The sequence below is a fragment of the Amblyomma mixtum genome, chromosome 2 (assembly GCF_055824585.1).
Source record: "Amblyomma mixtum isolate Tamu chromosome 2, ASM5582458v1, whole genome shotgun sequence".
NCBI lineage: Eukaryota > Metazoa > Arthropoda > Arachnida > Ixodida > Ixodidae > Amblyomma > Amblyomma mixtum.
This window is the reverse complement of record NC_143013.1, coordinates 196,244,021-196,316,109: the sequence shown is the minus strand read 5'-3', so window position 1 is coordinate 196,316,109 and position 72,089 is coordinate 196,244,021. Positions and strand designations below refer to the sequence as shown.

The window sequence follows — 72,089 nt, the reverse complement described above, 5'->3', positions numbered from 1 at the left end:
CTCATGCCAATACATGGTAGAGAGAGGGTGTGGTAGATGGTCCTTTGCGATCACAAAATGTACAAGGGAGGGGAAAACCTCAGGTTGCTTGAGCCAACGTTTCGACAAGGAGACTTGTCTTCGTCTGAGCAAAGCGTTCATCATTGGCAGGGATTAAATAGGGCCTTCGCTCCGAGGAGGAAGGCCCCGGGGGTGGAAGGAAAGTGGTGTGAGAGGGGATGCGTGTCAGGAAGGGGAGGGAGGTGAATCTTGATTTGTTAAGCTGCAATAGTGGAAGAACTTATATTCGGGGGGTGTGTAATGAACAAAGGCTTTGAAGGGGCTACGACGGGGGGTTGGCGCTGGGTGGACCTGAAAAACTCAGCGAAGAGGATTAGTCAGCGTGGGACAGGGAAATGAGAACAAGGCAAACAAAATAGGCTGGCACTGGAAGGAGAAAGAAAAGGGGGGGGGGGGGGGCATTTCCAAGGAAGGAAAGGCAGAGGGGGGGGGGGGATGGCTCGAGTTCAGAGAAAGCCAAAAGGTGGGGGCGGAGGGGGTAACAGGAATGTCATGGTTTCCGAGAACTGGTAGTAGGGGATTAGGAGAAAGAAAGAAAAAAAAAGTGAACAAAGGGAGACGGTGAGAAGGCCGGAAATGTGGTGGAAGATATGACGTGGGAAGGGTGCAAAGAGCGATAGTATACTCAGAAGTACTTCTATATGGGCGTGTTGGTTCATAACTTTTCAGGAGAACACTGCCCTTTGCAAACAGCGATGACGTTATTTGGAAGTGAGACATTTTCTTCCGGGAAGAACGTTGACACACTCGTGCAAATACGTGCGGCGCTAAGGCTTCCTGCAGCCGCAGTACGAGCCGCCCGTCGGCGATCGTCCCCAGCAAAATGCCGCCAGTCTCTTCCAAGAGCACGTCGTCGCCAGTCGGCCCAGGATGTCGTTCGGAACCGCGGCGGGGACCAGCGGCTACGTGCTTAATCCCGGGGAGGTGAACACCCTAAACGCATGATGTGCATTCCTTACGACTCGCGGCCACTGTTTACCTCCTATGTGGTTTAGTTTAGTGTAGGAAGTGCGGAAGTGGCTAAACTGCAGGTTGCGAATTATTCTGATTGCTTGTCGTTTGCTAGTGCTCTTTTAGGTTTCATGTTTAATCAGTGCCAACTAACAGCATGTTTTACCCTGTTAAAGGAGAAGAGATGAACGGGGAGACTCGGCCAGTTGGGAAGACACGCTTAGCCCCGCAGTACGTCAGTTGGCGTGCCAATATCCAAGCTCCACACTACCCTTTCTCACAACTGCTTTAGAGGGACTATGCAGTTAATTAATTGCGATTACGTAAAGCAGACGAGAGATAGGCATTCCATCACTCGTCACCCGAGTGCAAGAATGTTTGAACAAGCATCAATAATAACGAAGTTATAGACGATTAAAAATCACGCTACCCCTCTCCCCCCTCAACTCATACGCGCGGAGCACCAAGAAAAAATAAAGAAAACTGCTCTGGGACTGGCCCCGCCCGCGAATACGTCCTTCCCTGACGTTTGGTTTTCGACTTCCGGTTGTCGCACCCAGCAGCAGCGTCGTCAGCGTCACTGCGGTCTCTCTTCGCCTTCGTGGATCGCGTCGAACGTCGGGTTTCTTTGCTTGCCACTGCGACAAAGGCACTGCGAGTGGTTCCCGAACTCCCGACAGAAAGAGGCGGCAGTGGTAAATTGAAAACATATGCGTGAAGGCAATGCCCTGGCTCGCGCTTGCCCGAGGGGGTCACGCGGCGGCTCGAGCAGGCGATTTTCACGGCTACCGGAAGCGTACCCGTGACGTCGCGGTTGCCGTGGCTCCAGCGAATGACATCGTGTAGTGGCCTCCCGACGTGACGGGACTAGTGACGCCTCTTTTTACCGATTTTAGTTTCAAAGTCGGTCTCAACGAAGACACCAATCGGCCCGCGAATATTGAAGAATGCGTTTTTTAAAAATTCATAATAAATTGCCGGCTCAGTTCCGAAGACTCATACTAGGTGTGAATGCTTCTTAGCATCATTTCTATGTATTTAGAACATTTACAAGTGACTGTTAATTCATTGCATAGTCCCTTTAAAGTAATAGCCTTTGCAGCAGTAGCCGTATAACTTCGGTGATTGTACACTGGCCGCAAAACTGTGTCTCTTGCGTTGCCACGCAGTGCAGAGTGTTTATTTCTCTTGCAGTCAGATTCTGATGTCTCCTAGCAGTCTGGAAAATATACGCACGAAATATGCTAGGACAGTGGTGCCCGTGTCGTATGACTAACTGTGCCTTCTGTCATTGCTGCCCAGTGTATTCACGTCAAGTCTGCTAAGACATTGTACCAAACGCTTTGCTTATTCCACCGCATGCCGCATTGTGTGACCAGCGCATTTTCTTTCCAGATAGATACACCACAGCGCACGCCGCAGCCGTCAGCACCGCCACCACTACTGCCCCCCCCCCCCCCCCTGCTGTCCTCACCGCATCTCGCACCATGCCGGCCAAAGAAGAGAGGATGAGGGAGATGAGGTGCTGCGGCACACGCTACATGAAACGTGGCGCTTGGCGGACCTTACTCAGGCCTGAAACCGCCAGAACTGTGCGCTCCAGCAGGGCCGGCTGGAGTGTGTACAAAGGGCGGCCTCTGCATTTTCTAGAGCAGAAGCCCTCACCTTCAGCATGAATACCCATGCCCAATTTGAACACCTCTACTTCTGTTTGACATCTATTGAGGGACGTGGCAGGGAGAGCTCAGTTTATGAAACAATCACAAGTTTTATACAACCATACTTGCCCAAAATATCTCAGCACCTAACCTTTTTCACAAAGCTTAAGCCGGGTCTAAATAGTGTTGCTCAGCAAAAAATTAGGGCATTTTTACGCTCAACCCATGCGGCAGGTGGCAGCTGCTGCGCGCAGTCGAAATGCACAGCAAGACCTGCTCCTCCAGACGGTCGACATGCTGGCAATCATCTTAAGAAGCCAGCTCGAGCCACCTGCACCTTTTGAACTTTTCTTGTATGTATTTATTTTAGTTTACTTTATTTACATCTGCCATTTAGTTTGTTTTTGTACTCGTTTAATATCAGCCCTGGGCAGAAGCATCGTTTGTGTTTTTTAATTTGTTTTAACCCCTGCCAGGTGCAGGAGCTTCACGCACTTTTTTTTCATTTTTTTGCTAAGTATTTCTTCTGAACTCTGCCAGATGCGGAAGTTTCATGCACGAAGTTTTATTTTTTTCTTATGTACTTCTGCGCTCTGCCTGGTGCTGAGGCTTCGTGTGCTATATTCGTGTTTTGTGATGCGTTTATTCTTAGCTGTGTCAGGTGCAGAAACTTCGTGTACTGTTTTCATTGTTCATTTTTTCCAGTTGTTTACCTGCAGATCTGCCAAGCGCACAAGGTGCAACTTCTGTACCTGTCTTGTTTGTTGGAATCAATTTTCCTGCTTTTGCGCGCAGTGTCAGTCGTGTGCAGTGTAACCTTTGTAACCTGCAGTGTACCCTATATTCAGAAAAGACCCGAGGAAAAATTAGGGTTGACGGGATCCTTCCGAAAAATATTCTAAAGCCTGGTTTTGAAATAAATGCAGACCGAGGAACTTCGGCGGGTGCGCGTCTGTGATATTCGTGTGTCTTGTACTTGTCACATTGTCTTCTAGTCCTGAAAAATCCATGACGAGCAATGTCTCATGTAAAACTTGCTGTACATTCCAATATGTAACGTGTTTCAACACAGTCCATATTCGCACCGCATGCCGAATTATTTGCGTACAAGCTTGCAGTCAAGATACAACTTCGTTTAAGCGCAAATATTGCTAAAGGCTTAGGCAGAAAGCAGAGGAGACAAAGGCGGAGCGCCTGTCCTCTGTTCGCTCTACTTTCCATGTACGTCTTTCGCCCTGTTTGTCCTTAAAATACATGGCCAACTCGCCCGTTTGGCCATAGCGTAAGGTACAAGTATTTTCCGGAAATCTCTGCAGAGTATCATCTGTTCAGCACTTGATAAGGCGCATGTGATTCACTGTGAATGCTACTACATGCTTTGTGTTTTCGCGCTGCGTATTGCAATAGGAAGACTTGTATAAAAAGCTGTGGCGAAAGAGAATTTATTGTGCACAATGAATAAATGTGGTGCAAAAACAAACGCTGTGCTTGTGCTTTGCAATCTCCACGCTACACGTTTCGCTCATTCACATTAGTCAAACACGTAGTGACCGCAGGCAACTATACTCCTGAATATGCAAGTGGAAGTAAGCAACGGCGAATGACAATGTACAAGCACGAATTTCACTAGTCGGGCGATCTGTTTCGGCGCCTAATTCGACTTGAGGAGTCTGCGTTGCGGCAGACTTGGCTATGCATGGGAGGCATACAGGTGAACATTGTCGAAGCAGCAGCTGGTGTGCGCACTTCATTCCTTGCCACTGCAGGCTTCGAACCATACATAGGAAGAAATCATTTTAAAAATACTGGCGCTCGGCTGCCTGTCGCCAAGGGCATGATGCCACACAGGTGCTCATAGGCTAATACAAGGCGATGGCAGTGCCAATTGCAAGAATGGCTGCGACAACTCGCCACCCCGGCACGGTGGGACATTGCAGCCACAGCTGCCAGGTGATGACGAACTACTGCTGGTGGAGCTGCTGTTGCCACTGTTGCCGCACCATCCACTGCCAAGAATTCCTCCAGGCAGATGTTCAACGCGACACTCGCTACAATAATGACCATCGCCTGATTCGGCTTGTAGTGGTGTCGGGTAACTCTGCTGGCCCCGGAATCGGCTCTTAAAGACACCAATACAGAGTTCTACAAACACCGCATTGTTGCATGTGCTGCGTTGCACTGCCCTTCTGCCGAGTTTGCAGCAGGATGTCCCGACACTGGCGTGAGAAGCCACGGCTACAGTTTATATCCGCGGTCTCCTGCACAACCAAAATGTGCAGTGAAGCGCTTAGTTGTCTATGTAATGAATGGGTTATACCAAGCAACCCACAGACGAAATACTGAGCATGACATTCACATGCGTGCAGAAAAAGACTAAGCAGTACCTCTGCAACATAGCCTCGTAGCTTAGTTTGGTTTGGTTTATTGGGGTTTAACGTCACGAAGCAACTCAGGCTATGAGGGACGCCGTAGTGAAGGGCTCCGGAAATTTCGACCGCCTGGGGTTCTTTAACCTGCACTGACATCGCACAGCACACGGGCCTCAATAATTTCACCTTCGAACCCGTCTTTGGAGTCAGCAGCCGAGTGCCGTAACCACTGAGCCACCGCGGCGGGGCAGCCTTATAGCCTATGATGTCGTACACAACACTAATGAAATGATGTATACACACTTTTTGCCTTTGCGTTTAGTCAGTAAATACGATTATTTTTTTAAATAATGTTTCTTTTGCCTCTGTCCCGTTAATAACAGCAATTAGACAAAAATACAACACGCTTTCGTTGTGGATACTATTACAGGGTATAACTAGCACTCCTCATTCTTAAAGCTAGGTATGAGCCACTGTGCAGCATTGCACCTTGATATATGTTGTCGAGGTAGCCCGATGTTCGACAGGGCATTGTGGCTGCTTACTCAGCAGAAGCCCTCCATCCTTCAGCAGTCCTCACTCCAGCTTCGGACGCAGCCACCGGTTGCGCCACGAAAACGCATCATAGCAAGATCACGGGCAGCGAGGGGTTTTCATGCTAGCGTAGCAGATCTACGAGAAAGGAGACACACATACTCAGTCGTCAGCTTGCAATGTCGAGGTTCCGGATTGCGAACGCCAGCGGTCAAAAAGGCACTCTATGCAAGATCATGGTGTTCACCGCGTAACATCCTTTGCGGCTCCAGAATTCTGCCTTGTTTCCGGCATCACCCTGCGGCGCATTGACTGCAATAAGAACGCTGTCGACGGAGCCAACGACGCCGGGGGTGGTGCCGCGACCACATAAGGTCGCTTTCGCCGCCGCCTTTTCCTCTGGGTTCACTGGGAAGTGCTCTAATCCCTTAATTGCCCCAACTTTGCCGATGGCCTCAGCCACTCGACGCGCGGATTTGCTGCCCTTCGGTTGTCCGAGGCCGACGGTCTGCTCGTTGCCAAGGCTGACGGAGAAAAAAAAAGGAGCGCACATAGCACCTACCTCTGCACCGCCAAAGCACTCGTCCGCACGCACAGCAGTTCGTCGACAAGTTCTCAGCACAACCAATCCACCTGGTTCTCATTCACACGACATAAGCGTAGGAACAGCTTCGTGCAGCAAGTCATATGCGCAATCGTACGCTATCCTTCGTCGTTTCTGGCGCCGACGTTACCGCTTCCGCCCCCAATTCTCGACGGGCGCCGCCGCCATTTCTGCTCTAAAACATTCTGGAGCTGCTCTTCGCGCTTTCAAAAAAAAAATTCTATAACCACAGGCATTATTATGTTATTATGTGCGTGAAGTCATCTGTTTTTTCCCATCCACGACGCGATCGCAGCTTCCTCTGACGCAACTTTTCAACATGGTGCCAGCGACCTATATTAGCGGCAATTTAGAGCATTCTCAATTGCGCAGGGGCCATAGAGTGGTTCATAATTTGGCCCCATGATTACTTATTTCATCCTGCGGTTGCATATGCGCCAAAAATTGCTATTCAGACAGCTTCTTGTTCGCTATAAAATCGCCCCTGACAGCTGGTAGTTTACGCAATTATAGCGATGAAACATTAAAGTTGGGCATTTTTCCTCCACCCTCGGCAAAAATTCTACAGGAATGGGAGCGTTTGGCATTCCTTAGCTCGCATACTTTGGAGCTCTAACTTTGGGCCCAACTGTCTAGGTTGGCGTGCGATTCCGACTTTTTTTCTGCCCACTCTGTCCTTTTCTAGTGCTGGCAGAATGCTTGGAGGCACAACAGCCACCCGTATCTTGATCTCCTACTGCTTCATCACACACAACACGAGCTTAGTTTAAGCAGCTGGATCTATGGTGCCACGAACGCAGCAAGGCCCTGTCGGCTGATTTTTTAGTAGACTTCACACCATTGCGAACAACATGCAGTCAATTGTGCGTGGCGCGATAAGAAAAATTGACCTCTTTAGGCCACCCTTTTCATGGTTTGAGCGCTGCACTGAAATAAAGTTTTAAAATACCGTTTTGGTTAGGTATGTCCTCGAATAAAACCACCAAGCAACTACGAACCAGCAAGTCGTCGCCGCCTCTCATAATCAGTCGACGTATAGTCAACACTATGAGGACAGAAACTCAACAGTCTGCATGATTTTGTTGCGAGACAAGCTTCTAGGAAGAAGTGGAGAAAAAATGGTCATTTGGTTTCAGACCTGTTCCCAACTGTCCGCTCTATGGCGACACACCGCTTGGAAAACAAATTTTCCATTACTGCAAGGCAACCTCCTCAGATGGGGCAGCAATAAGGCAAAGGGATCCCGGAGAATGTTATAAACCCGGGTGTTAGTGACACAAAGTGTCATATTTGGCAGGTCATCCTCTGCGCTGCCGGCATACCCGAGAAAGTGGGGCCTTCTTATAAGTCCTTAGTTTCGAACAACAAATGGAGAATAATTTTGTTAAATTCAACGGCCCTGATATTCTAAATTACAACTACGATATAAATCCAAATAACGGCTGTCCTTGTTCAGCCCAGCCAGGGACTGCAGAACACGGGAACCTGAAATAATGTTTCAATTGCCATGCAGTCTGAGGGCCTGCATCATCCATAAAACACGCTAAAAAGAGCCAGAACATTGTTGTCATGAGTGAAACAACTGTTGCCTTCCTGCAGTTGAGTTGCATTATTGCAGTCGTGACGCAAGCGCACAGAGAGCACGGCACATGCATAGCGTGCAGGACGTAACCGGCTCGGAGAACCAAACGTGCCGCCGCGGGGGAAAAGCGTCGCCCAGGGGTGGCACAAACGGCGTCCTCACCCTCAAAACGGCGGTATCCAGGCACCATACGGCTAAAGGCCTCGGAACGCCACCGCTTCTCTATGCCACACATAAAAGCTGAGAAAAATGCCTGTACACACCTACGACTGGTGAGATTGCCTTTCTACGACCATCATGTGAGAGGCACAGGAGTGGGATGCACATTTCAGCGCTGCTTGGCGGCGAAGTCAAAACGGGAATCGAAGAGTTCCACGAGAACGAAAAGATGCCTCTTCTTCACAGCGATACACTCATTTCTACCGTGGTTAGCGCCACCATCCACAATAACGCCTCATATCTGGGATGGGAAACGCCAGCAGTAGCTCACTGGTACCGAGAGTAACGCGCATCCCAGTGTTCTCCTTAGCTCCGGACTGCTTCGACTAGCGTAACTAATTGCAGGCGTGGAAGTGCGTGATCGTTTGCCGCGATAATAGCTGCACCCTTCTATGTCGGAAAGGTCCAAAACTTCTAGAGAGTTTACGCTTGCACCAACAACCAACAGGAAATAAATGCGGCGGGAAAAGTTATTTGGACAGCTGAAACTTTTATTCATGAAAATTGCGGTTGCTGACAGATCAATGTCCCTAGGGACAGATCAATGTCCCTAGGACCCCGATCTGAGGCAGCTTTGAATAAGTGCTGTGAATCGGAAAGGTTCCATTCCTTCAGAGGCTCCCTCCGTATGTTCTCTTCATTTTGTTAATGGGAAGAGAACGGACAAAAATCTGGAGCCGATGCTTCGCCTTGGCTACTGAAGGAAGGTAGGACGTGCAACGAGTAGTGCAATAACAGTTCGATGAGCGCTACCAATCACTTTTTGCAGGTTGCGGAAGGGAGACGACGCATCCCTAAATATGATCTTGTATGTTCCCAAGAAAAGTTTATTAAGACGCGACGTACTATGGCCACAGTGGTAACAGAATGCTCGCGTTTTCAGCGAGCGAAGAAGAATCTCTCTGCAGGAACAGCTTTGGTGCAAAGTGTCCCCAATCAGCCGCGGCGAAAGCGGCGAATGGTTCGCGGAGACGAACAACTGCAAAAGGTAAAGCCATCATATATTGCCATTTCACCCTCCTTTTTTTTACAGCACAGCTCCCCATGGTGCTGTGAACAGACAAATCATTACTGCATACTTGCGGCCTGAAACATAGTAAAATGCATTGCAAATGCTCTGTTATGCGCCACCCTGGTAATGACAGATGTTCTTGTCGTTGTCCTAGAGCAAGTTATGCTGAGGAGTGAAACTGAAGAACACCTGACGCGTGGCGGTCAGCGCTAATGAAGGCTTGCACACGTGTGACCATCGGGCGCGACTTCGATGACCATTTGTTGTAGTGTGGCAGCGATGTGACAGTAGAATAGTCTACCTGTGAGGCTTTTCTTTCACGAATGTCCGGGACTTTGCAGTGTATTTTGCCACAGGATCCTTTTCACGCTCAGCTTCACACTGGAACGACCTTCCACACCAAACCACCACTATGATTTGTCTATGCACTTATTTTAAAACTGCATATCACGTATATATCCCCATAATGTCGTTTACATCTGGTTTGGTTTGGTTTATTAGGGTTTAACGTCCCAAAGCAACTTAGGCTATGAGGGACGCCGTAGTGAAGGGCTCCGGAAATTTCGACCACCTGGGGTTGTTTAACGTGCACTGACATCGCACAGCACACGGGCCTCTAGAATTTCGCCTTCATCGAAATTCAGCCGCCGCGGCCGGGATCGAACCCGCGTCTTTCGGGCCAACAGCCGAGCGCCGTAACCACTGAGCCACCGCGGCGGGGCTGTCGTTTACATCTACTGCATTTTACCCATGTATTCAGTCTACGTTCCCATTATGCATTGCTCTCAAATATGAGATTTGCTTTTTAAAGAATAAATGTGAAATGTCTACTTCTTCCCCCAAAAACGCAATTAGCCACAAGTGGTCACAATGCAGCGTCCACCTCGCCAAAGCTGCTGTTCGGCGAACCTTTTCTTCCACAAACCACAGGAAGAACCTTCCACCTTTGACACCACCGCCGTGGCGCGCTCAGGTTGTTTTCTAGACGCTGAAGACGGTTTGAAGCCCGTCTGTTAACAGCTCAACGGAGTTCCCGCGTATCCTGTCTGGTTTGACATCGGTCTCTGATCATAACACAATGCAAAAATGACTACCACGAAGTACTCTTCCAAAAGAATGTTTTGTTTTTACATCAGAATGCACTAACTAGTTGAAATCTCCGCGTTACTTTAATGAGAATAGCGCGAGACAGTCGCCTTCAAGCAAAGTAGGACGAGTACGGCATACTTATCTTCGAATCATGCACTGAGGGGAACGCAGAAAGCACGGACCGTAGTTGTTGGTTTTTTATCTTGCATATGTGCGATAAAATACCCCAATGCACTGAATATAAACATCAACTATTAGGATTCCCCAGGTATGCGACTTCAGTTTGTAACTTGCAGATATGCTGTGATGTAGACGAAAGTGAAATCGTTTAATTAAGTAGGTAATTTCTGTCGTATGATTTTCCTTGTGGCACCAAACAGTACGACAGTGGGACTAAATTGTTGTATAAGTTGCAATCACGCTACTTGTTTCATTTGTACGTCAGGCTAATGTAAATGTCACCAAATGTTGCTATGTATGTTGCTATGTTAAAACTTTACCACCGGAATGGTCGTCGGCCGTACCTGGAAACCGACACTCCCTCTTCCGTGAAGTAATTAGCGGCGCCAGCAATCATCTTCCATCTACTCGATGCCTTGGGGCTCGAATTTGGTGACCTTACTGGACGCGGAACTTCTAGCTGATCCTGGTCAACGACCGATGCGTCCTGGGCCTGCTATCTATAATGCTTAATCTCTAGGACCATGGAGGAAGTTGGGAGACTGCCACAGTTTTGTCATCGGAAGTGCGAGCCCTCGTCACTGGAATACGTACGAGGAACACCGCGGTATCGCCTCCTGAGGTGGGAGGCTTCCGAAGTCATCATGAGTGACCCCTTATTTGGAAATTTATCAAGTACAATGATTTCTCGGCAAGCAATCTCGTACTGTATTTAAGCAGCCGGACTGCGTGTGAACCTCCTGCTCTCGTTCCGCGCTTCATATTTTTGAAATTTTTGTGGATCTCCGAATGCAACCAGCTTGAGCTCCGGTATGTCCCGCTGCGACGTGAGAACGGCAGCTTCGAAATGTCATTTGTTGGCAAGAAATGTAACTCATGTAAAGTGTTTTCAAACAGAGGAACGTGAAAATACCGCAGTTCAATGTACCTTTTTTGCTTGCTTCCACATTTCGCACCGTTGCGTGCCGGAGCGGCGGTGAGGATCACAGCAGGTGTTCGGAAGCTTTTACGCCACTCATCTACAGTATAACAGCAGCAGCATTAAGAATGAACATCAAAAACATCGTGCCTGTCCAACAGAATTTTCCTCACCGACAGCGCCGGTCACTTTCCCGGTCGTCTGCTGGGTGCCCTTGGACGATATCTAGTGCCGCGGCACGGTCGCCTGTTGCAGCGTACGACGCTATCTCATAGCTTGATTGCAATGCTTCATGGCCAGTAATAGTATTACGAGCTGTAACAGCCGACTGGTACCAGCAAACATGCAGTAGAGAATCCTTTAACAAAACCCACCGTTTCCTGTCTTTCTTCTTTTGAACTGCACGCATGGCTTCCGGGAGCAAAATGCACAGCAGCGTTAGCGGTATTGCAAACAGTCCGTGTGACATGAATGAAATATCCGCAGACTTTCAACCAGAGATGCTATGTTTGCAACAATCACGCTGAGAACACTAAACAGTCGAACTCTACGATTAAACGTGCGGTCTTTTTGAGCGGAGGCGACTCAGACTACACTTTGCCGGAAGTTTGGTTTGGTTTATTGGTGTTTAACGTAACGAAGCAACTCCGGCTATGAAGGACGCTGTAGTGAAGGGCTCTGGAAATTTCGGCCACCTGGGGTTGTTTAACGTGCACTGACATCGCACGGCACACGGACCTCTAGAATTTCGCCTTCAATGAAATTCGGCCGCCGCGGCCGGGATCGAACCCGCGTTTTTCGGGTCAGCAGCCGAGCGCCGTAACACCTGAGCCACCGCGGCGGGGCACTTTGCTGGAAGTGAGGTATAATGCAGAAGAAATATTATTTATGTATTTATTTCTATTTCACAATACTACAGACCAATATTTCGGCCCTAGCAGGAGTGGCATACATAAAAAATGGCGTACAAGCAAAAAAATGAGCCTAACACGAGTCACCCGTGAAACTAACAAACAGATTGAGTGCGATGACAAAAAAACAGTAGACCAACAGCTGAACAGCAGAACTTCAAACTAACCAGTACATGAGAAAAAAAACCAGCGAAGACTCAAAACAAACGAATGCATCAAGTTGTCAGCAAAATAGACATTGTTGCAGCGCCTGGTCAAATTGTGCGGATGCAACTATGTCTTCTAAAACGCAATTCCAATAAGAAATTGTGTGTAAAATATTTTCTTCGTGCAATGGTTGGCTCTAGCGAGTGATTTCGGCGATGACGTCTTCGTGTTGCGTTCAGAACTTCCGGATACGGTGGAGGGCTGAGGTACAGTTGGTTTTTTAAAAGCTCATGAATGAAGTGTGAAAGACTTATGATCCTTCGGGATTCCTGCAGAAAGGAAGAATGTTGGCAATAATAAAGTTAGGGGGAGAATCCATTTTTTAATTACCACAGGTAAACCTTCGTACATTTTACTGTATCGGCGCAAGTCCATAAGTATCCTTCTAGTGAGAGGGTCCCGGACGATCGAAGCATACTAAAGTTTATACCTGCTATACACACTGTTAGCCAGAAGTTTGACTGAATGGAGCATTTTTAGTTTATATTGGCGAAAACATTATCTTGTTGACGTCATGATGGAGTGGCAATGAGTGGCATTTTCTTCTTGCCAGCTTATCACAATTTGCTCTTACTGAAGCGCATTTTTGGTTGTTAATATTCAGGTCATAGAGGTTTAGTTTAAAGTAATATTATAAAAGGAAGAAAACGTTCGGTGCCAGCAGCGGAAATCATCCAATATTCATCGTGAACGTGATTCAGGACCAGCGGAACCTTAAGGTTTGGTTTATTAGGGTTTAACGTCCCGAAGCAGCTCAGGCTATGAGGGCCGCCGTAGTGAAGGGCTCCGGAAATTTCGACCACCTGGAGTTCTTTAACGTGCACTGACATCGCACAGCACACGGGCCTCTAGAATTTCGGCTCCATCGATATTCAGCCGCTGCGGCCGAGATCGAACCCGCGTCTTACGCGTCAGCAGCCGTAACCACTGAGCCACCGCGGCGGGGCGGAACCTTATGGTGCAAGGTAGAGATGTAGAAGAGAGTAAAAAAAGGAGGTAATGACAAAAGACTGGAGAGCGGTAGAAGAGGAACCTCATTATGTGGCAGGTACGCGATCAGTCATCCGCACAAAAGCAAAACGAGAAAAACTGTATCTGTTAAGTGGCGCCTGCAATTGGAAAGTAAATAAACAGCGCGATTCGAACAAGGCATAACGATTGGGAAGTTTATTATGCACAAGTGTTGAAGTAAACAAATCGCCGCACTCAGTCGAACAACTGGCCCTTTGTCGTGCAGTTAGGAGCATTGTTCTTTGTCGTAAAGAGTGTACTTCTCAGGGCCGCAGCTCATATCAAATTGATTCACACAATCTTCAGGCGCAGAATCCTTCAAGTCTGTTTTCACCCAGAGGATGCAATCTGCAGGAAAATCAAGAAAATGACATTTGTATAAGTAACCCCGGCCACCGTAGTGCCGGGGTGACCAGAAGAAAGAAAAAAGTAAACTTTCCCAGAAAGCAATCCCTGTTGCGGAATATAGGATTTTTATTCCCATTGCAGAATTTTTGCAGAATTTGGGCTCGAAAAAAATTGGGCTCCTATATATTTGCGACATATTCATTTACGTCTGCATGAAAGAATCAATGATTGTTGAGAGAATGAAGTTGTGAATGCGTTTTTGGAATTGCCGATGGGAGTTATTGGCGCATTTACGGTATACTAGGCTCAAGACGCACCACCTAGCTCTGCTTCTGCTAAGAAAACTCACTCAAAAACGAAAGACACGCGAAACATTGCCTTTCACTTCGTTAATGAAGTCAGACAGAAATTTTCTGAATAGTGTTCAAAGGCCCGGGAGGGAAGAGATGGCGTATTTCCATCGCACGAAATAGCATCGCTAGTAGAATACAAGTGTGCAAAGAGTCAGAGTGCACAGCATAGATGAAGGCAATTATTATTACTCTGGATGTTTGGCCCGCGAACGACTGGCTATTGGGGATTCCCGATGTACTGCTGTGTATTATTTGTGCTTAAGAAAAGATAATCCGAATGCAAAGCGTCGAGTCCTTAACAGTAACCGAGAAAAAACGTAGGATAATACCACTCCTTTTGGGGATAGTTAGTTCCTCATTTTCGTTTTTGCTTGCTGTTTCATTGTGATGAAATCGAGAGGACAACAGAATACGAAACACTCTAGAGGCGTGAGAATATCCAGGTGCTTATTACTGTGTTTGATGCAACTTTATAAACATTCACTTCAATTATCTGAAAAGAAGCAAACAAAGGAGCGAGGAGAATATACGCAACAAAGAAAAAAAGAACAAAAGTTATCACAAGCGTCGGAAGCTCGTGGTAATGTGCAAGTCAAAAGAATTTCATATCGCCGTTATCCATGACTAAATAAGATTTAGGAAGGTTCCGTTGTAGGCCAGGTGGTGACCAATTTTCGAATGCAGTTTCGGCGCGCCAAACAGGGGCGAGACAATTTAAAGAACGAATTGCAGACTGCCACTTACAATTACTCTGATTTAAACTCGCGGCGACAGAAATACGCTTTCCTGCGCGCATAACAGACCACAAAATTCACAACGATGAAAAAGCAAAGGCAAAAAAATGATACTAAAACGAGGCACGTGTGACCAAGCGACAGGATTTAAATTCTACCTGAGGTAAAATTGATCATTAGAAAAGGAACTCCAGCTCTTTGTTCATTGGCGCCACAGATGGTTCACTCAGATACGTGTTAGGCCCTGAACAAAGAATAGCAGAAGCTTCAAAAATTTTCCTTTCAAGCTGGTATTTTCTTGTTTGTTAAATAACTAGAACGCAAAAAAACTGGGGGACCGCGGCATCCTTTGCAAAGCGCAGTCAGCCACAAGAGAGTTTACGTGCTCTTTTAAGGAGTCAGTTATGTAATTGCCAGTTTTTTCATCGCAAATGTGAGCAGAAGTGAGCGAAATTTTTCAGATCACGCCGGCGAGAGCTGCCTACTGTAAATAGCAAAATACCTTCGTTCCGTGTGTAGTGCGCACCATCTACAAGATCCCGTTCACTTGGGGTCAGTTGTGCGTTGATCAAACTGGCAGGTGTATCAATGAACGCATGAGACATCATGTAAAGTCTCTTGAGGCCACAGCGGGAAGTGCCAACCAGGGCAATGCAAGGGCTACCGCGGTTCCAGTTTATTTGGAATACAGTTTTTTTTAGGCAGAACAAAAGGCAGATTTAAGGCAAGACTTTTCAACCTTCTATGATTCTTCGTTCAGGGCCTAGCGCTCTGCTTGTGCGAACCATTCGTGGCGTTTCTTAACAGAGAGTGGCAGTTCCTTTGTAGTGATTATATTTACCTACGGTCAAAATTTGCTTGATTTGCCTACATTTCTGCGGCATTCTTTAAACGTGTTTTGTCTTCATTGCACGCTGTTATGTTGTTTCCGGTTCACGCGAAAAACAATGACCAGTAGACACGCTTTTCGTTGAGAACAGTTGTAAGTCGCTCTCTGGGATGTGTCTTCTTCCGTTGTCTCGGTCCTGTTTGACGCGCCGAATCACTTTTGAGTACATAACAGAAGGTTTTGTGAGCAGAATTTTATACGTGATCAGTGCAGGCCGTACGCCTCTAGAATCTTTATATTATTGTCCTCCCATAAGAAATTATATTCTTGCTTTGAAACCCAACTAAGGAACAACACTTGTGGTAATGTAAAGGTAGATATTCAGGATGCCTGACTTGTTGAAATTGGTGCAATGTTATTTAAACCTTGAGTTTATGCACTTCTCTTTCTCTTCTATGCGAACTTTCACACAACGACAGTGTCTTTATACCGTTTGTTTTTACAGCTCTCAAAGTCTTCTCCAGGGTTGCCAGATGGTCCCGGCCTCTGGTAGCCAAATTGGCCTGCGTAGTAGCCCAAACGTAGCCAAAAGCGAAAATTTTGCGTAGCCAAAAAGTAGCCAAAAATATTTGTTTTTGGGACGACATATCTTAAGCATATTAAATTAATTTTCGGCAAGAATATTTACATATTAGATTTCTTTTCCGTCTGAGGTGGTGCCCACGGTGTGTTCTTTCCGTTGTTTTATTTCGCATCCCTCATGCGCGCTAACCACTACGACTAACCAGGTGCGCTAACCAGGTCCTCAAGATGAGGCCGCAGTTCCACTTTTCATGTGCGGCAGTAGGCCATATCACCTGAGGCGGGTTACGACAGCCATTGAATAGGTTGGGGCAACCGAAAAGGAAATAAAAATAATAGGCCCCTGCCTGCACCGCTTACACACAACAGGCTTAACCCAATTGAAAAATAAAAGAGGAGGCCCGTAGGCAAGTTGTAATTTGACCACCCGTGGGTGGAAAAATAAAATATTGGGGAAAATGTTACATTAGTGACCCACAGCCGAGAGAGCGGGCCCGGGGAGGCTCCCCTGACCACCCCTGGGAAGTAGCGGAAAGGGAAATGGGACGTGGGAAAGGAATGGGGACAGCGAGTTTTTTGCTCTGATCCTTCAATTATCTCGACTCCATTACTGGCCCGCCTGGCCAGGGCAGGGAGAGCATCGAGATTGCCCAATGGTGCGGCCCCACTCACGGGATGCCCGACCACCCACCATACGCAACGGGTTCCGACCGTCGGAGACAGGAAAACCCAACGTTTTTAGGTTTGGTTTGGTTTCTGGGGTTTAACGTCCCAAAGCGACTAAGGCTATGAGAGACGCCGTAGTGAAGGGCTCCGGAAATTTCGACCACCTGAGGTTCTTTAACGTGCACTGACATCGCACAGTACACGGGCCTCTAGAATTTCTCCTCCAAAGAAATTCTAGCCGCCGCGGCCGGGATCGAACCCGCGTCTTTTGGGTCAGCAGCCGAGCACCATAGCCGCTGAGCCACCGCGGCGGCATCAACGTTTTTAGATCCCTTTCAGTTTGAAAGCTGCGGTGCGCGGATTGTCGCCTTTCCGTTTCCTTCCGTGCGGTGGCGCTCGCCACGCTGTTTGCCCGACCAGCGTGGCCCTTCGCGTGTACGCCATGGTCGCCGCCGCCTGATTTGGAGCAGCCAGCAGATATCAGCATGGAAGGTATCAGCTGTCCTGTGCCAGTTGTTGGCAGTGACGCTTATCTTACAGTATACAAAAGCTTCAAGCAAGGGTGCTTAAAGCATCCCACCAAAAAGATGCTAGAGTTTACCAACATTGTAAACAAAGCAATCCCGATTTCTTTGAAGGAAGGTCCCGTTTTTGAAAGGGACGTTTTTTGGGAGCTGCTAGACGAGCTTGCATTGCAAAACCTTGTTCGGCTTGGATGTGCAGAGCATATGGCCACTTTTACATGCCAAGTACTGCATTTTGTCATAGTGACACGCGTCCACTTCTAGGCGAGAGACGTGAACCGTCGGCTAGAGAACAGAGAAATATTGTCATTGCAAATAAAAAAGCTCGCCTTCAAGTAGCCATTCCCTCCGTGCTTCCGACTTAGTGTGTCTGCATTTAATGCTTGTCTGTGTTCAATGAAATTAACATTCTAATAATGAAAGTGCAGTACGCTGCTCCTGTCTGTGCTATCATTGCAAATAAAAAGCTCTTCTATAGTTATTCCCTCCCTGCATCCAGCTAAGTGTGTCTAAATTTATACTTGTGTTCTCTGAAATTGGAATTCTAAAGAACGTGCAAAATGCTGCTCGCATGTGCGGTGCTTCGTTGATAATATAGCGCGGAATTTCGTGACTGATCTAGAAGCGGAACATCGCTAGTTTTATCCTTTCAGTAATGTTTCGTGCATTCTCCCGAAGAAATATTGATAGCTCTACTCCAACATACGCATATCATCAGCGCTAAACGTCGCAAACGTGATGCGATAAAGCGCAATGCAAACGATTGGTTTTTTGCGAACTGGCATCAGCCTGCTCTTTATCTCACCCTTACTAGTCAGGCGAAACAGTTCTTCAACCATGAGACCGAAGTTTCAACGTGGCAGCTCCAAAAGTACAGCAAATTTGAGTTCGACGTGTTCGCTCCCAATGTTATCGCGGATGAGAACAGGCTGTCACAGCAACTGCCAAGCGCGAGCGCTCCGGCGCCTCCGGGCCGACAGCGACAGCAGCGCCGCGTGGTGAGTGGAAGCGGACGGGGGCCGCTTTCTCGGGCGCGGCGCGGGGGAGCTTGCAAACTGAAAGGGATCTAAAAAGGTTGGGAAAACCTTTCCAGGTCCCAGGAGTCCCAGGAGTCCCAGGTCAGTAGCTACCTGGGACTCCTCATCGCTCACTAGAGGGCTTTTCCCACCTGCCGGCTACTAGCCGTCGAAGGTTTTTCGCGGTTTTTCGGACACCGGAAGTATGTGTGATAGTCCCGGCCAGTGGAGGCCCAGAACGTCAACGGCCTCGCGGCCTCAGAACTGGTCGCTCCGGGGGGACCCATCTGTGCTTCCTCCAACCATCCATGCACTTATTTCCTCTCCTAGCTTACTCTTCTCCTACTGAGGAGAGAGTGTTCGAGGCTGGGCGACCGGGCCACTAACCAAGAACGTGGCTTAGGATGAGATGACCCGGGCCTACTCCACCGGTACTCCACACATCTTCGGTTTTCGCCAGACTCTTACGAGGCAGTACTAAGCCCTCATCCCCCGGCATCCCGCAGGCGGTTAAGCCTGCGGCCGGCCGTAAGGCCGCTTCCCCGAGGCGGCGGTCCTCAGAGCCTGGCCACTATGAACCCCCGCGCGGACCTGATTTCTCCGTAACCAGAAACCGACGCGTCGGTAGCCAGACTTGCACGCCCCCGCGCGCAGAGGAAGGAAGGTAGCATGTATTTGAAAACCTTTTGGCGTTTTGACATGCCTTCCGGGCCGGATTTCGTGGGTCCAACCTGAATATAAACCCAGGCCTGCCTCCGCTCAGGCATCGGACCTCACGTGCACGACTGGCCCTCACAGTCGTCTGGAAGTCGCTGCCACTCCCATTGGGGGTTTGCATCCCCAGAGGATGGGTCCCGGCCATCCCATCCCCACTGCTGGCATTGCACCGAAACAAAGCCTAGTAGCCGAAACTACACCGGCCCGTATTCGGTGGCGGGGGGGTGCCACGAGCAGGCTGCACAGTCAGATTTCCCCCCCGGTTACGACAGCCAGTCTGCACGCGGAAAAGAACGGCGGCGCTATATAACGCAATCGCAGCTCTGGTTTATAAATATTTCACCTTTAAAATGATCGCGCGCACATTACACACATCGACAGTGAAAGTACCTTGCTCTATACTTAGGCAGCCTCACATTTCAATTTTATGCATTAAGAGAAAGGTTCTCGCTGAGAGCGTCACCTCAAAGCACCTAGCATGCGCCTTCTTGAAGCTACATTCCACGATATGCATGAGCTCAGAATAAATTAAGGATATGTGCCATTAGATGATAATCTATGTCGATTTCATCTTCAGTCTAATAGTACGTTCACAATAATGAGAAAAACATTTTAACCTTGAATTCCGGCTCCTTTTTCCATTTCTTTTTGTAGTTCCGGATGTACATATAGCCAACTTGCCCATTCTGATTAAAGTTCTCGTAGCGACGGATCTAATGCCATGTCATGCCACTAACTTCCGCCGTCCTCGTTCTTACAGTGGGTTCCGCGCCGCGCCAAAGGATGACGCCATGGCACCGCATGAGTGCACGTGGATTACGCAACGGACACGGCGCTCTCGCGTAGTTCGCGATGAATATCGAGGGCTGCACGTGTGCCGCTTGAGGCTGCAGAAAAAGCGTAGGCTCTTGCGAGTTGCGCGCTTGGTGTGTCCACCACGAGATTCGGAAGAAACAGAAGAGTACCTTATTAATGCGTAAGCATAACTTTCCTCATGCGTATCTTGAGCAGAATGTGTTCGCAGAACCAGAATAAACAATACAAGAAAAGAACATGCCTGGCGGTGGGTTTCCAACCAGCCACCTACCGCAGCCGAAGCGGACCCCAAACCACTAGGCCACGTCTACGGTTAACGATTAATACGTGAGGATCACGAAGCCGCGCAACAGAAGCGAAACAGTAGCATTTAATGCTTACGCATTCGTACCACGTAGGGACTTAAGTTCTCTTTGTGTTTTACCTCTATTCTGGTATCATGGTCACCCGTGGTACACCGTCAATGGGAGAACGCTCACGTGTGCAGACGGCAACAGTCTATGTTCGGTGGCGCGCGGGCGTGGGTGGCGTTAGTTCGCGAATTAAGTGTAATCTATAGGCCGTGAAGTGTTTCCTGGGGGCAACTTTCACGTAGTGTCCACTGTTTATAAAACAAATCGAAAGGCCATGATCCTTGGCCGCCTGACACACACAAGTTTTCTCGAACACAGCGTTTACAAATTGTCATTTTGTAGCAGACGCGCTTAATTTCTTTAGCCTGCATTTTGATTCCAACATGCCTTTTATATCTGTCCCTGCGTTATTGTAACAGAGCACATTATAACCACTTTAACTTTTTTTTTTCACGCATAAAAAAGATGTAGCCAAAAAGTAGCCACATAGCCAAAACGAAATTTCTGACGCCAACTCGGACAAAAAGTAGCCCAATTTGGCTATTAATAGCCCAATCTGGCAACCCTGGTCTTCTCATGAAGAATCCCGTAAGAATCACATTTCACTGAAATATTTTTGTCAGTAAATTATTTGCGCATGAGTATAAATTTTTATTGGCACTGCAAAAACTGTCAGCTTGTCGTGCGTTCTGGCGATTCTTTGCAACCCAAGCACCGGATCAATAATATATGGAGTAACCAAAGGGCGTTCTTTATTTACCCACCGACGACTTTAGTATTTCATCTTATTCGAGATGAGCCCGCTCTGGCCCTAATATGACCCCACTCTCTTGCTGAGAAGCCGAACTCGTAAACAATGAGGCACAGACGCAATAAATGTCGTACCTTTCGCGGTGGCTCATCAGTTACGGCACTTGGCTACTTAGACCGAGGGCAGGAACAACTTGGGGCAGCCGCGTTCCAACAATAATGAAATCAAAATGTTCAAGATGCGCGCTCATTGTGCGGTGTGAACGCCAGCTAAAGATCTCCAGGTGGTCAAAATTACACGGGCGCCTCTTTCCCTCTTCCTACTCTCCTTCACCGCTTCCCTCACAGTGTCTTTGATTTGCCCTTTGAGGTACAGTTACTTCCCTGTAACAACTTTTCTTGTTAACGAATGTTGTTTGTCTTGTTGGATGATATTTCGTGCCTTCGATACGCGTCGTTGCTTCTTCTTCATGTTGGATCCCTCGGGAATTCTCATTAGATTTGACATGTCTTTATTTATAAAGGTCGCTGCTTGGACTCAACAAATGGTTTTTTTTTTATTTTCGTTCTGGTTTGTATGAAAATATTAGCGCATATACATAAGACGTGATGGTCTCGTGTATTAAATATTCAGCTGATGCACTTGAACCGCTAGAAGACCCGAATAAAGTTCACATTGAATGTGGCGGCCGTGCCTGGTGTGTTCACAAAACAAATGTGGTCAGGAGGATAGTAATATATTAGTTTAAGAAACATTGCTGTGCCAAATGGGTGACCCTAAAGGAGTTCACATAGAGCGGTTTGCAGCAACTCATCCGCACATAAAATGCATACTCCTGCTGCCACCGGTCATGCAGCAATGCATTGTGATTTCTCTAGCAAGAGCGCCCAGTTGAGTAACAAGGTTTAGTTAAAATTTGTGAATGACAATTTTATGTGGATAGAGCACGCTTTTAGGCTTTTATTCCACATATATATGCCGTGGAAGTTTCCTATACACACTCTTAAGCTGTCGAAACCAAAGTTGCAGTGAATCAGTTGCTAGGCAGCTCGTCTGCTGAACGAGAGGACCCCAGTTCCACTCAACGACGGCGGGGTCGCGTTCAGACGAAATTGAAATGCGAAAGGCGCTCGTGTGACGTGCTATTTCATTGCCCCGTAACGATCCCCAGGCAGTCGAAATTAATAGTTAACATTCGGCTACAGCACGTCTTTCCCTCTTTTTCTTTTTCCCCTTCCCGCACGGTAAGGTTGAGTTTACTACCGGTGAGTGCGACAGCTGCTGCTCCATTTCCTCTCCTAGAAAGGAATTTTTCGGATGAGCAGTGTAGTAGGACCTGAACAAATTTGCAAATTTCACTCTGAATTCAATGACCATGCTCAGAGCGCACAAAAAGCAAATGTGGTCAGAAAGAGAGTATTATTTTCATTTATGTTAAAAGTCATTGTTTGCGACATGAGCAAACATAATGCTATATGAAGGGTCACTGCAGCTCTTTAACCCATAAAATACATACTCTTGTTGTTACCAGCCGTGCAGAAACGTAATGTCATTACTCTAGTAACAGCATCCAGTCGAGTGAAATAAGTTTTTAATCAATTTCACTAAGAAAACCCGTCCATACAGCGCGTTTCAACCAGGAGGTGACATTTTTGCGGATTATTCAGACGGAAATTTGCAGTTAAGCACTGTGTGTCAGTTTGTATCATAAAATTTTAGCCTTCTTGATTAGAAAGCGCTGCATTCACTCCAAGATAGCCTCAGTTTACACCTGAGAAATAATCTAATTTTTTACGATTTTGAACACGTTCTTACGCCTAGGTGAAATTTTAAACCTGTTTTAAATGCCAGTGGCTTCATGGCGAATAATGGTAATAATTCTCTAGGTGCAGCAAAGACTAAACCAATAAAAAAAATAAAGCAATAATGAGCTACGTATTTTCAATTACTTAACAATATTTTGTGTTTGCGTGCTTCACCGGTTCGAGCGCTTAGTTACTGATGTGACTTACATTCGTTGCCCAAAAGAGGGAATCCCGCAATAAAGCAGCTCTCCCAGTTGAAGTAGTACGCCTGGCACACGGAAGAAATGGTACCCTCTGCAAACGAGAACAAACATGTGGTGCTCAGGCTACCGAAGGCAAGTTCGCCCAGACATCCTGACAAAAATATACTGCGTGCACTGTCCCTGCCATCTCTGCTAGTACCAAGTTTTCTCAGCGTGGAACCTGCGTCCGGGTGGAAAGCTCTCTTTGCGGCCTCGTGATCGTGTGTATAGTGCAAGGTTTGGTTATTTGTAAACATAAATACCCCCGAAAAGCAGAAGGTTTGTCAGCCGTCGCCGTAGCTCAGCGGTAGAGCACCGGACGCGTAATTCGGAGGTCGTGGGTTCGGATCCCACCGGCGGCATGTGGTTGTTTTTTCTTCTGCTTTTCTAATCAATTAGCTTTAAGCGATAACATATTCAGTAGTATCATAAATTCATCAACAACACAAAATATAAAATTAATTTAAAAAAAAATCCCCAGTGCCCCTTGGTTTCAGTGGCTGTTGCTTCTCTCATATTTATAAAGAGCCCTTCATTCCCCTTTCCTTGTCTGCTTAATTGCTTAACGCGGGCCTCGGTTCTGGCAGCCTTGATGCCTTAGGAAGCATAAGAGTGTTCTCACACAGCTTCCACCCACGCCGTTCTGATGACGTTCTACGTCACATCAGCGGTAACTCAGGACGTGCTACGTCCGCCGCTTAAGAGCGTGGGTGGCGCTGGTGAATACTCACAAGGTTTGGTTATTTGTAAACATAAATACCCCCGAAAAGCAGAAGGTTTGACAGCCGTCGCCGTAGCTCAGCCGTAGAGCACCGGACGCGTAATTCGGAGGTCGTGGGTTCGCATCCCACTGGCGGCATGTGGTTGTTTTTTCTTCTGCTTTTCTAATCAATTAGCTTTAAGCGATAACATATTCAGTAGTATCATAAATTGATCAACACCACAAAATATAAAATTAATTTAAAAAAAGAAAAAATCCCCTGTGCCCCTTGGTTTCAGTGGCTGTTGGCTTCTCTCATATTTATCAAGAGCCCTTCATTCCCCTTTCCTTGTCTGCTTACTCGCTTAATGACGAAATTTAGAACGAGGTAATAAACGATTCTATTGGCATTCATTTCAGAGAGAAGGATCGTAATGCACCACACAATGGTTTGTTGGAGTTGTTTAAAAAGCTCGGTCTTGCGCCTTTCTTCCATTTCCAAATTCCTGCGAAGTATATTTCATACTCTTTTTAATAGATTGTAGAAAATGTGGACTAAAGGGTGAAGTTTTCTTGGAACGGGCTTGCGGGCGAATTCCTTGCTCTGCGTCACTTTAAATGAGCGAATTCTTGTTCCACGAAATCTCTATCATGCAGGCCCTTGTCATTCTCAAAAGTGTTTTCTTATCACCGGATGTAGCTGACAAGGCCTTCTTGGCAATAGAAACAAAACGAAAGGTGGTCTTTAAGCGTTTGCCACGCAAAGAAAAAGGAGTGCGGTTCAGTTTTTCGGGAAATATACAGGAAGGCGGCAAGACGACACGTTTGTGGACAAGCGTAGCATCAAAATTCATTATTGTGGGTGCGCATCGGCGCTATAAATACACGTGTTCGATTAACTTAATAAGCAGCATTTTTAATAAGAGCCTCAGATGCTCGTTATCCTCTTTTTCGTTTGCGTTGTAAAAAGGAGCACTTTTTCTTATTTTGCGTGTTTCCAACACAGTAAAAGAATACATCGTCAGAACTTGGAATACTTTAAGGAAGACACATGAAAACTGGGGCCGGACGCCAAGGCCGGTGTTGTGGCGCGCTCGAAGTCAAGTAGCACGCCTTGCGACCAGTGAATATGTTCAGGGGGTTGAGCCCCGGCATTGGTGTAGCGGACCGCTGGCAGAAGTACTCCAGCGATGACTTCAGGACATGCAAGAGCGAGTCGTAATGCAATTCGGGCTGTGTAATCCATCTATTTAGATGTATATGTTAGCTAAGTCATTGTACTTAGATTGGCCCTGGGCTACTGTTCCTACACCACGACACGGTCCAGTTCCAAACTCGCCGACCATCGCCCCACTCCATCGCATGAATTCAATTTTGACGCGTACAGACAGCAATAACATTCATCTGCCTTTGACACCAGCACAAATTTCCACCTTCCGTTTGGGAAGAAGGCTTTATCTAAAATGTGACTAAAGATCTTTTGAGGTCCCCGGAGTGGTGAGTGGTACACACATTTTGGGTACCCTAATGAAACGCGGGTAAGGGGGGTACCAGTTGATTAAAAGGGGTTGAAGGGAAGGGGGCGTGTGACAAAGGGAAGTTTTCACTTTAGTGTGCTGTCCAGGGCTTAGTCTCATGACACATCCAGTTCAACTTGTAATTCACCAAGCCCGATATCTAGACATCACGCTCTTTCTTCTAACTTCAAGTTGCTTGGTTCCTTTCTGCCTTCCTTCAATCCCCTTTCCGTGTAAAATATTGTGACCGCCTCTCCCTTATCAGCTTTTCTCGGAAATAGCACTTGAGAAAGGGAAACGCCCAGGCAGAATGGGAGAGAAGAAATGAATGCGCGCCCATTCTGGTGCCGGCAGCCGTTGCGGTCGGAGCTTCCCGCGCCGTTCTCCAATTGTGAGTCCCTGATTGTACCGTGCGCGCTCCACCATGATTTATGACATTCGTGCTATTCTCTCTGCAGGTATCGCGAAGATCCGGGAGATCGATGAGGACCACAGGGACCTGGGAAACCACCGCCGCCTGCTGCTGCAGAGGCTTGTCGACGAGCTGTGGTGGGCAAAGGAGTATTCGAGCGACGATGAGAGCGACAGCAGCGACGACGAGACCGACAGCAGCGAGGACGACTGCGACAGGAGCCAGGACGACAGCGGCAGGAGCCAAGACGACACCCAATGCAGAGTCCTCGCCGCTGGAGACCTGGATTCTAGCTGTGGAAAAGTTGGCACTCCGACAGACTCCGCCGCTTCGTCCGATGACCAGGAGACGTGGATGGTTGTTCCGGGAGGCAGTGGTCTCAAGCTCACCCTGAGGAGAAGCAAGTCACCGGTGCAAGCGGAGCAGGAGACCTATACTCTCGTCGAAACATCGTTCCTGACAATGCCGGCGGCAGCAAACACCTGCCCTTTTCCGAGCCCGTTCCACATTGCCAATTGTAAATCAGTAATACTTAACTGAACGCAATGCTTCTACGCTAGTCTGTAGCTGATCATGGTATTTTGGGAAAAGCCTACAACGCAATCAACCTCCAGAAATTGAATATAGACATTCCTTTCAATACAAAGACACATCTAACGAATACAGTAGACAGGCAGCAACCATTGAAGCATGATGGCGGGTTGCAGATGAATATATTTCAAACGCATGCGCTAAAAAAATACAAGGAAGACGGCACAAGAGCTTTTTCCAACTGCATTGTTTTTTTGAAGACCACTTTTTCTAAATACGTAGACAGAATGAACACACAACAGTGACCAATACCGGCAACATCTCATCAGGCCTGGAACAAGAATAAAGAGAGAGATGTGAGGTCGAAGCCGCTTTTAAGTACATAGGTAAAAAGATTATTTCTTATACACACACCCAATGGTGGCAGTTTTATTGGTAATTGGAATAACGCATTATCCGAGGTGTGAACTTTTGTTTAGGTCGCTAATATTTTCGATACTCATTCTGTAGATTGCTCAAAAGAACGTGCTGAGATTACTACCCCCGATAATGCATTCGGTAATAAAACCTGCTGTAAGGAACACCTTCAGTGCCAGTGATAAATACAAAGAGGAAATAACGTCAGACATAAATTCACCAGCGAATGAAAGAGACACCAGGAGAAGAAGAAAACATGACAACGCTCTACTAACAACTGAAGTTTAATCGAGAAACGGCCAACCTAGGTCACCAGAAGACGCATGCGTATCAGACCAACTGAACAAAACAAATAAATACACAAGTGGCTGATTGCCCAGGAGTGGATACGCGCTCAAACACTGGCAACCAATAAAATACAGATAATAGGCCTATCATTCTTGAACGCGCACACTTCTCCGTCAGTGACAAAATAAAACCTCGCTTAATGACGAAATTTAGAACGAGGTAATAAACGATACTATTGGCATTCATTTCAGAGAGAAGGATCGTAATACACCACACAATGGTTTGTTGGAGTTGTTTAAAAAGCTCGGTGTTGCGCCTTTCTTCCATTTCCAAATTCCTGCGAAGTATATTTCATACTCTTTTGAATACATTGTAGAAAAAGTGGAATAATGGGTGGAGTTTTCTTGGAACGGGCTTGCGGGAGAATTCCTTGCTCTGCGTCACTTTAAATGTGCGAAATTTTCTTTCACGAAATCTCTATCATGCCGGCCCTTGTCATTCTCGATTGTGTTTTCCTATCACCGGATGTAGCTGACAAGGCGTTCTTGGCAATAGAAAGAAAACGAAAGGTGGTTTTTAGGCGTTTGCCACACAAAGAAACAGGAGTGCCCATGCACAACCGACACATGAATTGAATTGAGCGCGGTTCAGTTTTACGGGAAATATACGGGAAGGTGGCAAGACGACACGTTTGTAGACAAGCGTAGCATCAAAATTCATTATTGTGGGTGCGCATCGGCGCTATAAATACACGTGTTCGATTAACTTAATAAGCAGCATTTTTAATAAGAGCCTCAGATGCTCGTTATCCTCTTTTTCGTTTGCGTTGTAAAAAGGAGCACTTTTTCTTATTTTGCGTGTTTCCAACACAGTAAAAGAATACATCGTCAGAACTTGGAATACTTTAAGGAAGACACATGAAAACTGGGGCCGGACGCCAAGGCCGGTGTTGTGGCGCGCTCGAAGTCAAGTAGCACGCCTTGCGACCAGTGAATATGTTCAGGGGGTTGAGCCCCGGCATTGGTGTAGCGGACCGCTGGCAGAAGTACTCCAGCGATGACTTCAGGACATGCAAGAGCGAGTCGTAATGCAATTCGGGCTGTGTAATCCATCTATTTAGATGTATATGTTAGCTAAGTCATTGTACTTAGATTGGCCCTGGGCTACTGTTCCTACACCACGACACGGTCCAGTTCCAAACTCGCCGACCATCGCCCCACTCCATCGCATGAATTCAATTTTGACGCGTACAGACAGCAATAACATTCATCTGCCTTTGACACCAGCACAAATTTCCACCTTCCGTTTGGGAAGAAGGCTTTATCTAAAATGTGACTAAAGATCTTTTGAGGTCCCCGGAGTGGTGAGTGGTACACACATTTTGGGTACCCTAATGAAACGCGGGTAAGGGGGGTACCAGTTGATTAAAAGGGGTTGAAGGGAAGGGGGCGTGTGACAAAGGGAAGTTTTCACTTTAGTGTGCTGTCCAGGGCTTAGTCTCATGACACATCCAGTTCAACTTGTAATTCACCAAGCCCGATATCTAGACATCACGCTCTTTCTTCTAACTTCAAGTTGCTTGGTTCCTTTCTGCCTTCCTTCAATCCCCTTTCCGTGTAAAATATTGTGACCGCCTCTCCCTTATCAGCTTTTCTCGGAAATAGCACTTGAGAAAGGGAAACGCCCAGGCAGAATGGGAGAGAAGAAATGAATGCGCGCCCATTCTGGTGCCGGCAGCCGTTGCGGTCGGAGCTTCCCGCGCCGTTCTCCAATTGTGAGTCCCTGATTGTACCGTGCGCGCTCCACCATGATTTATGACATTCGTGCTATTCTCTCTGCAGGTATCGCGAAGATCCGGGAGATCGATGAGGACCACAGGGACCTGGGAAACCACCGCCGCCTGCTGCTGCAGAGGCTTGTCGACGAGCTGTGGTGGGCAAAGGAGTATTCGAGCGACGATGAGAGCGACAGCAGCGACGACGAGACCGACAGCAGCGAGGACGACTGCGACAGGAGCCAGGACGACAGCGGCAGGAGCCAAGACGACACCCAATGCAGAGTCCTCGCCGCTGGAGACCTGGATTCTAGCTGTGGAAAAGTTGGCACTCCGACAGACTCCGCCGCTTCGTCCGATGACCAGGAGACGTGGATGGTTGTTCCGGGAGGCAGTGGTCTCAAGCTCACCCTGAGGAGAAGCAAGTCACCGGTGCAAGCGGAGCAGGAGACCTATACTCTCGTCGAAACATCGTTCCTGACAATGCCGGCGGCAGCAAACACCTGCCCTTTTCCGAGCCCGTTCCACATTGCCAATTGTAAATCAGTAATACTTAACTGAACGCAATGCTTCTACGCTAGTCTGTAGCTGATCATGGTATTTTGGGAAAAGCCTACAACGCAATCAACCTCCAGAAATTGAATATAGACATTCCTTTCAATACAAAGACACATCTAACGAATACAGTAGACAGGCAGCAACCATTGAAGCATGATGGCGGGTTGCAGATGAATATATTTCAAACGCATGCGCTAAAAAAATACAAGGAAGACGGCACAAGAGCTTTTTCCAACTGCATTGTTTTTTTGAAGACCACTTTTTCTAAATACGTAGACAGAATGAACACACAACAGTGACCAATACCGGCAACATCTCATCAGGCCTGGAACAAGAATAAAGAGAGAGATGTGAGGTCGAAGCCGCTTTTAAGTACATAGGTAAAAAGATTATTTCTTATACACACACCCAATGGTGGCAGTTTTATTGGTAATTGGAATAACGCATTATCCGAGGTGTGAACTTTTGTTTAGGTCGCTAATATTTTCGATACTCATTCTGTAGATTGCTCAAAAGAACGTGCTGAGATTACTACCCCCGATAATGCATTCGGTAATAAAACCTGCTGTAAGGAACACCTTCAGTGCCAGTGATAAATACAAAGAGGAAATAACGTCAGACATAAATTCACCAGCGAATGAAAGAGACACCAGGAGAAGAAGAAAACATGACAACGCTCTACTAACAACTGAAGTTTAATCGAGAAACGGCCAACCTAGGTCACCAGAAGACGCATGCGTATCAGACCAACTGAACAAAACAAATAAATACACAAGTGGCTGATTGCCCAGGAGTGGATACGCGCTCAAACACTGGCAACCAATAAAATACAGATAATAGGCCTATCATTCTTGAACGCGCACACTTCTCCGTCAGTGACAAAATAAAACCTCGCTTAATGACGAAATTTAGAACGAGGTAATAAACGATACTATTGGCATTCATTTCAGAGAGAAGGATCGTAATACACCACACAATGGTTTGTTGGAGTTGTTTAAAAAGCTCGGTGTTGCGCCTTTCTTCCATTTCCAAATTCCTGCGAAGTATATTTCATACTCTTTTGAATACATTGTAGAAAAAGTGGAATAAAGGGTGGAGTTTTCTTGGAACGGGCTTGCGGGAGAATTCCTTGCTCTGCGTCACTTTAAATGTGCGAAATTTTCTTTCACGAAATCTCTATCATGCCGGCCCTTGTCATTCTCGATTGTGTTTTCTTATCACCGGATGTAGCTGACAAGGCGTTCTTGGCAATAGAAAGAAAACGAAAGGTGGTTTTTAGGCGTTTGCCACACAAAGAAACAGGAGTGCCCATGCACAACCGACACATGAATTGAATTGAGCGCGGTTCAGTTTTTCGGGAAATATACGGGAAGGTGGCAAGACGACACGTTTGTAGACAAGCGTAGCATCAAAATTCATTATTGTGGGTGTGCATCGGCGCTATAAATACACGTGTTCGATTAACTCAATAAGCAGCAATTTTAATAAGGGGCACAGATGCTCGTTATCCTCTTTTTCGTTTGCGTTGTAAAAAGGAGCACTTTTTCTTATTTTGCGTGTTTCCAACACAGTAAAAGACTACATCGTCAGAACTTGGAATACTTTAAGGAAGACACATGAAAACTGGGGCCGGACGCCAAGGCCGGTGTTGTGGCGCGCTCGAAGTCAAGTAGCACGCCTTGCGACCAGTGAATATGTTCAGGGGGTTGAGCCCCGTCATTGGTGTAGCGGACCGCTGGCAGAAGTACTCCAGCGACAACTTCAGGACATGCAGGAGCGAAGCGTAACGCAATTCGTGCTGTGTAATCCATCTATTTAGATGTATATGTTAGCTAAGTCAGTTACTTAGAGTGGCCCTGGGCAACTGTTCCTGCACCACGTCACGGTCCAGTTCCATACTCGCCGACAATCGCCCCACTCCATCGCATGAATTCAATTTTGACGCGTACAGACAGCAATAACATTCATCTGCCTTTGACACTAGCACAAATTTCCACCTTCCGTTTGGGAAGAAGGCTTTATCTAAATGTGACTAAAGATCTTTTGAGGTCCCCGGAGTGGTGAGGTACACACATTTTGGGGACCCTAATGAAACACGGGTAAGGGGGGGTACCAGTTGATTAAAAGGGGTTGAAGGGAAGGGGGCGTGTGAAAAAGGGAAGTTTTCAGTTTACTGCGCTGTCCAGGGCTTAGTCTCATGACACACCCAGCTCAACTTGTGATTCATCAAGCCCGATATCTAAACATCACACTCTGCCTTCTAACTTAAAGTTGCTTGGTTACTTTCTGCCTTCCTTCAATCCCCTTTCCCTGTAAAATATTGTGACCGCCTCTCCCTTATCAACTTTTCTCGGAAATAGCACTTGAGAAAGGGAAACGCATAGGAAGATTGGGAGAGAAGAAATGAAAGCGCGCCCATTCTGGTGCCGGCAGCCGTTGCGGTCGGAGCTTCCCGCGCCGTTCTCCAATTGTGAGTCCCTGATTGTACCGTGCGCGCTCCACCATGATTTATGACATTCGTGCTATTCTCTCTGCAGGTATCGCGAAGATCCGCGAGATCGACGAGGACCACAGGGACCTGGGAATCCACCGCCGCCTGCTGCTGCAGAGGCTTGTCGACGAGCTGTGGTGGGCAAAGGAGTATTCGAGCGACGATGAGAGCGACAGCAGCGACGACGAGACCGACCGCAGCGAGGACGACTGCGACAGGAGCCAGGACGACAGCGGCAGGAGCCAAGACGACACCCAATGCAGAGTCCTCGCCGCTGGAGACCTGAATTCTAGCTGTGGAAAAGTTGGCACTCCGACAGGCTCCGCCGCTTCGTCCGATGACCAGGAGACGTGGATGGTTGTTCCGGGCGGCAGTGGTCTCAAGCTCACCCTGAGGAGAAGCAAGTCACCTGTGCAAGCGGAGCAGGAGACCTAAACTCTCGTCGAAACATCGTTCCTGACAATGCCGGCGGCAGCAAACACCTGCCCTTTTCCGAGCCCGTTCCACATTGCCAATTGTAAATCAGTAATACTTAACTGAACGCAATGCTTCTACGCTAGTCTGCAGCTGATCATGGTTATTTGGGAATAGCCTACAACGCAATCAACCTCCAGAAATTCAATATAGACATTCCTTTCAATACAAAGACACATCTAACGAATACAGTACACAGGCAGCAACCATTGAAGCATGATGGCGGGTTGCAGATGAATATATTTCAAACGCATGCGCTAAAAAAATACAAGGAAGACGGCACAAGAGCTTTTTCCAACTGCATTGTTTTTTTGAAGACCACTTTTTCTAAATACGTAGACAGAATGAACACACAACAGTGACCAATACCGGCAACATCTCATCAGGCCTGGAACAAGAATAAAGAGAGAGATGTGAGGTCGCAGCCGCTTTTAAGTACATAGGTAAAAAGATTATTTCTTATACACACACCCAATGGTGGCAGTTTTATTGGTAATTGGAATAACGCATTATCCGAGGTGTGAACTTTTGTTTAGGTCGCTAATATTTTCGATACTCATTCTGTAGATTGCTCAAAAGAACGTGCTGAGATTACTACCCCCGATAATGCATTCGGTAATAAAACCTGCAGTAAGGAACACCTTCAGTGCCAGTGATAAATACAAAGAGGAAATAACGTCAGACATAAATTCACCAGCGAATGAAAGAGACACCAGGAGAAGAAGAAAACATGACAACGCTCTACTAACAACTGAAGTTTAATCGAGAAACGGCCAACCTAGGTCACCAGAAGACGCATGCGTATCAGACCAACTGAACAAAACAAATAAATACACAAGTGGCTGATTGCCCAGGAGTGGATACGCGCTCAAACACTGGCAACCAACAAAATACAGATAATAGGCCTATCATTCTTGAACGCGCACACTTCTCCGTCAGTGACAAAATAAAACGTCGCTTAATGACGAAATTTAGAACGATGTAATAAACGATACTATTGGCATTCATTTCAGAGAGAAGGATCGTAATACACCACACAATGGTTTGTTGGAGTTGTTTAAAAAGCTCGGTGTTGCGCCTTTCTTCCATTTCCAAATTCCTGCGAAGTATATTTCATACTCTTTTGAATACATTGTAGAAAAAGTGGAATAAAGGGTGGAGTTTTCTTGGAACGGGCTTGCGGGAGAATTCCTTGCTCTGCGTCACTTTAAATGTGCGAAATTTTCTTTCACGAAATCTCTATCATGCCGGTCCTTGTCATTCTCGATTGTGTATTCTTATCACCGGATGTAGCTGGCAAGGCGTTCTTGGCAATAGAAAGAGACGAAAGGTGGTTTTTAGGCGTTTGCCACACAATGAAACAGGAGTGCCCATGCACAACCGACACATGAATTGAATTGAGCGCGGTTCAGTTTTTCGGGAAATATACGGGAAGGTGGCAAGACGACACGTTTGTAGACAAGCGTAGCATCAAAATTCATTATTGTGGGTGTGCATCGGCGCTATAAATACACGTGTTCGATTAACTCAATAAGCAGCAATTTTAATAAGGGGCACAGATGCTCGTTATCCTCTTTTTCGTTTGCGTTGTAAAAAGGAGCACTTTTTCTTATTTTGCGTGTTTCCAACACAGTAAAAGACTACATCGTCAGAACTTGGAATACTTTAAGGAAGACACATGAAAACTGGGGCCGGACGCCAAGGCCGGTGTTGTGGCGCGCTCGAAGTCAAGTAGCACGCCTTGCGACCAGTGAATATGTTCAGGGGGTTGAGCCCCGTCATTGGTGTAGCGGACCGCTGGCAGAAGTACTCCAGCGACAACTTCAGGACATGCAGGAGCGAAGCGTAACGCAATTCGTACTGTGTAATCCATCTATTTAGATGTATATGTTAGCTAAGTCAGTTACTTAGAGTGGCCCTGGGCAACTGTTCCTGAACCACGTCACGGTCCAGTTCCATACTCGCCGACAATCGCCCCACTCCATCGCATGAATTCAATTTTGACGCGTACAGACAGCAATAACATTCATCTGCCTTTGACACTAGCACAAATTTCCACCTTCCGTTTGGGAAGAAGGCTTTATCTAAATGTGACTAAAGATCTTTTGAGGTCCCCGGTGTGGTGAGTGGTACACACATTTTGGGGACCCTAATGAAACACGGGTAAGGGGGGGGTACCAGTTGATTAAAAGGGGTTGAAGCGAAGGGGGCGTGTGAAAAAGGGAAGTTTTCAGTTTACTGCGCTGTCCAGGGCTTAGTCTCATGACACACCCAGCTCAACTTGTGATTCATCAAGCCCGATATCTAAACATCACACTGTGCCTTCTAACTTAAAGTTGCTTGGTTACTTTCTGCCTTCCTTCAATCCCCTTTCCCTGTAAAATATTGTGACCGCCTCTCCCTTATCAACTTTTCTCGGAAATAGCACTTGAGAAAGGGAAACGCATAGGAAGATTGGGAGAGAAGAAATGAAAGCGCGCCCATTCTGGTGCCGGCAGCCGTTGCGGTCGGAGCTTCCCGCGCCGTTCTCCAATTGTGAGTCCCTGATTGTACCGTGCGCGCTCCACCATGAATTATGACATTCGTTCTATTCTCTCTGCAGGTATCGCGAAGATCCGGGAGATCGACGAGGACCACAGGGACCTGGGAATCCACCGCCGCCTGCTGCTGCAGAGGCTTGTCGACGAGCTGTGCTGGGCAAAGGAGTATTCGAGCGACGATGAGAGCGACAGCAGCGACGACGAGACCGACCGCAGCGAGGACGACTGCGACAGGAGCCAGGACGACAGCGGCAGGAGCCAAGACGACACCCAATGCAGAGTCCTCGCCGCTGGAGACCTGGATTCTAGCTGTGGAAAAGTTGGCACTCCGACAGACTCCGCCGCTTCGTCCGATGACCAGGAGACGTGGATGGTTGTTCCGGGAGGCAGTGGTCTCGAGCTCACCCTGAGGAGAAGCAAGTCACCGGTGCAAGCGGAGCAGGAGACCTAAACTCTCGTCGAAACATCGTTCCTGACAATGCCGGCGGCAGCAAACACCTGCCCTTTTCCGAGCCCGTTCCACATTGCCAATTGTAAATCAGTAATACTTAACTGAACGCAATGCTTCTACGCTAGTCTGCAGCTGATCATGGTATTTTGGGAATAGCCTACAACGCAATCAACCTCCAGAAATTCAATATAGACATTCCTTTCAATACAAAGACACATCTAACGAATACAGTACACAGGCAGCAACTATTGAAGCATGATGGCGGGTTGCAGGTGGATATCTTTCAAACGCATGCGCTAATGAAATACAAAGAAGACGGCAAGAGAGCTTTTTGCAACTACATTTTTTTTTGAAGAACACTTTTTCTAAATACGTAGACAGAATGAACACACAACAGTAACCAATACCGGCAACGTCTCATCAGGCCTGGAACAAGAATAAAGAGAGAGATGTGAGGTCGCAGCCGCTTTTAAGTACATAGGTAAAAAGATTATTTCTTATACACACACCGAATGGTGGCAGTTTTATTGGTAATTGGAATAACGCATTATCCGTGGTGTGAACTTTTGTTTAGGTCGCTAATATTTTCGATACTCATTCTGTAGATCGCTCAAAAGAACGTGCTGAGATTACTACCTCCGATAATGCATTCGGTAATAAAACCTGCTGTAAGGAACACCTTCAGTGCCAGTGATAAATACAAAGAGGAAATAACGTCAGACATAAATTCACCAGCGAATGAAAGAGACACCAGGAGAAGAAGAAAACATGACAACGCTCTACAAACAACTGAAGTTTAATCGAGAAACGGCCAACCTAGGTCACCAGAAGACGCATGCGTATCAGACCAACTGAACAAAACAAATAAATACACAAGTGGCTGATTGCCCAGGAGTGGATACGCGCTCAAACACTGGCAACCAACAAAATACAGATAATAGGCCTATCATTCTTGAACGCGCACACTTCTCCGTCAGTGACAAAATAAAACGTCGCTTAATGACGAAATTTAGAACGATGTAATAAACGATACTATTGGCATTCATTTCAGAGAGAAGGATCGTAATACACCACACAATGGTTTGTTGGAGTTGTTTAAAAAGCTCGGTGTTGCGCCTTTCTTCCATTTCCAAATTCCTGCGAAGTATATTTCATACTCTTTTGAATACATTGTAGAAAAAGTGGAATAAAGGGTGGAGTTTTCTTGGAACGGGCTTGCGGGAGAATTCCTTGCTCTGCGTCACTTTAAATGTGCGAAATTTTCTTTCACGAAATCTCTATCATGCCGGTCCTTGTCATTCTCGATTGTGTATTCTTATCACCGGATGTAGCTGGCAAGGCGTTCTTGGCAATAGAAAGAGACGAAAGGTGGTTTTTAGGCGTTTGCCACACAATGAAACAGGAGTGCCCATGCACAACCGACACATGAATTGAATTGAGCGCGGTTCAGTTTTTCGGGAAATATACGGGAAGGTGGCAAGACGACACGTTTGTAGACAAGCGTAGCATCAAAATTCATTATTGTGGGTGTGCATCGGCGCTATAAATACACGTGTTCGATTAACTCAATAAGCAGCAATTTTAATAAGGGGCACAGATGCTCGTTATCCTCTTTTTCGTTTGCGTTGTAAAAAGGAGCACTTTTTCTTATTTTGCGTGTTTCCAACACAGTAAAAGACTACATCGTCAGAACTTGGAATACTTTAAGGAAGACACATGAAAACTGGGGCCGGACGCCAAGGCCGGTGTTGTGGCGCGCTCGAAGTCAAGTAGCACGCCTTGCGACCAGTGAATATGTTCAGGGGGTTGAGCCCCGTCATTGGTGTAGCGGACCGCTGGCAGAAGTACTCCAGCGACAACTTCAGGACATGCAGGAGCGAAGCGTAACGCAATTCGTACTGTGTAATCCATCTATTTAGATGTATATGTTAGCTAAGTCAGTTACTTAGAGTGGCCCTGGGCAACTGTTCCTGAACCACGTCACGGTCCAGTTCCATACTCGCCGACAATCGCCCCACTCCATCGCATGAATTCAATTTTGACGCGTACAGACAGCAATAACATTCATCTGCCTTTGACACTAGCACAAATTTCCACCTTCCGTTTGGGAAGAAGGCTTTATCTAAATGTGACTAAAGATCTTTTGAGGTCCACGGTGTGGTGAGTGGTACACACATTTTGGGGACCCTAATGAAACACGGGTAAGGGGGGGGGTACCAGTTGATTAAAAGGGGTTGAAGCGAAGGGGGCGTGTGAAAAAGGGAAGTTTTCAGTTTACTGCGCTGTCCAGGGCTTAGTCTCATGACACACCCAGCTCAACTTGTGATTCATCAAGCCCGATATCTAAACATCACACTGTGCCTTCTAACTTAAAGTTGCTTGGTTACTTTCTGCCTTCCTTCAATCCCCTTTCCCTGTAAAATATTGTGACCGCCTCTCCCTTATCAACTTTTCTCGGAAATAGCACTTGAGAAAGGGAAACGCATAGGAAGATTGGGAGAGAAGAAATGAAAGCGCGCCCATTCTGGTGCCGGCAGCCGTTGCGGTCGGAGCTTCCCGCGCCGTTCTCCAATTGTGAGTCCCTGATTGTACCGTGCGCGCTCCACCATGAATTATGACATTCGTTCTATTCTCTCTGCAGGTATCGCGAAGATCCGGGAGATCGACGAGGACCACAGGGACCTGGGAATCCACCGCCGCCTGCTGCTGCAGAGGCTTGTCGACGAGCTGTGCTGGGCAAAGGAGTATTCGAGCGACGATGAGAGCGACAGCAGCGACGACGAGACCGACCGCAGCGAGGACGACTGCGACAGGAGCCAGGACGACAGCGGCAGGAGCCAAGACGACACCCAATGCAGAGTCCTCGCCGCTGGAGACCTGGATTCTAGCTGTGGAAAAGTTGGCACTCCGACAGACTCCGCCGCTTCGTCCGATGACCAGGAGACGTGGATGGTTGTTCCGGGAGGCAGTGGTCTCGAGCTCACCCTGAGGAGAAGCAAGTCACCGGTGCAAGCGGAGCAGGAGACCTAAACTCTCGTCGAAACATCGTTCCTGACAATGCCGGCGGCAGCAAACACCTGCCCTTTTCCGAGCCCGTTCCACATTGCCAATTGTAAATCAGTAATACTTAACTGAACGCAATGCTTCTACGCTAGTCTGCAGCTGATCATGGTATTTTGGGAATAGCCTACAACGCAATCAACCTCCAGAAATTCAATATAGACATTCCTTTCAATACAAAGACACATCTAACGAATACAGTACACAGGCAGCAACTATTGAAGCATGATGGCGGGTTGCAGGTGGATATCTTTCAAACGCATGCGCTAATGAAATACAAAGAAGACGGCAAGAGAGCTTTTTCCAACTACATTGTTTTTTTGAAGAACACTTTTTCTAAATACGTAGACAGAATGAACACACAACAGTAACCAATACCGGCAACGTCTCATCAGGCCTGGAACAAGAATAAAGAGAGAGATGTGAGGTCGCAGCCGCTTTTAAGTACATAGGTAAAAAGATTATTTCCTATACACACACCGAATGGTGGCAGTTTTATTGGTAATTGGAATAACGCATTATCCGTGGTGTGAACTTTTGTTTAGGTCGCTAATATTTTCGATACTCATTCTGTAGATCGCTCAAAAGAACGTGCTGAGATTACTACCTCCGATAATGCATTCGGTAATAAAACCTGCTGTAAGGAACACCTTCAGTGCCAGTGATAAATACAAAGAGGAAATAACGTCAGACATAAATTCACCAGCGAATGAAAGAGACACCAGGAGAAGAAGAAAACATGACAACGCTCTACAAACAACTGAAGTTTAATCGAGAAACGGCCAACCTAGGTCACCAGAAGACGCATGTGTATCAGACCAACTGAACAAAACAAATAAATACACAAGTGGCTGATTGCCCAGGAGTGGATACGCGCTCAAACACTGGCAACCAACAAAATACAGATAATAGGCCTATCATTCTTGAACGCGCACACTTCTCCGTCAGTGACAAAATAAAACGTCGCTTAATGACGAAATTTAGAACGATGTAATAAACGATACTATTGGCATTCATTTCAGAGAGAAGGATCGTAATACACCACACAATGGTTTGTTGGAGTTGATTAAAAAGCTCGGTGTTGCGCCTTTCTTCCATTTCCAAATTCCTGCGAAGTATATTTCATACTCTTTTGAATACATTGTAGAAAAAGTGGAATAATGGGTAGAGTTTTCTTGGAACGGGCTTGCGGGAGAATTCCTTGCTCTGCGTCACTTTAAATGTGCGAAATTTTCTTTCACGAAATCTCTATCATGCCGGCCCTTGTCATTCTCGATTGTGTTTTCCTATCACCGGATGTAGCTGACAAGGCGTTCTTGGCAATAGAAAGAAAACGAAAGGTGGTTTTTAGGCGTTTGCCACACAAAGAAACAGGAGTGCCCATGCACAACCGACACATGAATTGAATTGAGCGCGGTTCAGTTTTACGGGAAATATACGGGAAGGTGGCAAGACGACACGTTTGTAGACAAGCGTAGCATCAAAATTCATTATTGTGGGTGTGCATCGGCGCTATAAATACACGTGTTCGATTAACTCAATAAGCAGCAATTTTAATAAGGGGCACAGATGCTCGTTATCCTCTTTTTCGTTTGCGTTGTAAAAAGGAGCACTTTTTCTTATTTTGCGTGTTTCCAACACAGTAAAAGACTACATCGTCAGAACTTGGAATACTTTAAGGAAGACACATGAAAACTGGGGCCGGACGCCAAGGCCGGTGTTGTGGCGCGCTCGAAGTCAAGTAGCACGCCTTGCGACCAGTGAATATGTTCAGGGGGTTGAGCCCCGTCATTGGTGTAGCGGACCGCTGGCAGAAGTACTCCAGCGACAACTTCAGGACATGCAGGAGCGAAGCGTAACGCAATTCGTACTGTGTAATCCATCTATTTAGATGTATATGTTAGCTAAGTCAGTTACTTAGAGTGGCCCTGGGCAACTGTTCCTGAACCACGTCACGGTCCAGTTCCATACTCGCCGACAATCGCCCCACTCCATCGCATGAATTCAATTTTGACGCGTACAGACAGCAATAACATTCATCTGCCTTTGACACTAGCACAAATTTCCACCTTCCGTTTGGGAAGAAGGCTTTATCTAAATGTGACTAAAGATCTTTTGAGGTCCCCGGAGTGGTGAGTGGTAAACACATTTTGGGGACCCTAATGAAACACGGGTAAGGGGGGGTACCAGTTGATTAAAAGGGGTTGAAGGGAAGGGGGCGTGTGAAAAAGGGAAGTTTTCAGTTTACTGCGCTGTCCAGGGCTTAGTCTCATGACACACCCAGCTCAACTAGTGATTCATCAAGCCCGATATCTAAACATCACACTCTGCCTTCTAACTTAAAGTTGCTTGGTTACTTTCTGCCTTCCTTCAATCCCCTTTCCCTGTAAAATATTGTGACCGCCTCTCCCTTATCAACTTTTCTCGGAAATAGCACTTGAGAAAGGGAAACGCATAGGAAGATTGGGAGAGAAGAAATGAAAGCGCGCCCATTCTGGTGCCGGCAGCCGTTGCGGTCGGAGCTTCCCGCGCCGTTCTCCAATTGTGAGTCCCTGATTGTACCGTGCGCGCTCCACCATGATTTATGACATTCGTTCTATTCTCTCTGCAGGTATCGCGAAGATCCGGGAGATCGACGAGGACCACAGGGACCTGGGAATCCACCGCCGCCTGCTGCTGCAGAGGCTTGTCGACGAGCTGTGGTGGGCAAAGGAGTATTCGAGCGACGATGAGAGCGACAGCAGCGACGACGAGACCGACCGCAGCGAGGACGACTGCGACAGGAGCCAGGACGACAGCGGCAGGAGCCAAGACGACACCCAATGCAGAGTCCTCGCCGCTGGAGACCTGGATTCTAGCTGTGGAAAAGTTGGCACTCCGACAGACTCCGCCGCTTCGTCCGATGACCAGGAGACGTGGATGGTTGTTCCGGGAGGCAGTGGTCTCGAGCTCACCCTGAGGAGAAGCAAGTCACCGGTGCAAGCGGAGCAGGAGACCTAAACTCTCGTCGAAACATCGTTCCTGACAATGCCGGCGGCAGCAAACACCTGCCCTTTTCCGAGCCCGTTCCACATTGCCAATTGTAAATCAGTAATACTTAACTGAACGCAATGCTTCTACGCTAGTCTGCAGCTGATCATGGTATTTTGGGAATAGCCTACAACGCAATCAACCTCCAGAAATTCAATATAGACATTCCTTTCAATACAAAGACATCTAACGAATACAGTACACAGGCAGCAACTATTGAAGCATGATGGCGGGTTGCAGGTGGATATCTTTCAAACGCATGCGCTAATGAAATACAAAGAAGACGGCAAGAGAGCTTTTTGCAACTACATTGTTTTTTTGAAGAACACTTTTTCTAAATACGTAGACAGAATGAACACACAACAGTAACCAATACCGGCAACGTCTCATCAGGCCTGGAACAAGAATAAAGAGAGAGATGTGAGGTCGCAGCCGCTTTTAAGTACATAGGTAAAAAGATTATTTCTTATACACACACCGAATGGTGGCAGTTTTATTGGTAATTGGAATAACGCATTATCCGTGGTGTGAACTTTTGTTTAGGTCGCTAATATTTTCGATACTCATTCTGTAGATTGCTCAAAAGAACGTGCTGAGATTACTACCTCCGATAATGCATTCGGTAATAAAACCTGCTGTAAGGAACACCTTCAGTGCCAGTGATAAATACAAAGAGGAAATAACGTCAGACATAAATTCACCAGCGAATGAAAGAGACACCAGGAGAAGAAGAAAACATGACAACGCTCTACAAACAACTGAAGTTTAATCGAGAAACGGCCAACCTAGGTCACCAGAAGACGCATGCGTATCAGACCAACTGAACTAAACAAATAAATACACAAGTGGCTGATTGCCCAGGAGTGGATACGCGCTCAAACACTGGCAACCAACAAAATACAGATAATAGGCCTATAAATCTTGAACGCGCCCACTTCTCCGTCAGTGACAAAATAAAACCTCGCTTAATGACGAAATTTAGAACGAGGTAATAAACGATACTATTGGCAATCATTTCAGAGAGAAGGATCGTAATACACGACACAATGGTTTGTTGGAGTTGTTTAAAAAGCTCGGTGTTGCGCCTTTCTTCCATTTCCAAATTCCTGCGAAGTATATTTCATACTCTTTTGAATACATTGTAGAAAAAGTGGAATAAAGGGTGGAGTTTTCTTGGAACGGGCTTGCGGGAGAATTCCTTGCTCTGCGTCACTTTAAATGTGCGAAATTTTCTTTCACGAAATCTCTATCATGCCGGCCCTTGTCATTCTCGATTGTGTTTTCTTATCACCGGATGTAGCTGACAAGGCGTTCTTGGCAATAGAAAGAGAACGAAAGGTGGTTTTTAGGCGTTTGCCACACAAAGAAACAGGAGTGCCCATGGCCAACCGACACATGAATTGAATTGAGCGCGGTTCAGTTTTTCGGGAAATAGGTTTGGTTTGGTTTGGTTTGGTTTATAGGGTTTAACGTCCCAAAGCGACTAAGGCTATGAGAGACGCCGTAGTGGAGGGCTCCGGAAATTTCGACCACCTGGGGTTCTTTAACGTGCTCTGACATCGCACAGTACACGGGCCTCTAGAATTTCTCCTCCAAAGAAATTCCAGCCGCCGCAGCCGGGATCGAACCCGCGTCTTTTGGGTCAGCAGCCGAGCACCATAACCGCTGAGCCACCGCGGCGGCTTTCGGGAAATATACGGGAAGGTGGCAAGACGACACGTTTGTAGACAAGCGTAGCATCAAAATTCATTATTGTGGGTGTGTATCGGCGCTATAAATACACGTGTTCGACTAACTCAATAAGCAGCAATTTTAATAAGGGGCACAGATGCTCGTTATCCTCTTTTTCGTTTGCGTTGTAAAAAGGAGCACTTTTTCTTATTTCGCGTGTTTCCAACACAGTAAAAGACTACATCGTCAGAACTTGGAATACTTTAAGGAAGACACATGAAAACTGGGGCCGGACGCCAAGGCCGGTGTTGTGGCGCGCTCGAAGTCAAGTAGCACGCCTTGCGACCAGTGAATATGTTCAGGGGGTTGAGCCCCGGCATTGGTGTAGCGGACCGCTGGCAGAAGTACTCCAGCGACAACTTCAGGGCATGCAGGAGCGAAGCGTAACGCAATTCGTGCTGTGTAATCCATCTATTTAGATGTATATGTTAGCCGCCGCGGTGGCTCAGTGGCTATGGTGCTCGGCTACTGACCCGAAAGACGTGGGTTCGATCCCGGCCGCGGCGGCTGGAATTTCTTTGGAGGAGAAATTCTAGAGGCCCGTGTACTGTGCGATGTCAGTGCACGTTAAAGAACCCCAGGTGGTCGAAATTTCCGGAGCCCTCCACTACGGCGTCTCTCATAGCCTTAGTCGCTTTGGGACGTTAAACCCCATAAACCAAACCAAACCATATGTATGTGTTAGCTAAGTCAGTTACTTAGAGTGGCCCTGGGCTACTGTTCCTGCACCACGTCACGGTCCAGTTCCAAACTCGCCGACAATCGCCCCACTCCATCGCATGAATTCAATTTTGACGCGTAAAGACAGCAATAACATTCATCTGCCTTTGACACTAGCACAAATTTCCACCTTCCGTTTGGGAAGAAGGCTTTATCTAAAATGTGACTAAAGATCTTTTGAGGTCCCCGGAGTGGTGAGTGGTACACACATTTTGGGGACCCTAATGAAACGCGGGTAAGGGGGGTACCAGTTGATTAAAAGGGGTTGAAGGGAAGGGGGCGTGTGAAAAAGGGTAGTTTTCAGTTTACTGCGCTGTTCAGAGCTTAGTCTCATGACACACCCTGCTCAACTTGTGATTCATCAAGCCCGATATCTAGACATCACGCTCTTTCTTCTAACTTCAAATTGCTTGGTTCCTTTCTGCCTTCCTTCAATCCCCTTTCCCTGTAAAATATTGTGACTGCATCTCCCTTATCAACTTTTCTCGGAAATAGCACTTGAGAAAGGGAAACGCCCAGGAAGAATGGGAGAGAAGAAATGAAAGCGCGCCCATTCTGGTGCCGGCAGCCGTTGCGGTCGGAGCTTCCCGCGCCGTTCTCGAATTGTGAGTCTCTGATTGTACCGTGCGTACTCCACCATGATTTATGACATTCGTGCTATTCTCTCTGCAGGTATCGCGAAGATCCGGGAGATCGATGAGGACCACAGGGACCTGGGAATCCACCGCCGCCTGCTGCTGCAGAGGCTTGTCGACGAGCTAAGGTGGGCAAAGGAGTATTCGAGCGACGATGAGAGCGACAGCAGCGACGACGAGACCGACAGCAGCGAGGACGACTGCGACAGGAGCCAGGACGACAGCGGCAGGAGCCAAGACGACACCCAATGCAGAGTCCTCGCCGCTGGAGACCTGGATTCTAGCTGTGGAAAAGTTGGCACTCCGACAGACTCCGCCGCTTCGTCCGATGACCAGGAGACGTGGAAGGTTGTTCCGGGAGGCAGTGGTCTCAAGCTCACCCTGAGGAGAAACAAGTCACCGGTGCAAGCGGAGCAGGAGACCTAAACTCTCGTCGAAACATCGTTCCTGACAATGCCGGCGGCAGCAAACACCTGCCCTTTTCCGAGCCCGTTCCACATTGCCAATTGTAAATCAGTAATACTTAACTGAACGCAATGCTTCTACGCTAGTCTGTAGCTGATCATGGTATTTTGGGAAAAGCCTACAACGCAATCAACCTCCAGAAATTGAATATAGACATTCCTTTCAATACAAAGACACATCTAACGAATACAGTAGACAGGCAGCAACCATTGAAGCATGATGGCGGGTTGCAGATGAATATTTTTCAAACGCATGCGCTAAAAAAATACAAGGAAGACGGCACAAGAGCTTTTTCCAACTGCATTGTTTTTTTGAAGACCACTTTTTCTAAATACGTAGACAGAATGAACACACAACAGTGACCAATACCGGCAACATCTCATCAGGCCTGGAACAAGAATAAAGAGAGAGATGTGAGGTCGCAGCCGCTTTTAAGTACATAGGTAAAAAGATAATTTCTTATACACACACCGGATGGTGGCAGTTTTATTGGTAATTGGAATAACGCATTATCCGAGGTGTGAACTTTTGTTTAGGTCGCTAATATTTTCGATACTCATTCTGTAGATTGCTCAAAAGAACGTGCTGAGATTACTACCCCCGATAATGCATTCGGTAATAAAACCTGCTGTAAGGAACACCTTCAGTGCCAGTGATAAATACAAAGAGGAAATAACGTCAGACATAAATTCACCAGCGAATGAAAGAGACACCAGGAGAAGAAGAAAACATGACAACGCTCTACTAACAACTGAAGTTTAATCGAGAAACGGCCAACCTAGGTCACCAGAAGACGCATGCGTATCAGACCAACTGAACAAAACAAATAAATACACAAGTGGCTGATTGCCCAGGAGTGGATACGCGCTCAAACACTGGCAACCAACAAAATACAGATAATAGGCCTATCATTCTTGAACGCGCACACTTCTCCGTCAGTGACAAAATAAAACCTCGCTTAATGACGAAATTTAGAACGAGGTAATAAACGATACTATTGGCATTCATTTCAGAGAGAAGGATCGTAATACACCACACAATGGTTTGTTGGAGTTGTTTAAAAAGCTCGGTGTTGCGCCTTTCTTCCATTTCCAAATTCCTGCGAAGTATATTTCATACTCTTTTGAATACATTGTAGAAAAAGTGGAATAAAGGGTGGAGTTTTCTTGGAACGGGCTTGCGGGAGAATTCCTTGCTCTGCGTCACTTTAAATGTGCGAAATTTTCTTTCACGAAATCTCTATCATGCCGGCCCTTGTCATTCTCGATTGTGTTTTCTTATCACCGGATGGAGCTGACAAGGCGTTCTTGGCAATAGAAAGAAAACGAAAGGTGGTTTTTAGGCGTTTCCACACAAAGAAACAGGAGTGCCCATGCACAACCGACACATGAATTGAATTGAGCGCGGTTCAGTTTTTCGGGAAATATACGGGAAGGTGGCAAGACGACACGTTTGTAGACAAGCGTAGCATCAAAATTCATTATTGTGGGTGTGCATCGGCGCTATAAATACACGTGTTCGATTAACTGAATAAGCAGCAATTTTAATAAGGGGCACAGATGCTCGTTATCCTCTTTTTCGTTTGCGTTGTAAAAAGGAGCACTTTTTCTTATTTTGCGTGTTTCCAACACAGTAAAAGACTACATCGTCAGAACTTGGAATACTTTAAGGATTGGTTTTGTTTGGTTTTGTGGGGTTGTAACGTCCCAAAGCGATTAAGGCTATGAGAGACGGCGTAGTGGAGGGCTCCGGAAATTTCGACCACCTGGGGTTCTTTAACGTGCGCTGACATCGCACAGTACACGGGCCTCTAGAATTTATCCTCCAAAGAAATTCTAGCCACCGCGGCCGGGATCGAACCCGCGTCTTTTGGGTCAGCAGCCGAGCACCATAGCAACTGAGCCACCGCGGCGGCTCAATACTTTAAGGAAGACACATGAAAACTGGGGCCGGACGCCAAGGCCGGTGTTGTGGCGCGCTCGAAGTCAAGTAGCACGCCTTGCGACCAGTGAATATGTTCAGGGGGTTGAGCCCCGTCATTGGTGTAGCGGACCGCTGGCAGAAGTACTCCAGCGACAACTTCAGGACATGCAGGAGCGAAGCGTAACGCAATTCGTACTGTGTAATCCATCTATTTAGATGTATATGTTAGCTAAGTCAGTTACTTAGAGTGGCCCTGGGCAACTGTTCCTGAACCACGTCACGGTCCAGTTCCATACTCGCCGACAATCGCCCCACTCCATCGCATGAATTCAATTTTGACGCGTACAGACAGCAATAACATTCATCTGCCTTTGACACTAGGACAAATTTCCACCTTCCGTTTGGGAAGAAGGCTTTATCTAAATGTGACTAAAGATCTTTTGAGGTCCCCGGAGTGGTGAGTGGTACACACATTTTGGGGACCCTAATGAAACACGGGTAAGGGGGGGTACCAGTTGATTAAAAGGGGTTGAAGGGAAGGGGGCGTGTGAAAAAGGGAAGTTTTCAGTTTACTGCGCTGTCCAGGGCTTAGTCTCATGACACACCCAGCTCAACTTGTGATTCATCAAGCCCGATATCTAAACATCACACTCTGCCTTCTAACTTAAAGTTGCTTGGTTACTTTCTGCCTTCCTTCAATCCCCTTTCCCTGTAAAATATTGTGACCGCCTCTCCCTTATCAACTTTTCTCGGAAATAGCACTTGAGAAAGGGAAACGCATAGGAAGATTGGGAGAGAAGAAATGAAAGCGCGCCCATTCTGGTGCCGGCAGCCGTTGCGGTCGGAGCTTCCCGCGCCGTTCTCCAATTGTGAGTCCCTGATTGTACCGTGCGCGCTCCACCATGATTTATGACATTCGTGCTATTCTCTCTGCAGGTATCGCGAAGATCCGCGAGATCGACGAGGACCACAGGGACCTGGGAATCCACCGCCGCCTGCTGCTGCAGAGGCTTGTCGACGAGCTGTGGTGGGCAAAGGAGTATTCGAGCGACGATGAGAGCGACAGCAGCGACGACGAGACCGACCGCAGCGAGGACGACTGCGACAGGAGCCAGGACGACAGCGGCAGGAGCCAAGACGACACCCAATGCAGAGTCCTCGCCGCTGGAGACCTGGATTCTAGCTGTGGAAAAGTTGGCACTCCGACAGACTCCGCCGCTTCGTCCGATGACCAGGAGACGTGGATGGTTGTTCCGGGAGGCAGTGGTCTCGAGCTCACCCTGAGGAGAAGCAAGTCACCGGTGCAAGCGGAGCAGGAGACCTAAACTCTCGTCGAAACATCGTTCCTGACAATGCCGGCGGCAGCAAACACCTGCCCTTTTCCGAGCCCGTTCCACATTGCCAATTGTAAATCAGTAATACTTAACTGAACGCAATGCTTCTACGCTAGTCTGCAGCTGATCATGGTATTTTGGGAATAGCCTACAACGCAATCAACCTCCAGAAATTCAATATAGACATTCCTTTCAATACAAAGACACATCTAACGAATACAGTACACAGGCAGCAACTATTGAAGCATGATGGCGGGTTGCAGGTGGATATCTTTCAAACGCATGCGCTAATGAAATACAAAGAAGACGGCAAGAGAGCTTTTTGCAACTACATTGTTTTTTTGAAGAACACTTTTTCTAAATACGTAGACAGAATGAACACACAACAGTAACCAATACCGGCAACGTCTCATCAGGCCTGGAACAAGAATAAAGAGAGAGATGTGAGGTCGCAGCCGCTTTTAAGTACATAGGTAAAAAGATTATTTCTTATACACACACCGAATGGTGGCAGTTTTATTGTTAATTGGAATAACGCATTATCCGTGGTGTGAACTTTTGTTTAGGTCGCTAATATTTTCGATACTCATTCTGTAGATTGCTCAAAAGAACGTGCTGAGATTACTACCTCCGATAATGCATTCGGTAATAAAACCTGTTGTAAGGAACACCTTCAGTGCCAGTGATAAATACAAAGAGGAAATAACGTCAGACATAAATTCACCAGCGAATGAAAGAGACACCAGGAGAAGAAGAAAACATGACAACGCTCTACAAACAACTGAAGTTTAATCGAGAAACGGCCAACCTAGGTCACCAGAAGACGCATGCGTATCAGACCAACTGAACAAAACAAATAAATACAAAAGTGGCTGATTGCCCAGGAGTGGATACGCGCTCAAACACTGGCAACCAACAAAATACAGATAATAGGCCTATAAATCTTGAACGCGCACACTTCTCCGTCAGTGACAAAATAAAACCTCGCTTAATGACGAAATTTAGAACGAGGTAATAAACGATACTATTGGCGATCATTTCAGAGAGAAGGATCGTAATACACCACACAATGCTTTGTTGGAGTTGTTTAAAAAGCTCGGTGTTGCGCCTTTCTTCCATTTCCAAATTCCTGCGAAGTATATTTCATACTCTTTTGAATACATTGTAGAAAAAGTGGACTAAAGTTTGGAGTTTTCTTGGAACGGGCTTGCGGGAGAATTTCTTGCTCTGCGTCACTTTAAATGTTCGAATTTTTCTTTCACGAAATCTCTATCATGCCGGCCCTTGTCATTCTCGATTGTGTTTTCTTATCACCGGATGTAGCTGACAAGGCGTTCTTGGCAATAGAAAGAGAACCAAAGGTGGTTTTTAGGCATTTGCCACACAAAGAAACAGGAGTGCCCATGGCCAACCGACACATGAATTGAATTGAGCGCGGTTCAGTTTTTCGGGAGATACGTTTGGTTTGGTTTGGTTTATAGGGTTTAACGTCCCAAAGCGACTAAGGCTATGAGAGACGCCGTAGTGGAGGGCTCCGGAAATTTCGACCACCTGGGGTTCTTTAACGTGCTCTGACATCGCACAGTACACGGGCCTCTAGAATTTCTCCTCCAAAGAAATTCCAGCCGCCGCAGCCGGGATCGAACCCGCGTCTTTTGGGTCAGCAGCCGAGCACCATAACCGCTGAGCCACCGCGGCGGCTTTCGGGAAATATACGGGAAGGTGGCAAGACGACACGTTTGTAGACAAGCGTAGCATCAAAATTCATTATTGTGGGTGTGTATCGGCGCTATAAATACACGTGTTCGACTAACTCAATAAGCAGCAATTTTAATAAGGGGCACAGATGCTCGTTATCCTCTTTTTCGTTTGCGTTGTAAAAAGGAGCACTTTTTCTTATTTCGCGTGTTTCCAACACAGTAAAAGACTACATCGTCAGAACTTGGAATACTTTAAGGAAGACACATGAAAACTGGGGCCGGACGCCAAGGCCGGTGTTGTGGCGCGCTCGAAGTCAAGTAGCACGCCTTGCGACCAGTGAATATGTTCAGGGGGTTAAGCCCCGGCATTGGTGTAGCGGACCGCTGGCAGAAGTACTCCAGCGACAACTTCAGGACATGCAGGAGCGAAGCGTAACGCAATTCGTGCTGTGTAATCCATCTATTTAGATGTATATGTTAGCTAAGTCAGTTACTTAGAGTGGCCCTGGGCTACTGTTCCTGCACCACGTCACGGTCCAGTTCCAAACTCGCCGACAATCGCCCCACTCCATCGCATGAATTCAATTTTGACGCGTACAGACAGCAATAACATTCATCTGCCTTTGACACTAGCACAAATTTCCACCTTCCGTTTGGGAAGAAGGCTTTATCTAAAATGTGACTAAAGATCTTTTGAGGTCCCCGGAGTGGTGAGTGGTACACACATTTTGGGGACCCTAATGAAACACGGGTAAGGGGGGTACCAGTTGATTAAAAGGGGTTGAAGGGAAGGGGGCGTGTGAAAAAGGGAAGTTTTCAGTTTACTGCGCTGTCCAGGGCTTAGTCTCATGACACACCCAGCTCAACTTGTGATTCATCAAGCCCGATATCTAAACATCGCACTCTGCCTTCTAACTTAAAGTTGCTTGGTTACTTTCTGCCTTCCTTCAATCCCCTTTCCCTGTAAAATATTGTGACCGCCTCTCCCTTATCAACTTTTCTCGGAAATAGCACTTGAGAAAGGGAAACGCATAGGAAGATTGGGAGAGAAGAAATGAAAGCGCGCCCATTCTGGTGCCGGCAGCCGTTGCGGTCGGAGCTTCCCGCGCCGTTCTCCAATTGTGAGTCCCTGATTGTACCGTGCGCGCTCCACCATGATTTATGACATTCGTGCTATTCTCTCTGCAGGTATCGCGAAGATCCGGGAGATCGACGAGGACCACAGGGACCTGGGAATCCACCGCCGCCTGCTGCTGCAGAGGCTTGTCGACGAGCTGTGGTGGGCAAAGGAGTATTCGAGCGACGATGAGAGCGACAGCAGCGACGACGAGACCGACCGCAGCGAGGACGACTGCGACAGGAGCCAGGACGACAGCGGCAGGAGCCAAGACGACACCCAATGCAGAGTCCTCGCCGCTGGAGACCTGGATTCTAGCTGTGGAAAAGTTGGCACTCCGACAGGCTCCGCCGCTTCGTCCGATGACCAGGAGACGTGGATGGTTGTTCCGGGAGGCAGGGGTCTCAAGCTCACCCTGAGGAGAAGCAAGTCACCGGTGCAAGCCGAGCAGGAGACCTAAACTCTCGTCGAAACATCGTTCCTGACAATGCCGGCGGCAGCAAACACCTGCCCTTTTCCGAGCCCGTTCCACATTGCCAATTGTAAATCAATAATACTTAACTGAACGCAATGCTTCTACGCTAGTCTGCAGCTGATCATGGTATTTTGGGAATAGCCTACAACGCAATCAACCTCCAGAAATTCAATATAGACATTCCTTTCAATACAAAGACACATCTAGCGAATCAAGTACACAGGCAGCAACTATTGAAGCATGATGGCGGGTTGCAGAAGGATATCTTTCAAACGCATGCGCTAATAAAATACAAAGAAGACGGCAAGAGAGCTTTTTGCAACTACATTGCTTTTTTGAAGAACACTTTTTCTAAATACGTAGACAGAATGAACACACAACAGTAACCAATACCGGCAACGTCTCATCAGGCCTGGAACAAGAATAAAGAGAAAGATGTGAGGTCGCAGCCGCTTTTAAGTACATAGGTAAAAAGATTATTTCTTATACACACACCGAATGGTGGCAGTTTTATTGGTAATTGGAATAACGCATTATCCGTGGTGTGAACTTTTGTTTAGGTCGCTAATATTTTCGATACTCATTCTGTAGATTGCTCAAAAGAACGTGCTGAGATTACTACCTGCGATAATGCATTCGGTAATAAAACCTGCTGTAAGGAACACCTTCAGTGCCAGTGATAAATACAAAGAGGAAATAACGTCAGACATAAATTCACCAGCGAATGAAAGAGACACCAGGAGAAGAAGAAAACATGACAACGCTCTACTAACAACTGAAGTTTAATCGAGATACGGCCAACCTAGGTCACTAGAAGACGCATGCGTATCAGACCAACTGAACAAAACAAATAAATACACAAGTGGCTGATCGCCCAGGAGTGGATACGCGCTCAAACACTGGCAACCAACAAAATACAGATAATAGGCCTATCAATCTTGAACGCGCACACTTCTCCGTCAGTGACAAAATAAAACCTCGCTTAATGACGAAATTTAGAACGAGGTAATAAACGATACTATTGGCATTCATTTCAGAGAGAAGGATCGTAATACACCACACAATGGTTTGGTGGAGTTGTTTAAAAAGCTCGGTGTTGCGCCTTTCTTCCATTTCCAAATTCCTGCGAAGTATATTTCATACTCTTTTGAATACATTGCAGAAAAAGTGGAATAAAGGGTGGAGTTTTCTTGGAACGGGCTTGCTGGAGAATTCCTTGCTCTGCGTCACTTTAAATGTGCGAATTTTTCTTTCACGAAATCTCTATCATGCCGGCCCTTGTCATTCTCGATTGTGTTTTCTTAAAACCGGATGTAGCTGACAAGGCGTTCTTGGCAATAGAAAGAAAACGAAAGGTGGTTTTTAGGCGTTTGCCACACAAAGAAACAGGAGTGCCCATGCACAACCGACACATGAATTGAGCGCGGTTCAGTTTTTCGGGAAATATACGGGAAGGTGGCAAGACGACACGTTTGTAGACAAGCGTAGCATCAAAATTCATTATTGTGGGTGTGCATCGGCGCTATAAATACACGTGTTCGATTAACTCAATAAGCAGCAATTTTAATAAGGGGCACAGATGCTCGTTATCCTCTTTTTCGTTTGCGTTGTAAAAAGGAGCACTTTTTCTTATTTTGCGTGTTTCCAACACAGTAAAAGAACACATCGTCAGAACTTGGAATACTTTAAGGAAGACACATGAAAACTGGGGCCGGACGCCAAGGCCGGTGTTGTGGCGCGCTCGAAGTCAAGTAGCACGCCTTGCGACCAGTGAATATGTTAAGGGGGTTGAGCCCCGGCATTGGTGTAGCGGACCGCTGGCAGAAGTACTCCAGCGACAACTTCAGGACATGCAGGAGCGAAGCGTAACGCAATTCGTGCTGTGTAATCCATCTATTTAGATGTATATGTTAGCTAAGTCAGTTACTTAGAGTGGCCCTGGGCTACTGTTCCTGGACCACGTCACGGTCCAGTTTCAAACTCGCCGACAATCGCCCCACTCCATCGCATGAATTCAATTTTGACGCGTACAGACAGCAATAACATTCATCTGCCTTTGACACCAGCACAAATTTCCACCTTCCGTTTGGGAAGAAGGCTTTATCTAAAATGTGACTAAAGATTTTTTGAGGTCCCCGGAGTGGTGAGTGGTACACACATTTTGGGGACCCTAAAAAAACACGGGTAAGGGGGGTACCAGTTGATTAAAAGGGGTTGCAGCGAAGGGGGTGTGTGAAAAAGGGAAGTTTTCACTTCAGTGTGCTGTCCAGGGCTTAGTCTCATGACACACCAAGTTCAACTTGTGATTCACCAAGCCGGATATCTAAACATCACACTCTTTCTTCTAACTTCAAGTTGCTTGGTTCCTTTCTGCCTTCGTTCAATCCCCTTTCCGTGTAAAATATTGTGACCGCCTCTCCCTTATCAGCTTTTCTCGGAAATAGCACTTGAGAAAGGGAAACGCCCAGGCAGAATGGGAGAGAAGAAATGAAAGCGCGCCCATTCTGGTGCCGGCAGCCGTTGCGGTCGGAGCTTCCCGCGCCGTTCTCCAATTGTGAGTCCCTGATTGTACCGTGCGCGCTCCACCATGATTTATGACATTCGTTCTATTCTCTCTGCAGGTATCGCGAAGATCCGGGAGATCGACGAGGACCACAGGGACCTGGGAATCCACCGCCGCCTGCTGCTGCAGAGGCTTGTCGACGAGCTGTGGTGGGCAAAGGAGTATTCGAGCGACGATGAGAGCGACAGCAGCGACGACGAGACCGACCGCAGCGAGGACGACTGCGACAGGAGCCAGGACGACAGCGGCAGGAGCCAAGACGACACCCAATGCAGAGTCCTCGCCGCTGGAGACCTGGATTCTAGCTGTGGAAAAGTTGGCACTCCGACAGACTCCGCCGCTTCGTCCGATGACCAGGAGACGTGGATGGTTGTTCCGGGAGGCAGTGGTCTCGAGCTCACCCTGAGGAGAAGCAAGTCACCGGTGCAAGCGGAGCAGGAGACCTAAACTCTCGTCGAAACATCGTTCCTGACAATGCCGGCGGCAGCAAACACCTGCCCTTTTCCGAGCCCGTTCCACATTGCCAATTGTAAATCAGTAATACTTAACTGAACGCAATGCTTCTACGCTAGTCTGCAGCTGATCATGGTATTTTGGGAATAGCCTACAACGCAATCAACCTCCAGAAATTCAATATAGACATTCCTTTCAATACAAAGACACATCTAACGAATACAGTACACAGGCAGCAACTATTGAAGCATGATGGCGGGTTGCAGGTGGATACCTTTCAAACGCATGCGCTAATGAAATACAAAGAAGACGGCAAGAGAGCTTTTTGCAACTACATTGTTATTTTGAAGAACACTTTTTCTAAATACGTTGACAGAATGAACACACAACAGTAACCAATACCGGCAACGTCTCATCAGGCCTGGAACAAGAATAAAGAGAGAGGTGTGAGGTCGCAGCCGCTTTTAAGTACATAGGTAAAAAGATTATTTCTTATACACACACCGAATGGTGGCAGTTTTATTGGTAATTGGAATAACGCATTATCCGTGGTGTGAACTTTTGTTTAGGTCGCTAATATTTTCGATACTCATTCTGTAGATTGCTCAAAAGAACGTGCTGAGATTACTACCTCCGATAATGCATTCGGTAATAAAACCTGCTGTAAGGAACACCTTCAGTGCCAGTGATAAATACAAAGAGGAAATAACGTCAGACATAAATTCACCAGCGAATGAAAGAGACACCAGGAGAAGAAGAAAACATGACAACGCTCTACAAACAACTGAAGTTTAATCGAGAAACGGCCAACCTAGGTCACCAGAAGACGCATGCGTATCAGACCAACTGAACAAAACAAATAAATACACAAGTGGCTGATTGCCCAGGAGTGGATACGCGCTCAAACACTGGCAACCAACAAAATACAGATAATAGGCCTATAAATCTTGAACGCGCACACTTCTCCGTCAGTGACAAAATAAAACCTCGCTTAATGACGAAATTTAGAACGAGGTAATAAACGATACTATTGGCGATCATTTCAGAGAGAAGGATCGTAATACACCACACAATGGTTTGTTGGAGTTGTTTAAAAAGCTCGGTGTTGCGCCTTTCTTCCATTTCCAAATTCCTGCGAAGTATATTTCATACTCTTTTGAATACATTGTAGAAAAAGTGGACTAAAGGGTGGAGTTTTCTTGGAACGGGCTTGCGGGAGAATTTCTTGCTCTGCGTCACTTTAAATGTGCGAATTTTTCTTTCACGAAATCTCTATCATGCCGGCCCTTGTCATTCTCGATTGTGTTTTCTTATCACCGGATGTAGCTGACAAGGCGTTCTTGGCAATAGAAAGAGAACCAAAGGTGGTTTTTAGGCGTTTGCCACACAAAGAAACAGGAGTGCCCATGGCCAACCGACACATGAATTGAATTGAGCGCGGTTCAGTTTTTCGGGAAATAGGTTTGGTTTGGTTTTGTTTATAGGGTTTAACGTCCCAAAGCGACTAAGGCTATGAGAGACGCCGTAGTGGAGGGCTCCGGAAATTTCGACCACCTGGGGTTCTTTAACGTGCTCTGACATCGCACAGTACACGGGCCTCTAGAATTTCTCCTCCAAAGAAATTCCAGCCGCCGCAGCCGGGATCGAACCCGCGTCTTTTGGGTCAGCAGCCGAGCACCATAACCGCTGAGCCACCGCGGCGGCTTTCGGGAAATATACGGGAAGGTGGCAAGACGACACGTTTGTAGACAAGCGTAGCATCAAAATTCATTATTGTGGGTGTGTATCGGCGCTATAAATACACGTGTTCGACTAACTCAATAAACAGCAATTTTAATAAGGGGCACAGATGCTCGTTATCCTCTTTTTCGTTTGCGTTGTAAAAAGGAGCACTTTTTCTTATTTCGCGTGTTTCCAACACAGTAAAAGACTACATCGTCAGAACTTGGAATACTTTAAGGAAGACACATGAAAACTGGGGCCGGACGCCAAGGCCGGTGTTGTGGCGCGCTCGAAGTCAAGTAGCACGCCTTGCGACCAGTGAATATGTTAAGGGGGTTGAGCCCCGGCATTGGTGTAGCGGACCGCTGGCAGAAGTACTCCAGCGACAACTTCAGGACATGCAGGAGCGAAGCGTAACGCAATTCGTGCTGTGTAGTCCATCTATTTAGATGTATATGTTAGCTAAGTCAGTTACTTAGAGTGGCCCTGGGCTACTGTTCCTGCACCACGTCACGGTCCAGTTCCAAACTCGCCGACAATCGCCCCACTCCATCGCATGAATTCAATTTTGACGCGTACAGACAGCAATAACATTCATCTGCCTTTGACACTAGCACAAATTTCCACCTTCCGTTTGGGAAGAAGGCTTTATCTAAAATGTGACTTAAGATCTTTTGAGGTCCCCGGAGTGGTGAGTGGTACACACATTTTGGGGACCCTAATGAAACGCGGGTAAGGGGGGTACCAGTTGATTAAAAGGGGTTGAAGGGAAGGGGGCGTGTGAAAAAGGGTAGTTTTCAGTTTACTGCGCTGTTCAGGGCTTAGTCTCATGACACACCCAGCTCAACTTGTGATTCATCAAGCCCGATATCTAAACATCACACTCTGCCTTCTAACTTAAAGTTGCTTGGTTACTTTCTGCCTTCCTTCAATCCCCTTTCCCTGTAAAATATTGTGACCGCCTCTCCCTTATCAACTTTTCTCGGAAATAGCACTTGAGAAAGGGAAACGCATAGGAAGATTGGGAGAGAAGAAATGAAAGCGCGCCCATTCTGGTGCCGGCAGCCGTTGCGGTCGGAGCTTCCCGCGCCGTTCTCCAATTGTGAGTCCCTGATTGTACCGTGCGCGCTCCACCATGATTTATGACATTCGTGCTATTCTCTCTGCAGGTATCGCGAAGATCCGCGAGATCGACGAGGACCACAGGGACCTGGGAATCCACCGCCGCCTGCTGCTGCAGAGGCTTGTCGACGAGCTGTGGTGGGCAAAGGAGTATTCGAGCGACGATGAGAGCGACAGCAGCGACGACGAGACCGACCGCAGCGAGGACGACTTGGACAGGAGCCAGGACGACAGCGGCAGGAGCCAAGACGACACCCAATGCAGAGTCCTCGCCGCTGGAGACCTGAATTCTAGCTGTGGAAAAGTTGGCACTCCGACAGGCTCCGCCGCTTCGTCCGATGACCAGGAGACGTGGATGGTTGTTCCGGGAGGCAGTGGTCTCAAGCTCACCCTGAGGAGAAGCAAGTCACTGGTGCAAGCGGAGCAGGAGACCTAAACTCTCGTCGAAACATCGTTCCTGACAATGCCGGCGGCAGCAAACACCTGCCCTTTTCCGAGCCCGTTCCACATTGCCAATTGTAAATCAGTAATACTTAACTGAACGCAATGCTTCTACGCTAGTCTGCAGCTGATCATGGTATTTTGGGAATAGCCTACAACGCAATCAACCTCCAGAAATTCAATATAGACATTCCTTTCAATACAAAGACACATCTAACGAATACAGTACACAGGCAGCAACTATTGAAGCATGATGGTGGGTTGCAGATAAATATCTTTCAAACGCATGCGCTAATAAAATACAAGGAAGACGGCAAGAGAGCTTTTTGCAACTACATTGCTTTTTTGAAGAACACTTTTTCTAAATACGTAGACAGAATGAACACACAACAGTAACCAATACCGGCAACGTCTCATCAGGCCTGGAACAAGAATAAAGAGAAAGATGTGAGGTCGCAGCCGCTTTAAAGTACATAGGTAAAAAGATTATTTCTTATACACACACCGAATGGTGGCAGTTTTATTGGTAATTGGAATAACGCATTATCCGAGGTGTGAACTTTTGTTTAGGTCGCTAATATTTTCGATACTCATTCTGTAGATTGCTCAAAAGAACGTGCTGAGATTACTACCCCCGATAATGCATTCGGTAATAAAACCTGCTGTAAGGAACACCTTCAGTGCCAGTGATAAATACAAAGAGGAAATAACGTCAGACATAAATTCACCAGCGAATGAAAGAGACACCAGGAGAAGAAGAAAACATGACAACGCTCTACTAACAACTGAAGTTTAATCGAGAAACGGCCAACCTAGGTCACCAGAAGACGCATGCGTATCAGACCAACTGAACAAAACAAATAAATACACAAGTGGCTGATTGCCCAGGAGTGGATACGCGCTCAAACACTGGCAACCAACAAAATACAGATAATAGGCCTATCAATCTTGAACGCGCACACTTCTCTGTCAGTGACAAAATAAAACCTCGCTTAATGACGAAATTTTGAACGAGGTAATAAACGATACTATTGGCATTCATTTCAGAGAGAAGGATCGTAATACACCACACAATGGTTTGTTGGAGTTGTTTAAAAAGCTCGGTGTTGCGCCTTTCTTCCATTTCCAAATTCCTGCGAAGTATATTTCATACTCTTTTGAATACATTGCAGAAAAAGTGGAATAAAGGGTGGAGTTTTCTTGGAACGGGCTTGCTGGAGAATTCCTTGCTCTGCGTCACTTTAAATGTGCGAATTTTTCTTTCACGAAATCTCTATCATGCCGGCCCTTGTCATTCTCGATTGTGTTTTCTTATCACCGGATGTAGCTCCCAAGGCGTTCTTGGCAATAGAAAGAAAACGAAAGGTGGTTTTTAGGCGTTTGCCACACAAAGAAACAGGAGTGCCCATGCACAACCGACACATGAATTGAGCGCGGTTCAGTTTTTCGGGAAATATACGGGAAGGTGGCAAGACGACACGTTTGTAGACAAGCGTAGCATCAAAATTCATTATTGTGGGTGTGCATCGGCGCTATAAATACACGTGTTCGATTAACTCAATAAGCAGCAATTTTAATAAGGGGCACAAATGCTCGTTATCCTCTTTTTCGTTTGCGTTGTAAAAAGGAGCACTTTTTCTTATTTTGCGTGTTTCCAACACAGTAAAAGACTACATCGTCAGAACTTGGAATACTTTAAGGAAGACACATGAAAACTGGGGCCGGACGCCAAGGCCGGTGTTGTGGCGCGCTCGAAGTCAAGTAATGTGAAGGTAGATATTCAGGATGCCTGACTTGTTGAAATTGGTACAATGTTATTTAAACCTTGCGTTTATGCACGTCTCTTTATTTTCTATGCAAACTTTCATACAACGACAGTGTCTTTATACCGTTTGTTTTTACAGCTCTCAAAGTCTTCTCATGAAGAATCCCGTAAGAATCACATTTCACTGGAATATATTTGTCTGTAAATTTTTTGCGCATGCGTATAAATTTTTATTGGCACTGCAAAAACTGTCAGCTTGTCGTGCTTTCTGGCGATTCTTTGCAACCCAAGCACCGGATCAATAATATATAGAGTAACCAAAGGGCGTTCTTTATTTACCCACCGACGACTTTAGTATTTCATCTTATTCGAGATGAGCCCGCTATGGCCCTGATATGACCCCACTCTCTTGCTCAGAAGCCGAACTCGTAAACAATGAGGCACAGACGCAATAAATGTCGTACCTTTCGCGGTGGCTCATCAGTTACGGCACTTGGCTACTTAGACCGAGGGCAGGAACAACTTGGGGCAGCCGCGTTCCCACAATAATGAAATCAAAATGTTCAAGACGCGCGCTCATTGTGGGGTGTGAACGCCAGCTAAAGATCTCCAGGTGGTCAAAATTACACGGGCACCTCTTTCCCTCTTCCTTCTCTCCTTCACCGCTTCCCTCACAGTGCGTTTGATTTGCCCTTTGAGGTACAGTTACTTCCCTGTAACAACTTTTCTTGTTAACGAATGTTGTTTGTCTTGTTGGATGATATTTCGTGCCTTCGATACGCGTCGTTGCTTCTTCTTCATGTTGGATCTTCGGGAATTCTCATTACATTTGACATGTCTTTATCTATAAAGGTCGCTGCTTGGACTCAACAAATGGTTTTTTTTTTTATTTTCGTTCTGGTTTGTATGAAGATATTAGCGCCTATACATAAGACGTGATGGTCTCGTATATAAAATATTCAGGTGATGCACTTGAACCGCTACAAGACCCGAATAAAGTTCACATTGAATGTGGCGGCCGGGCCTGGTGTGTTCACAAAACAAATGTGGTCAGGAGGATTGTAATATATTAGTTTAAAAAACATTGCTGTGCCAAATGGGTGACCCTAAAGGAGTTCACATAGAGCGGTTTGCAGCAACTCATCCGCACATAAAATGCATACTCCTGCTGCCACCGGTCATGCAGCAATGCATTGTGATTTCTCTAGCAAGAGCGCCCAGTTGAGTAACAAGAAGAACTCTAGTTTGGGCTTTGGTTCATGATTCAACAGGAAAATGGCGCAAAATACGTGGACAAAAGAGACAAACACGACAGGACCAGCGCCAACTTACAACTGAATTTTATTTCGCACCAAACCCGCCTTTATGTAGGATAACACGCCCTAACATCCGTGTAATCACCCACAGGCAGTAGAAAAGATCACAGTAAGATATGTAGCACATGAAGCGCAATAGCAACCACGTAACATACTATCATGTTACGTGGTTGATATTGCGCTTCATGTGCTAGATATCTTACTGTGATCTTTTCTACTGCCTGTGCGTGATTACACGGATGTTAGGGCGTGTTGGCCTACATAAAGGCGGGTTTGGTGCGAAATAAAATTCAGTTGTAAGTTGGCGCTGGTCCTGTCGTGTTTGTCTCTTTTGTCCACGTCTTTTGCGCCATTTTCCTGTTGAGTAACAAGGTTTAGTTAAAATTTGTGAAAGACAATTTTATGTGGATAGAGCACGCTTTTAGGCTTTTATTCCACATATATATGCCGTGGAAGTTTCCTATACACACTCTTAAGCTGACGAAACCAAAGTTGCAATGAATCAGTGGCTAGGCAGCTCGTCTGCTGAACGAGAGGACCCCAGTTCCACTCAACGACAGCGGGGTCGCGTTCAGACGAAATTGAAATGCGAAAGGCGCTCGTGTGCCGTGCTATTTTATTGCCCCGTAACGATCCCCAGGCAGTCGAAATTAATAGTTAACATTCGGCTACAGCACGTCTTTCCCTCTTTTTCTTTTTCCCCTTCCCGCACGGTAAGGTTGAGTTTACTACCGGTGAGTGCGACAGCTGCTGCTCCATTTCCTCTCCTAGAAAGGAATTTTTCGGATGAGCAGTGTAGTAGGACCTGAACAAATTTGCAAATTTCACTCTGAATTCAATGACCATGCTCAGAGCGCACAAAAAGCAAATGTGGTCAGAAAGAGAGTATTATTTTCATTTATGTTAAAAATGATTGTTTGCGACATGAGCAACCATAATGCTCTATGAAGGGTCACTGCAGCTCCTTAACCCATAAAATACATACTCTTGTTGGTACCAGCCGTGCAGAAACGTCATGTCATTACTCTAGTAACAGTATCCAATCGAGTGAAATAACTTTTTAATCAATTTCACTAAGAAAACTCGTCCATACAGCGCGTTTCAACCAGGAGGTGACATTTTTGCGGATTATTCAGACGGAAATTTGCAGTTAAGCACTGTGTGTCAGTTTGTATCATAAAATTTTAGCCTTCTTGATTAGAAAGCGCTGCATTCACTCCAAGATAGCCTCAGTTTACACCTGAGAAATAATCTAATTTTTTAGGATTTTGAACACGTTCTTACGCCTAGGTGAAATTTTCAACCTGTTTTCAAATGCCAGTGGCTTCATGGCGGATAATGGTATTAATTCTCTAGGTGCAGCAAAAAGTAAACGAATAAAACAAATAAAGCAATAATGAGTTATTAAGCAAACAAGGGAAGGGTAATGAGGGGCTCGTTATAAATATGACAGAAGGCAACAGCCACAGAAACCAAGGGGCACAGGGGATTTTTTTTTAAATTAATATATTTATTTTGTGGTGTTGATCAATTTAGAATATTACTGAATATGTTATCGCTTAAAGATAATTGATTAGAAAGCAGAAGAAAAAACAACCACATGCCGCCGGTGGGATCCGAACCCACGACCTCCGAATTACGCGTCCGGTGCTCTACCTCTGAGCTACGGCGACGGCTGTCAATTCTTCTGCTTTCGGGGGTATTTATGTTTACAAGTAACCTAACCTTGAGAGTGTTCATCAGCGCCACCCACGTTCATAAGCGGCGGACGTAGAACGTCCTGAGTTACCGCAGGTGTGACGTAGAACGTCATCGAACGGAGAGGGTGGAAGCTGCGTGAGAACAATCTGATGCTTCCTATGGCGTCAAATAAATATATTAATTTAAAAAAAAATCCCCTGTGCCCCTTGGTTTCTGTGGCTGTTGGCTTCTGTCATATTTATAACGAGCCCCTCATTACCCTTCCCTTGTTTGCTTAATTGCTTATCGAGGGCCTCGATTCCGGCAGCCTTGACGCCATAGGAAGCATAAGATTGTTCTCACGCAGCTTCCACCCTCTCCGTTCGATGACGTTCTACGTCACACCTGCGGTAACTCAGGACGTTCTACGTCCGCCGCTTATGAACGTGGGTGGCGCTGATGAACACTCTCAAGGTTAGGTTACTTGTAAACATAAATACCCCCGAAAGCAGAAGAATTGACAGCCGTCGCCGTAGCTCAGAGGTTGAGCACCGGACGCGTAATTCGGAGGTCGTGGGTTCGGATCCCACCGGCGGCATGTGGTTGTTTTTTCTTCTGCTTTTCTAATCAATTATCTTTAAGCGATAACATATTCAGTAATATTCTAAATTGATCAACACCACAAAATAAATATATTAATTTAAAAAAAAAATCCCATGTGCCCCTTGGTTTCTGTGGCTGTTGGCTTCTGTCACAATAATGTGTTATGTATTTTCAATTTACCTAACGATATTTTGTGCTTGTGTGCTTCACTGGTTCGAGCGCTTATTTACTGACGTGACTTACATTCGTTGCCCAAAAGAGGGAATCGCGCAACAAAGCAGCTCTCCCCGTTGAAGTAGTACGCCTGGCTCACGGAAGAAATTGCACCCTCTGCAAATCAGAACAAACATGTGGTGCTCAGGCTACCGAAGGCAAGTGCGCCCAGACATCCTGGCAAAATATACTGCGTGCACTGCCCCTGCCATCTCTGTGAGTACCAAGTTTTCTCAGTGCGGAACCTGCGTCCGGGTGGAATGCTTTTTTGCGGACTCGTGATTGTGTGTATAGTGCAGTGAGTACTATCATTATTTTTATACATGCCTAGAAGCAGCATTATGCGCGTAAGCTGCAGTGTTGAAGAGTTATAAGACAAGAACGTGGAAACGGTGTTGGGATAATTATGATAAATTTCCAAGTGTGAACAAATAACAGTGACTGTATTTGAAGAGAAACGGCTGAAGGGAGCAATTAACTCTGTGCGCTTCATACGCCTAATAGCGGCTCTTAAGTGTCCCCATAAATCTTTAAAATGTTTCTTCTTTCTGGTTTCAAAGCGCTTCGAAGAGTTTTTCATTTTTTCTCGAATATGCGCGTCACCTGACGACAGCGAAGTTAGGGCGAGAGACGGGCATTGTGCACGAGGTCGACACGGGATCCCCGAAGCAAAACGAGTACGACCACAAACACAAACTTTACATCGAAACTTCGATTTACCATATCAGGCTGTGAAATGCACCATGTGACCCATTGTCCAAGACCCACTGCGTCGCACAGCGCACGAATGACAGCGGTCGAGGCTAGAACTTTGAGTAAGCGCTTTCTATAGTATCGAGGAAATGAAAAGCCCAGAAAGCGTCGTGTAACGGAACCGATTGCAAGCACTCCCAAGAGGTTCAAAATCAAAATATGCCCAGCGTGGAAGTAGAATACGTAGAAGAGCTTTGTGCAATGGCACATATAGGCTTACCTTCGCAAGGACTGAACCCGAACATGAAGGACTCCGTCGTAGTGAGGTTAAGGCAGTAATCTACGTCATACCTAAACAGGAAAAAGAAAACACGAAGGAAGTTATGAAAGTACTTTTTCGCCTACGCGTCAAATGATCTAAGTAGGGGAAAAAATTAAGGCTATGGATAGAAAGGCAGTGAAAGTTCAAAGCCAGCACATCTGCCTGGCTGCGCAAATGAAGCGCAAAGTTGAGGGAACGAATGAGCTAAACGGAGAATTCCATTTTCGGTACACATTCCAGTCTACTTTTTGCATATTCCAACGCACTATTTGTGCCCCGTCGAGTCATTCTTGAAAAGTTTGATTTTGCCTGTGTGTTTGAAGGAATTTGTGCTTGAATTTGTTGCTTTCTTTAGACAGCTTTCATCAGCTGGAGAACTGAACTCATCGTCTTTAGGGAAGGGACAAAAAAAAGGTTTTCGATATGGTGATAACTGTTTCGTGGCATCCATTTCTTCAGTGCTATCGGAGCCTATTCTCTCTTCCTCTTTTTACCCTATTAGCTCATGAGGTCGAAGCTTCAACCCCTTTCTCCCAGCGAAACAAGTAGATTTCTTCATGCGGCAGCCGTTCTCCCTTGCTTCCATCTTTAATATCCTCAATACACAGGTTTAATCTAGAGCAGGACTAATGCCTCCGATCATCTTCGATCCCCTTGGTCATGTGAAGCCACGGCCACATAATTACAGTAAACTTTTATAATGTCATCTCTGCGCTTTTCTCTAACGCCACACTTTTCCTTTGGTCTTTACCGAGAATGGGAGGGGGAAGAGTGGCAGCTGCCTGCTATGTTTCTCTCCTTTAGAATACACTGTGCACCCCTAACAGACAATGGGCAACCTGTTCGCCGCTTTGTATGTCCTGTCCAATTCAGCTCCCTGCTTGTGATTTCAAAAGGTACTCATAGGCTGCCCAATATTCTCTAATCCAGGCTGTCCCCCTTTTCGTTCATCATCCCTATCATTTTCTTGCAAAGGACGTCTGCTGCAAACTTCTCTGTTTCAAGATATCAACAAAACGCCGAGTCCCGCTTATAGTACCCTATCTTGGAGCTAGGCCTGTGCTAGTAGTGGTTTTTTGGTTCGAAGTGAATAGTAGTGTTCTTCGAATAGTTTTGAAACGGAAAGTGGAGTGAAGTGGATTTGGAAAAGTTAATGCGCTGAAAAAAGGTTAAAGCTCAATAAGTTTTTTTTAGAATCATGTATTTTTGTAACACAAAGGGCCATTACATAAAAAAAAAGAGTTCAGCGCGGATTTGTCCCAGTTATTCAAACATTTCCGACGTTTTTGCAGAAATGCCCGTCGGAAATACGACTAGTAGACCTACACGTGTTGCCGACATAATTGCCTTGATTGAGACCTATACGATGGACCTCCGACAACCACTCTTAAATTACAACTGCGTTGTTGCACGGCGGTTGCTTTTAGGCGGTGGCTCAGCGGAGAGCTTCCTGACCCGTGCGACGCGCGCCTGCGCGCCAAGCACCACTCCGTGTCAGGCATCATAAAGGGACACCCAACTCCATATGCCTCGTGCTGGCTCCCTCTCCGGCTCGCGCCATTGCGTTTAATTGGAGAGTTTCACGCAGAGAAAAGGCCTGCGGCAGTTCCAGTCACTTCAGACCCTTCCCGCGGATGTCAAGGGGGCGGCCCGTTCTTCAACTGGTGCGCATCGCTGTGCCGATCCCGGCGCGTGCGCGACGCATCTAGCGCGGGCGGACACCTGACTGGTGAAGATCTGGACGACACGCTCGCGTATGCTCGCGGCTGCCCGTGTCTGCCGCCGCGAGCATTCGCAGGCGTGTCACCGAGATTTGTACCTGTCAGGTGTCTGCCACGCGCATGCGCAAACAGGTTCCAGAAGACGCGCAGGCGCATGGCGCATACACCTAAGAAATGTCCATGGAGTCGGAGCTTTGGATGCGCTCACACTGTGGTGTAAGTAAGTACGTAAGTACTTAAGTGGTGTAGGAAGTACGGAAGTGCGAGGTGGTGTAGGGAATACGTTGAAAAAAACCACACGATGCAAGCGTCTGAGAAATGTTGCTCGCTTGGAATGATTAGGGATTTCGAACACTAAACGTTCGCATCGAAGCAAATATCAAATACATTGCTATTGGACCAAATTCTAAATTACGGAAAAAAGTACTGAAGACGCTGACTAAAGTGTGAAACGGCAGTAGCCTGGCGCCATTTCCAATGATGTGTTTTGGGGTCTCGTAGCTGCCTGTATGAATGCGTCTCAACTAGCCATGTACTTCTACGATCGCGTCCGGGCGCGCCGCCTAGAACACGGCCGCCTTGCGCACCGATGCGGTGAGTCATCCCGCGCACCGCTGAGCCGCTCCGACACCCGTGCCCGACGACAGTGACGTCACACAAGCGCGCCACTCAGGAGGCGCGAACATGCGCCTAGCGACAGTGGCGTCACAGCTTGGAGGAGACCAATCAGGAGGGCGGAGAGACGTACAGGTTCTGCTAACGGACATATGACCTTGACAATGAGTCATTAAAGATTTCCGCCTTAATATTCGCACAGGCGCAGTTTCAACTCTACCAGAAATGGCGATAAGTACAGGGAAGGTAAAAGAACCTCAATCCTTACACTTTATCCTGCAGCACTATTCGGCCATGCCTCGTCCTAAGAGTAAATTAGATCTCCAGGTTAAGTTTCGCAAGGAACGGAGAGTTTTTCACAAACAAGTTTGCTCCCAGAGGGGGAAAAACTGTTAAACTGCCACTCGGTGTTTCCAAACATCCTCTTCATGTGTGCGCGGTTGCCGCCAACACAGGCAAAGAAACACGCGCCAACAAATTTTCGTCGAAAGAACTATGGCATCTCTGGGTGCTAGAAGCCTCAATGTAACTCAGGCAGTCACGTGTCTTTACACTTAACTGCTTTGGTACCACCGGGTTGGACAACCGGGCTTGTTATTTTTTCTCATCGCTTAATTAAATGTAAACACACCGCGATAATTACGACAGGTAGGAAAGTGCGCCAAGGTGACCATCTGACGCTTTCCCTAACTCCAATAAAGGAAAGGATTGAGCTTCAGCTAGCCATTTTGTAAGTGAACAAAGAAAAGATGATGTCAAAGAAACAGCGCATCCTGTTTACTACAACACGATGTGCTCTATTTGTACGATCTAACCGTGTCACAAGCTGCGTCTTGGTGCGAGAAGGAAACAAAGATTTTCAGTCAACTGATGGGGTTCCCATATGTATTGGCTAAAGGAGGCTATAGGAGGTAGGTTGTCACTGGCGCGAAGCTCGCGTGTTAGTGTTTTTGCTAGTAGCTTGCGACACGCAAGAAAGCGCATCAGTATTTTTTTTATAGAGGATATTTCATCTCTAAAACTCGGTATATTTTTTAAAAATATGCTTTTTGAGTTAGCTCACGCTTTTTTGCATACCATTGTCAGCGGTGTAGTACATTAGAATACAGCCAGGATGTGCTATCAGGCTAGCTAACTAATATTGGATATCACAAAATGAACAGGGGAGGGGAAAACCTCACGTTGCTTGAGCCAACGTTTCGACAAGGGGACTTGTCTTCGTCTGGGCAAAGCGTTCATCATTGGCAGGGATTAAATAGGGCCTTCGCTCTGAGGAGGAAGGCCCCGGGGGTGGGGAAGGAAAGTGGTGTGAGAGGGGATGCGTGTCAAGAAGGGGAGGGAGGAGAATCTTGATTCGTTAAGCTGCAATAGTGGAAAAACTTATATCCCGAGGGTTTGTAATGAACAAAGGCTTTGAAGAGGCTGCGACGGGCGGTTGGCGCTGGATGGACCTGAAAAACTCAGATAAGAGGATTAGTCAGCGTGGTACAGGGAAATGAGAACAAGGCAAACAAAATAGGCTAGCACTGGAAGGAGAACGAAAGGGGGGGCAGTTCCAAGGAAGGACAAGGCAGGGGGGGAGGGGGGGAATGGCTCGAGTTCAGAGAAAGCCAAAAGGTGAGGGCAGAGGGGGTAACAGGAATGTCATGGTTTCCGAGAACTGATAGTAGGGGTTTAGGAGAAAAAAAAGGTGAACAAAGGGAGAGGGCGATTTCAGTTTCGATATAAAGACTAGTTTTGACTGCACATCGTCCAATATTATCTACATGCTCCAGTGCTCCTTCCGCCAGAAACAATATATCGGAGAAACCGGGCAAACAATGAGTGCCAGATTAAACGGGCACAGGGCTGACACAACACGGAATGAACAGAAGGCAGTGTCGACCCATTTTAATCAACGCCATCACAAATTCCACGAACTCAAATTGTTCATTCTTCAGTCAGGCTTCAAATCGACTAGGGACAGAAAATACAGAGAAGCATTCCTAATCCACAAATTTAAAACACTGCAACCAACAGGGATTAACATGCCTAGAGGATACCTGGAATCTCTCAGGTACATTCCAGGGTTAGCCTAATTTTAAATTAACAAATGTCTTGCACCTGCTCACACCATTTCCTAGAACCTCGCATAAGTATATTATCTTTTCAGGAGGACACAGGGGCGGGATGGGGGCACGGGCGTGGATGTGGACAGGGACAAGCGCTTGTCCGTGTCTTTTGTTGCGCCCCTGTGTCCTCCTGAAAAGTTATGAACCAACACGCCCAAATACAAGTACTTCTGAGTATACTATCGCTCTTTGCACCCTTCCCACGTCATATCTTCCACCACATTTCCGGCCTTCTCACCCTCTCCCTTTGTTCACCTTTTTTTTTCCTAAATCCCTACTATCAGTTCTCGGAAACCATGACATTCCTGTTACCCCCTCTGCCCTCACCTTTTGGCTTTCTCTGAACTCGAGCCATTCCCCCCCTCCCCTCCTGCCTTGTCCTTCCTTGGAAATGCCCCCCCTTTCGTTCTCCTTCCAGTGCCAGCCTATTTTGTTTGCCTTGTTCTCATTTCCCTGTACCACGCTGACTAATCCTCTTATCTGAGTTTTTCAGGTCCATCCAGCGCCAACCCCCCGTCGCAGCCCCTTCAAAGCCTTTGTTCATTGCACACCCTCGGGATATAAGTTTTTCCACTATTGCAGCTTAACGAATCAAGATTCACCTCCCTCCCCTTCCTGACACGCATCCCCTCTCACACCACTTTCCTTCCCCACCCCCGGGGCCTTACTCCTCGGAGCGAAGGCCCTATTTAATCCCTGCCAATGATGAACGCTTTGCCCGGACGAAGACAAGTCCCCTTGTCGAAACGTTGGCTCAAGCAACCTGAGGTTTTCCCCTCCCTTGTTCATTTTGTGACCGCCAAGGACCATCTACCGCACCCTCTCTCTACCATAATATTGGATATTTAATTTTAGAACTATTACTCCTAGGCTCCTTAATTAGGGAGACGCGTGTAGCCCACCCTAAATAATATCCATATCAGTTATTGAAATTTCGCAAACGCGGTTACCCTCGGTGCTGTAGACCAACAAGGTATGTCTCTATCACTCCAAAACGCATGCACTTTCGGGAAGCTAGCAGGGAAGGCAACCTCTCCAGTGCACGTAACTCGTCGAAACAGCCAAACTTTGTTGGGCCACAGCGAGGAAGACCGTGTTTTCGAAATTCTAAAACCTGATATACATACTGCTTACGGTCGTCTACACGCTTCTCAATAATTAAGGAGCCGGAAAGTAATATTTAAGAAATTAAGTGTTCAAAAATTTGCTGGGGTTTTGGTTTGGTTAAACCTGGTAGGTTGCGTAAGCATTCATAGCGTTCCATTCGGGATCATCACCGATTGTAGACGATTCGGTTTCGATGGAGCTGCAACAAGGAATGGTCAAATTTATGCGACCAGGCGGCGTGTTCGATCCTGGTGGATAGCGACAAACGCCTATGTCCACAGCCTTAGCCCACTCTACCACTGCCAGGTCGCGATAGGCGAAAAATGCTCTGTGGCTCGAGCACACTATGAGGCAGTGGGTGAGAGTGGGGGAACATGAACGGTTCACAGCTATGGACTCTGGAAATGATTGGACAGAGCCATGCTGGGGTGCGTGTGCTGATTTTTTTTTATTTGAACTGTTTAATTTTTGTTTTCCTTTGCGCTGTGTGTGACTAAGAGCGCCGCGTTATAATGTCTGGCTTACCCTCGTCGGGATCAAGTTACGATGTATGTGCAACTTCATGAAAACTGTGCAGTCATGTTTTCTCCATTCCGTAATTATTGCAGTGTCGTTGCATGCATCTCTGATTTTCTAATGATTTTACCGGAGGGCTCCATTTGTTTGTAAACGTATTATCTGAGAATTGTGTTCGCATCTCCATGCAGACAGCGTCCTAAGCATATTTCCTTTGCAATTCTTAGTAGGACGCAGAAGCGCTAACCACGTACGATCAAAGGCGAACCGGCCATTCCAACGACGATCCGGAGGAGAAACTTAACTGGTGCCGTGACCAGGACGAGTGTTTCAAGTTAACTCCTTCTAAGATCTGTCCTCCTTGCGATGCACCGAAAAGAACAAACACTACTTTATTCGCGGTCAAAATGAAAATTTGTTTTGGCTCCTTTTTTTAACGGACACTGAACGAAGTATTTGATTTGAATTCCCCAGAGCTTTGGTTTCTATTGTCGATTTGTTCTCTTTCACTGCCATGCTTTTAGCTGTATTAGTGGCGTTTAGTTTCGTGCCTGCGTTAAGTCGTGTTTTCTGTGAAGTTATAGCAGCGGAGCCGCTAGCTGGCTACTTTGTATATAGCCTCTACACTCAGCAATTTGCTGTACCCAAAAGCGTGTGGTAAAGAGTGTGTTGGAAAAATAATCACATTTAGATAGCCGTGGGATTTTCCGACTCTTATACTCTAAATGTGGCGCTTGCCGGAGATACGTACGTTGGGCGAGCTTACAGTGTGCTGCACGTAACTAGAACCAACAATGAAAATTTGAAGGGAAACTCCAGCTTGTTGAAACCAAAACACAGTGTTTCCCGCCAAGTAAAGCTCTTGGGAGTGTTTTTTTTCACGTAATAACTACTTCACTACGATTAATTAGAGAAAAAAATCGTATTTACATTAGGACCAAACACGTTTCGTGAAGATGCATAGGGGGGCTAAAAAATAATTATTGATGCCAACGTGCCTCCTGCGCGGTCGTTTTTTGTGGCATTTAGAAGAAGCCTGTGAAGTATGAAAAAAATTTGCTGTGGCTTAGCTTTGTTAAGCCCGGTAATTGCGAAAGCAATATCCGTACCTACGCCATGGTTCAGCTGGTAGTGTAGCTGGTGGTGGTGCTTGTGGTTAGACTTGTGGTGATGCATCGGTTATACAATCCAATGTAATGTAATCTAATGTAATCAAATCTCATGTAATGAAATCTAATATAATGTAATCTAATCTAATTTAGTCTAAGCTAAACTAATGTAATGTAACCTGATTTAATCTAATCTAATGCAATCCAATTAAATCATATCCCATCCAATCCAATCCAATGAAATCAAATCCAATTTATTCCAATCTAATCAGTTGTAATCTAATCCAATCTAACCTATGGCCGCCGGTGGAGCACCGCCACTAATCGCAGACGGCGCGGGATGGCCACCCAGCTCTTCGGCGTGACGTCACACAGAGGTCATGCGAAAGGTCATTTCCTGTGCACCGCCGTCGCACGCAAAGGCTTGAAAGTGCAAGTAGGAAAGCTTTCGCTTTAAAATTCCACATAACTGCACTTAAGCGTTACAACATTGCAGCCTCCAAACTGCGTTTTGAAATCTCTAAACTCGCGCACTGACCGTATCCAAGTGAGCTGCCGCTATACTATTCGACGGTTTGTAAAATAGTACAGGTAAGGAGAACGCAGAATGGTTAGAACTATTGATCAATAAG

The 72,089-nt window shown here is 46.7% G+C and overlaps 1 long non-coding RNA gene across 1 annotated transcript; it reads right to left on the bottom strand.

Annotated features, from left to right (window-relative positions):
- Positions 1-13,473: 13,473 nt before the first annotated feature.
- On the bottom strand, positions 13,474-64,302 carry LOC149362055 (uncharacterized). The gene is made up of 3 exons (XR_016288480.1): positions 64,237-64,302; positions 23,008-23,094; positions 13,474-13,654 (listed from the first exon to the last, which is right to left on the bottom strand). It is a non-coding gene; the product is annotated as an uncharacterized LOC149362055 (long non-coding RNA).
- Positions 64,303-72,089: the final 7,787 nt, after the last annotated feature.